This window comes from Ochotona princeps, chromosome 10, assembly GCF_030435755.1.
Source record: "Ochotona princeps isolate mOchPri1 chromosome 10, mOchPri1.hap1, whole genome shotgun sequence".
Lineage (NCBI taxonomy): Eukaryota > Metazoa > Chordata > Mammalia > Lagomorpha > Ochotonidae > Ochotona > Ochotona princeps.
Window position 1 is genome coordinate 21841712 of NC_080841.1, and position 69855 is coordinate 21911566.

Consider the following 69855-nt stretch of genomic DNA (forward strand, 5'->3'; position numbering starts at 1 on the left):
TGTACACCGTCACAGGGTCGGAAGTGGGCAGACAGGCACACACTTCCTTTAACCTTTACCCCCACCAGATTTCCTATCAGGAAAGGAAATGAAACAAGACACTCCGGTCAAAGTTTCCCTTCTTCTCTTTTTCCCAACCGCTCTCCTGACAGACAGGCTCAGCTGGAATGGCTGTTCCTTTGAAATGGCCTAAAAGGAACAAGGGAGATGTGACGTGGATAAATGCGCTCCAAGCAGCTGGTGCTCTGGGACTATCAGATTCAGGTGCTGCCCAGGGACTTGGCCGCGGTTCCCACTCCTGCAATCACACACCCACCCTGTGTACTCAAACCATGGTGAACATGAATGCCACAGGTTGTTAATGCCCGAGACTGTGGAAACTGCAACGTGGGGGTTCACACTGTGGCAGAGAGGGCTAAAACTCTACCTGTGGTGCTGGTACCTCATATAGGTGCTGAGTCCTGGCTACTCCACTTCCGGACCAGCTCTCTTCTAACGCACCTGGGAAAGCAGCAGAACCCCCTCGGGCCCCTGCATCCACATGGCAGACCTGGAAGAAGCTCCTGGCTCCTGGCTTCTGCCTGGCCCCACTCTGCTCTTGTGGCTATTTGGGGAGTGACCTAGGGGAGATGATCTCTGTCTCCGAAAGCAGGGAGGGCGGGGAGGCAAGAAGAGGAAAGAGGGCAAACAGATCTCCCACCATCTGGTTTACTTCCAAAATGCTGCAATGCGGGCTGGTCCAGTCTGAAGTCAGGAACCAGGAACTCCATCTGGGTCTCCCACGTGGGCAGCAGAACCCTAGTACTTGAGCCATCATGTACTGCATTTCAGGTGCATTAGTAGGGAGCTGGATTAGAAGTGGCACTACCAGTACTGGAACCCACATTCCAAACATGCTGTTGCAAGTAGTAAGGTAGCAGGCTGTGACACAACACTGCCATCCCCTGCCCCCACCCGGTATTTTTATTATTATATATTATCCAGTGTGGAACTAATCTGTAACTGATTCTATTTTTTTCTTTTTTTATTTTATTTTTGTCGCAAAGTCAGATAGAGAGGAGGAGAGACAGAGAGGAAGATCATCCGTCTGATGATTCACTCCCGAAGCGACTGTAACAGCTGGTGCTGCATCAATCCGAAGCCAGGAGCCAGGAACTTCCTCCAGGTCTCCCACGCAGGTGCAGGGTCCCAAGGCTTTGGGCTGTCCTCGACTGCTTTTCCAGGCTGGATAGGAAGTAGGGCTGCTGGAATTAGAACCAGTGCCCATATGGGAACCTGGTGCGTTCAAGGTGAGGACTTTAGGTGCTAGGCCATGCCGCCAGGCCCAATTCTATTTCTTACAAAAGTGTATTTTCATTTTACAGTGTTAGTTACTCGATTTTAAAAAATTGTTCCTTTAAGCATGTAAGTAGTGAACAAAATGTGTTCTTTGCCTGATTTTCCAGAGTTAACCACAGGGATTGTGGTGGCATTCTCCCCTCACAAAAATATCTTTGGGGCCAGCACTTTGGTGCAGCACAGTGAGTTAAGCAACTGCCTGCGATGCAGGTACCTGATACAAGCACCAATTGGAGTTCCAGCTGCACTGCTTCCAATCCAGCTCCCTGCTAACACAACTGGGAAAGCAGCAGAACATGGCCCATGTATCTGGGCAGCTGGCACCCACAGGGGAGACCCGGATGGAGTTTCTGGCTCCTGTCATTGGACTGCTCGGCCATAGCTGTTGTGGACATTTACGGAGTCAACCAATAAATGAAAGGTTACTGTCTTCTGTTATCCTTTCAAATACGTAAGTCTTTTAAAAGTTCCTTGGGACATCCCATGTGGTGTTAGTCTGACGGGGCCAGGGACTTCTTACGCAATCAGAAGAGCAGGTGTGTGCAGAGAGCATCTGGTGGCGGCAGGAGCTTCCCTGGACAGCAGCTCACGTGACTCCTCTCTAAGGACGGAGCCCTCACGACCTCACCCCTTAAGGGGCCCAGCGCCTCTCAATGCCATGCTAGTTTTAAGCGTCAGTGTGCTTTTTGGGGGGAATAGAACCTGTGTACACCACAGCCCTTGTATCTACAGTTCTGGGTAGGTTTAAATTGATCCATAATTCACAGACCATTCCATTCACCCTTTTAAAGTGACTGTTCAATAGTTGTTCAGTCTCCTCACCAAGAAGCCATTAACAAGCTCAACTTTAAGAATATTCTCATCAGCCCCTTTGACATACTTGTGATTATTTTATTTTTTACTGAAAGGAAATTTTAAGAACCCATCTGATCATGCCTTTTTACCATAGGACAACCAAAATTTAACTTTCAATTTTTTTCCTTCCACTTTTCTATCATTTCTTTTACTCCTCCTAACTTGCCAGTCCTTAGCCTATCCAGAAGTCAATTTCTTCCCTAACTGTATACTTATTCTGTATAATTACTTTTATCAATAATGTTTATCTTAGTTAATAATGTTAAAACATTATTTTTTCACTGACATTTTTATTTTAAACTGGTATTAACTGTGGAGTAAAACTTTGGGTTCTAAGTAGAATTCAAGGCCCAACTATCTGTCTAAAGGCTTTATAATAAAACAAGCTTTGGGCCTGGCGGCATGGCCTAGCGTCTAAAGTCCTCGCCTTGAAAGCCCCGGGATCCCATATGGGCGCCGGTTCTAATCCTGGCAGCTCCACTTCCCATCCAGCTCCCTGCTTGTGGCCTGGGAAAGCAGTTGAGGACGGCCCAAAGCTTTGGGACCCTGCACCTGCGTGGGAGACCCAGAAGAGGTTCCTGGTTCCCAGCATTGGATTGGCGCGCATCGGCCCGTTGCAGCTCACTTGGGGAGTGAATCATCAGACGGAAGATCTTCCTCTCTGTCTCTCCTCCTCTCTGTATATCCGGCTTTCCAATAATAATAAAATCTTTAAAAAAAAATTAAAAATAAAACAAGCTTTAAGAAAGTTACCAGTGGGCCCAGCACAGTAGCCTAGTGGCTAAAGTCCTTGCCTTGCATGGGTCAGGATCCCATACGGGCGATGGTTCATATCCCAGTGGCCTGTTTTCCATCCAGCTCCCTGCTGTGGTCTGGGAAAGCAGTCAAGGATGGCCAAATCCTTGGAACCCTGAACTCGTGTGGGAGACCCAGAAGAGGTTCCTGGCTTCGGATCGGCTCAGCTCCAGCCATTGTGGCCACTTGGGGAGTGAATCAATGGACAGATTTTCCTGTGTATCTTCTCTGTATGTATGACTTTCTGATAAAAAAAAAAAAATCTTAAAAAAAGTTACCAACGTTTTCAGGCCCCAAAGTAGGAATATACCCATCAGACAGATTCAATCTTGCCAAAATATTTGTCAATTTATATAATACATTTTAATATTTCTTAGATATTACATAGCAAATCCAAGCTATCATGTCATTTAATTCTATGTATTTTGAAATGCATCTTTTAAAGGGAGCCATTTTCCTACATAATCAAGATATAAATTCTTTTGCTTGAGACTTGTTTAAATTTTAATTCCCACATATAAAGAAGAGCACGCAGCATTTATTTTTGTTTATATTTAGTGGCTTTTGAAATGAAATCATGATAGAATGCTACTACTATAAAGAAATGCTTCTTTTACATTTGGCAAAGTGGCTTAAGTCACTGCATGGCTGCCTGCTCCACCTCTGATCTGGCTTCTGGCTAACACGTATCCTGCAGTGATTATCCCTCAAGTACTTGAGCCCTGACACCCACGCAGGAGACCCAGATGACGTTCCAGGCTCCTGGGGGTTCCTGGCCCAGCTCTGGCTGCTGCAGACATCTGAGGGGTGAACTAGCAGATGGGAACTCTCTCTGCCTTTCAAATACAAATAAAACTTTAAAAAATACATTTTTTTTTTTTTTGCTTATTTGAAAAGCAAAGTTACAAAGAGGGATAGAGAGATTTTTCTCCCCAGTGTTTCACTGCTCAAATGGCTGTGATGGCCAGGGTTCAGGCAGGCCAAAGGTCAGGAGTTTCATCAAGGTCTCCCACATGGGTGTCAGGGACCCAAACACTTGGGCCATCCTTTGCTGCTTTCCCAGGTGTATTAGCTGGTAGCTGGATCAGCAGTGGAACAGCTAGGACTAGTACCAGCACTCATATGGAATGCTAGTGTCACAAGTGATGTCTTAACCTACTGTGTGAAAATGCCACCCCAATAAATAATGCTTTAAAAAAAAGTATGAAGGCACTGTGGTTTAGTGGGTAAAGCCACCATCTGTGATGCTGGCACCTTATATATACTACTCATTGCTAATGTGCCTGGGAAGGCAGTGGAAGATGGCCCAGGAGCTTGGGCCCCTGCGCCCACATGGGAAACTGGAAAAAGTTCCTGCTTCCTGGCTTCAAAGTGGTCCAGCTCTTGCAGCTGTGGACATTTGGGGAGCAAACTCGTGGACTGAAAAGTCTGTCTCCCCTTCTCTGTAACTCTGCCTTTTGAATAAACAAATAAATCTTTGGGGAAAAAAGCTATCACACAGTACAACAGCAGCGGCATTTCGTAGCCTGAAAACAGTGCTAAAGTGAAGTTTAGCATGTTCTGAAATGCATACAAGACAACTCAACAATGCCCCAGAACATTTAAAAATACACAATATCAAGGTTTCAGTCTTTGTACATTTTTTAATTTAAAAACTGACATTGATGTGTACAAATATATACATGTCAAACTGTATCATTAAAACATAGAATGTAAAGAATATAAAAATGGCTTTGTCTTCTTCACTGAGACATGTTCTGACAAACCTGAACATTTATGACTATTAAGACGTAATGAACAAGAGTGGCTACAGATTTCTCAAGCTCATGATTGGTAAATTCCTCTGAAAGTTACAGAAGTCATCCAAAGTGAAAACTTGTAAATTAGATGGCCTTGCCTACGGGGATGAGTAAAAGACCCAATCTGAGCTACCAGAAACTAGAGGCAACTGTTATGAGTATGGCAAAAATAGCTTTCTCAGCTTTCTACCAATGACTGATATGTATGTATACATGCACAAACATCAACAGATCTAACACACTGCAACTATAATTGCATTTGTTCTACAATGATAACGTGTCACTGCATCAATGTAATATAGTTTGAACTGGAATGATTTATAAAATAACAAATGAGAAACCCTGAAACTATTAGTTTCAACTCAAATTATTCTAAAGATCTATAGAAAACTAAAGTGTGGCAGAAAACATACAAATTTTTATTTCTAAGAGTAATTCTTGCACAAATAATAGTCATCCTTGTCTTATAAAAGCTAAACTCCTAAAATTAATCCCACGGGTCAAAGGCTAAACTTAATAGCCAAAGCCAGTCTTGTCATCTGCACATTACTATGACGAATCAAACTGCACGTTAAAAAAAAAAAGCTGCTGCTGCGCAGTAGAGAGGAAGCGAGGATCACTTCTCAGCACGTCAACGAAGAACATTACACCGCACCACCAGGGAACCCAACACGGCGTGCTGCTAGGAAATTCCACAGATGCAGCAAGGCAAGCCCACACACTTCTACCACACATGAATGAGCTTTGTGCCAAGATTCGAAGTACATGCTTCTCATCTACTACAGAGGAAATGGTGAGGAATGAAAACTGTGACATCATATTCCAGTGAATCACTAGTACAAGAGTTACTGGTTGTGTTAGGTAAAGTCCTGTCCAAACCCTGGGCTGTAATCTAAACGCTGCCAGTGCCTATGTCCAAATCCTAATGTAAACACGAGGAGCTTATGATGTGTCAAGATGAATCTTCTTGGGTCGCCGAGGGTACCGCTTGCTCTGGGCGCAGTCTGCAGGCCGCTTTCTCTTCAGCACCACGTCAGAGGGCTTCCTGGAAGCAGCCTCTGTCGGCGTGCTTTCTATTTTGGCTATGAAGCTCTCAGGCTGAGCGTCTGATCTCCCGTAACAATTGGAGGAGACTTCTTGGTGGACCCTCTGGAGCTGGATAACAGGCTGCATTTTTAAAACTTGGGAAAATCCATCTCCTTGTTCAATTAACACAGGCAAGGACTTTTAAAAAAAAGGAACACAGAAAGTTAATCTCAGTTGCAAATACAAACACAGAAAGAGAGGGACACAACACTCCAGGTCAGTGTTCTTTCTGAGACCTGCCAGGTGGGGTCATGGACATTCTAATTTATTTTCAAGATATCAGCTAAAGTTGAGGAATTTTAATTGAAAGCTAGGACTAGAAAGATATATTCTATACCTTCAATGCTCGATAGTAAAACTTGGACAAAACTGGAGATAACAGAATTTTGAATTGAGGATTTAATTTATTTTTGAATCATGACTATTCCAGAAGTCTTACACTTTGCTTATAAATGACCAAATAGTGAACATTTTAGACTGAGTACTCCCATCTGTTTCAAAAACCCCACTCTACTGTGAGAACCTGAAAGAAGTCACAGACAATGAAAGAACAAACACAGCTATGTTCCAACAAAGCTTTATTTACAAATACTAGCAGGCTGAATTTTAGCCTGGCCCACCCAGCCTGCCAACACCAGAGCAACGGCATGCCTGGAGAGACAGACGATCACCAGAAAACTAGTGAATCAGGCCAAACTACTTAAGGACTTTTAGAAACCAACACGGGGGGCCCAACACAGTAGCCTAGCCTTGAACGCGCCGGGATCCCATATGGGTGCTGATTCTAATCCTGGCAGCCCTGCTTCCCATCCAGCTCCCTGCTTGAGGCCTGGGAAAGCAGTTGAGGATGGCCCAAATCCTTGGTGCCCTGCATCTGCGTGGGAGACCCAGAAGAGGTTCCTGGCTCCTGGCTTCGGATTGGCTCCACTCCAGCCATTGCTGTCACTTGGGGAGAGAACCATCGTATGGAAGATCTTCCTCTCTGTCTCTCCTTCTCTGTGTATATCTGCCTTTCCAATAAAAATAAATAAATCTTAAAAAAAAAAAGAAACCACCACTGGAACGGGGTATTCTGAAGGAGTTTAAAAATCCAAATGTTTCCCTGTGTGGGCAAAACACATGTCACAATAGAAATCTTTATTATGACATACTGGAGAATCAGTGTTAACATGGTGGGTACAAGTACAGACTAATTGTACAGCCAGACACGCCAGGTGTAAATGCTGGCTCAGATACCTACTGGGGCTGTTTACCCAGGCTCTTGGTGCCTTATTTTCCTCATCTATAAAATGACAAAGTAATGACAACAATCTCAAAGGGTATATACGTAAAATAGCTAGATGGTGCCTTACTCATGCCAAACGCTCAATACATGTGAGCTAATATTATAACCCAAAATTGTTTAATGAACTGTTAACATTCAACAGCCAAAAATATAACTGACCTCTAAATAACCCAAGTATACCTGGTACACATACAGTAACCATGATTGATAAATGAGATTTTAAACATTACGTAGCTTAACAAATTTATTAGAGACTTATTTAAAAAACTATTATGAATTCCTGTTACAGTAAACTTAAACATATATATGGAGATTGGATGCAAATACCTATTTTATAAAATTTTGGTAAATTTTGAGCACACTGTTTTTACCTTCATTGCCTCGCTGATCTCCTTAGCAATGGCTTCTCCTCTATGTTTCAGATGCCCCATACGAGAAGCTGCAAAGAAACAACCAAGCAGTGTTGTAAGTTGCTTATCTAACAACCAGTCATAAAAGGCATGTTGATGCTATCTGGACAAAAGCATTAGGATCATTCACTTTGGCTTCACCTTTCTTAGGTTATTTTGTAATCCTAAAGCAAGTGTTTTATTAAACAAGTGTCTTATTAAATTCACCTAAATGAAAACACTGTAGAGATAAAGCAGTAGGGTACAAGTTCTAAGTGTTTAGAACTAAGATAGCTAAGATTCTGACTATTAACAACATGTGTGTTCCTAAAGCAGAGCCCGATTTTCCTTCTATTATTATCTACCACTATGTTTAACATCTTTGAACACTATCACATTTATAACAAAAATAAGCTAATACTATATATACAAAATATACTTGACCTTAGAATAGTATTGATGTCACAGTTACAAGAAAAGATTCTCAGCAGCACAAATTTCTTTTTTCTCACTTTCTTAATGCTCTTTTGATTTTCAGAAACATTTGGTTTATTTAAAAGGCAGAAAACCAGACGGCAACGGAGATCACACTTCCCACCGGTTTGTTTCCTCCCTAAATGATGGCAACCACCATGGCTAGGGGATGGCACCTGGGCACTCGGCCTCTCAGCCGCCGGTTGGTCAGCAATGCAGTAACTTGAGTCCTTTCAACCCCTCCAAGAGTTAGTAGGAAGCTGGGGTTCAAAGCTGCAGGAGATATCAAACTCAGGCATTTCCTAATTGGCTTTTTTTCCCCTTTAAGATTTGTTTACTTAAAAAGCAGGATTAGAGAGGGAGGGAGGAAGAGAAGCAAAGAGATCTTCCATTAACTGGTTAATTCCCAAATGGCTGCAACTGCCAGAGCTGGACCAGTCTGCACCGAGCAGCTTATTCGGGGTCTCCCAAAGGGATGCAGGGGCCAAAGTAATCGCACCACCGTGCACTGCCTTCCTAGGCACATCAGCAGGCAGCTGGATTGGGAGCTGAGCCGCTGGAACATGAATGGGCACCCACACGAGATGCCAGCACCACAGTCAGCATCTTTACTCACTGTGCCACAGCACAGGCTGCTTAAATGACTTCTTAACCACTGGGCTAAACATCTGTTTCTCTTTGAGTCTTCATCAGTTTTTTCTCTCTCGACACCTTCGTTGTACATGTTCATGGCTATTCCATAACAACAATGTTTATATTCACTGATGTAGAAGGAGAAACATCTTATTAAGTCAAAAAACCCCAAAACTGGAGATAAGAAAACTCATTCCATCATGAAGTCATTTTCAAATTAGTTTAAAAACTAGTTTGAGTAATTGTTCTTAAAGAGATTCACAGCCAAATAAGTACACCATTTTTGTGTGCAGGGCCACAACTTTAACGGCGTCAACAGATTGGTAAATGAGCCAGGCACATAATTTCCTTCATAGTTGCTAATTTTCTTTTCTTAGGTTCATTTAGAAAATAATACTTGGAAGGGGGTTGGGAGGGGGGAGAATAGCAAAAGTAACTAGGAAAAGAGGATACTGAGAACAGCAACAGGAACATCACAGTCCTGGAAAAAGAGTTCCAACATTAGGGTGCAGTAGCCTAGTGGCTAAAGCCCTTGCCTCACACACGCCAGGATCCCTTATGGGCACCGGTTCGTATCCCAGCAGCCCTGCTTTCCATCCAGCTCCCTGCTTGAGGCCTGGGAAAGCAGTTGAGGATGGCCCAAAGCCTTGGAACCCTGCATCCACCTGGGAGACCCAGAAGAGGCTCTGGGTTCCTGGCTTCGGATCAGTGCAGCTCCAGGTTTGTGGCTACTTGGGGAGTGAATCAACAGATGGAAGATCTTCCTTCCTCTCTGTCTCTCCTCTTCTCTGTATAACAAACTTTCCAATAAAGATAAATAAATCTTAAAAAAAAAAAAGAATTTCAACATTAGTTTTGGGTTCTGGGCTCCTGCTATATCATGCCATCTTGACACTATTCAACTGAGGTCCTGGAAGCAGCCAGGAAGCTACCGATAGCCCTCAACACCAGCCACACAGTCTCCTCCATTTTCCTCTGACTGGGAAAGCTGCTGGACAGGCCACCTGGACAGCTCTGTCCACCAAGGTCACTGGCAACAGAGATAGCCTAACCACCCACTGCCCCAAGCAGTACTTAGGTAGCTCTGCCCACATTCTCATTGCCCCAGAAGCAGCACAGCTGTCCTGCCCACCTATTCTGCCCTGGGAAGTGGCTGAGTAGCTCATCTTGAATGACTTGGCCCACAGAGGTGCCAGCCTCCAGTCACTACGCATGACCCCAAGAAGCAACAAGCCTATCATGAGCTAATGGGCCCAGAGAGGCCCCTGAAAAACAGTGGCAGCTCTTTCCACCATCCACACTCCCAAGAAGCAGCCAGGCATCCTACTCTGAGATGAGGCAACAGAGGTCCCTCAGGGACCTACACAGTTCGGGGACACTGACAGGCACTCTTCTTTGGAGCGGCCCCAGGCACTGACAGGTGCCTTGGTAATGGGCATATTGCATGATCTCCACTTGTGACTGTGGAGTGGCCCCATCCTCACAGAACTCTCAGTATAGGGTGTCAGGCCTCTACTGTTCTTCCACCCACACCTTGCCTGCATAGGCAAACAAGAATTGTCTCAGTAAGCTAGCAATCCCATCGCACCTCAGAGAGCTGTACCACACTGAGAAAGCGGGCTTTGTCGACACTGGTGAAAGCTGAGGTAGCCATACAAATGCAACACAAAGCACTCACCCTGGAATCAAAGCCAATGTAGCCTACACAACTAATGCTTACTGGGAAATTACCCCGAAAACTAGTACAGGCAACTGATCTACCATATATACCAATATCAACATAAGGACACAAGAAAATGAACAATCAGGGTGCATGAGGACTCCAAAGAAAACAATAACTCTAGCAAAGAGAAGGATATCAAAATAACTGCATGGAAAATGAGTTTTAAGTAATGATTTTTACAAAATTTCAGTGACAAATGCAAGCAGCCACTTTAACGAAATTGAAGATAACTCATGGTATGAGTGATAAATTCAACAAAAAAAGACCACAAAAAGGAGCCAAACGAATCTTGGAGGTAAATAACTCAATGAAAAAGTAAAAACAAAACAAAACAAACACAATTGGAGAACCTCAGCCGCAGATCAGATTAGAAAGAAACAATTTCGGAGACTGAAGACAGGTGTTTTTAAACGACCCCATCAGATCAAAAAGATAAAACAAAAAATAAAAAGAACCTAGACTACAAGATTTATTGGACACCATTAGCTAAACAAGCTTTCCCATTATGGGTACTGCAGGAGAAAAGCAAAGGCCTTAGGAAGACTATGCACTACAGACTTCTAGGACAGAAACTTCAAAGGACCCAAAGCATTACAGTCAAATCATTAAAAGTACAAGTGAAAAGGAAAGTCCTAAAAGTGTCAAGTCACATATAAGAAATCTTGATTACACTAACAGTTTTCTCAGCTGAAACCCTCAAGGCCAAAGAAAATAGGATGATATATTCAAGGGCTTGAGAGAAAGGAAGAAAAAAAAACTTGCTAGCAAGGTAGCATATCTATGCTTTCCCAAGGCAAACCAAAGTGGGGAGTTCATCCTCAAAAATACAAGGAGAAAAAAAGACAAACATCCCCAATGAACACAGGTGCAAAACAAAGCTAGTGAATTGAGTCCAACAGCCTAGCAAAAAAAGTATACATTTTTATCTCAGGGATGCAATGATGGCCCAAACAAAATAGATGCAACATATATGATGTGTGCAAATAATATAACATATGCAAACTAATACATCATGCTAGCAGATGAAAGGATAAACACTATAGATTTCCCACACAGATGCAGAAAAAACACTTCATAAAATGCAGAATCCCTTTATGAGGAAAATCTCTCAAAAGCCTAAAAATAGAAGAAATGTCCTTCAACACAGTAAAGGCATTTATGACAATCCCACCACCAACTCTACACCGAACAAGGTGAAGCTGCAACGGTGTCCTCGATGATCAGGAACAAGACAGAGGGATCCACTTTCACTGTGGACGTGTTAGCCAGAGCAAGAAGGCAAGGGAAGGAAACAGAGGGTGTCCAAATTGGAAGGGAGTAGGTCAGCTATTGTAGACTGCAAATAACATGATTCTTCCACATAGAAAAAGCTAAAATCCCTTTAAAAAAACTGTTAGGACTGATCAATACATTCAATAAGGTTGCAAGATACAAAATCAACATACAAAAATTAATATATTTTATCTTCTTTTAAGATTCATTTTATTTTCCTGGAAAGGTAGATTTCCAGCAAGAAGAAGAGACAGAAAGATCTTTCATCCACTGGTTCATTCCCCAGTGGCTACCACAGCCAGAGCTGAGCCGATCTGAAGCCAGGAGCTAGCACCTTCTTCCGGGGGTCGGGTCCCAAGGCCTTAGGCCATCCTCCACTGATCCCCAGGCCACAGTGGGGGTTGGGGAAAGGCTAGATGGAAAGTGGAGCACACACTGGTGCACATGCGGGATCCTGGTGCTTGAAGGAGAACTGGCCATTCCAGCCATTGCGTGAGGCCCAAGGCTTTCTAGGCTTCTTACTACAACTTTTTTTTTTTTTTTTTAATTTGAGAGAAAGAGACAGAGGCAACTCCTCTTTGGTAGAGAAGAGAGTTCCCAGCTGTTGGCTCACTCTCCAAATGCCTGCAACAGCTGAGGCCGGTCAGCCAAAGCTGGGAGTGAGGAATTGAGTCCTGGGATCAAGACACTGAAGCGGTCACTGCTAACTCCCTAGGTGCCGACCTGGGACCTGCACCCAGGCATCCCAAACAGAATCCAAGCATGTTAAACAGCACATTAAGCTCTAAGGGGGGGTGGGGCTGCTGTGGAGGCTTATCCAGCTAATCCTCTACCTGCAGCATCACGTGCCGACTTGAGTCCTAGCTATTTCGTTTTTGATCCAGAACCCTGCCTGTGGCCAGGGAAAGCAGCAGACAATGGCTCAAGTCCTTATTCAACATAGCAGCCAGAAACAACAACAACAACAACAAAAACCTCTAAACAAGATGCCTACTCATCATGGATTCTTAAAGACTAACTGCTATCAAGAACTCCAGGGCCCAGCGTGGTGGCCTAGCGGCTAGGTCCTTGCCTTGAACACACCGGGATCCCATATGGGCGCAGGTTCTGGCCCCGGCAACTCCATTTCCCATCCAGCTCCCTACTTGTGGCCCGGGAAAGCAGTTGGGAATGGCCTGGAGCCTTGGGACCCTGCACCCGTGTGGGAGACCTGGAGGAAGTTCCTGGCTCCTGGCTTCAGATCAGTGCAGTGCCAGCCAGTGTGGTAACTTGGGGAGTGGATCTTCAGACGGGGGATCTTCCTCTCTGTCTCTCCTCCTCTTTGTATATCTGGCTTTGCAATAAAAAAAAAAAAAATCTTTTTTTTTTTTAAAAAGAATTCCAAAAATGCCTCATGCTACTCAAAATTTTTTTCCTAAAAACACACACAGCTGAACATTAGATATTTTCTACCTGTTTGTAAGTCATGACAAGTATAAGAAGTGCCAAGTAGTAGTTTGGGTTTGTGTGTAAAATGGAGTTGTGGTCTAGGCTTGAATAATTATAAGCAGATTTTCATATAAGGGAATACATTTTTAGTATAATATTGGACATACAAGACATTTGGTAACCCAGGCAGGCAATCAAAACATTCCTCACTGTTTTTCACACAAACCACTAGGGGGCAATACAGACTCCAGAGGGAGCCTGGTGTTATTTATTTACCTATCAGGACTTATTTGGGAACAGAATTAAATTCTCTAATTTTGGGTTCTCTAGCGTTGAACACTGTGCTGGACACACAGAGAGGTGTTCAGTGGTGACGATGAGCCAAGGCTATGATAGTGCCATGGAGGCACAGAGGAGGGTGAGGACAATCCAACAGAGGACTCAGGGAAGTGGATTTAGTGCTACATGAGCTGGAGGTGAACAGGAATAGAATAGAATAGAATAGAACAGAACAGAACAGAATGGGGTGGGGTGGGGTGGAATAGAAGGAGCGAAAAGAGAGGAGGGGAGAACAGGGGAGGGGAGGGGAAGGGAAGGAAGTGGAAGATGGAAGAGAATAAAACAATAGTGAAGCTGTCTTCTGAGAAACACGGCCTTGAGAGGGAAAGGTCCAGGGAGGAGAACCACAACCTCAGCTCTTTCCCCGTTATACACTAGCAGCCTGCTCCTGTAGTTGTGTAAGCTGACACACATTCCCAATCCTACACAATTTAAGGAACTCTCTGAAGGAAGCAGGTTAATGAAACAGAAGCTGAGAAATCTGACATTAAATTAGAACTCACATCTCCTAGAATCCAAACCATGTAACCTACCTGTAATCTACATGCAATATGTTAAGGTGCTATCTATAAAAATAACCTTGCCAGTAACACAATATCCTCATATAAGTCATCAAATGTTCAAAAACTAGATCCAACATGATGAAACTACTTGAAATAAAAATTATACCTGATAAAGCATTAAAAAACAGAACAATTCTAAGCTACATGTGTTAATATGAATTTTACAATCATTTTCTCTCATTACCTGGATTAAATCTTTCATTTAAAACTAGCATCCATATTTTTATGAGTAAAATATTTTTTAAAATAAAGACTGAGGGCCCGGCTGATAGCCTAGCAGCTAAAGTCCTTGCCTCGCATGTGCCGGGATCCCATATGGACACCAGTTTATATCCCAGCAGCCCCACTTCCATCCAGCTCCCTGCTTGTGGCCTGGGAAAGCAGTCAAGAATGGCCCAAAGCCTTGGGATCCTGCACCCGTGCAGGAGACCCAGAAGAAACTCCTGGTTCCTGGCTTCAGACTGGCTCAGCTCCAGCTGTTGCAGCCACTTGGGAAGTGAATCAACAGATGGAAGATCTTCCTCTCTGTCTCTTCTCCTCTCTGTATATCTGACTGTCCAATAAAAATAAATCTTTAAAAAAAATTACAAAGACTAAAAGGGGAAAAACACAATAAAAATGAACACTAAATATGCAAACATATTGTTTATTAATGTACTAAAAGCCACTTTCCAACATTAATACCTGCTTAGGAAATTTAAACACATACAGACTTTTCACTCTCTCAGCTAGATTATTTTAGATGTAGGACTAGTAAGAGTACTGAAGCAATCATAACATACAAGCATATGTTGTAAGAATGTGCCCAAGGCAGAGAGGGCTGGCAAACGAAATACAGAAGGGACGGACTTCTTCCACAGTGTTCTCAATGCCTTTTCTAGAACTGAGATAGGAAGACCTCCAGGGGCAGCACTACTTATCATTTTCATAACAAACAATGGTTCTGGGCATTCAGAATATCCCCCATAAAATCCTACTTAAACACCATACAGAGGAGTAAACACGCACCTGACATATTTATTTTCCATTATTTTTTTTTTACAATAACATGTAGCATTTTAGCTGCATGGTAGATTAAATACATCTTTAAAGGGTAGTCTAGAAACTCACCAATCTGTCCTTTTTTTTTTTTTTTCAAGCGAAATCCATTTCCAATTCTACAGTTCAGATTTAAATATGAATTTTTGAAACACTTCTCAGCGGGAGGCTACCTGTACACACTGTGGCAGTGGCTGAAGCGAGACAAGACTGGCAAGAAAGAAGAGGAACTGTCTCTGGGTCCTCTGCGGGGTGAGCACAGAACTGGAAATATCATTGAATCTATGGTGGGGAAACTTCAAATAGCTGCTTGCCATCTTGCCGTGAAGGATAAGAGAAAAAGGGAGACTATTCGATTCATTTCAGAGAACTTCTCTGAAGCAATATGGAAGTAAAGACTAGTTTTATTGATAGGATTATAAGTTGGAGCTGACGAGAATCACATCTTGTGCGCAGACAGCAAATCGGCAGACTGCTGCAAGGATATTTTTGAAAAATCTTGCTCTTCAGAAAGTGGAAGTAGCTACCCTTGAGAACACAGCCTTCCCTGGTCACTTGCTTTCTAAAACACAAGGAAATGAAAAAGTGGAAATGAAAGATTGAGTAATCAACCTAATTTTGCTTTCAGGTCACTGTACTGGCTAAAACTAGGAAACATGAACTTCGGAAATTCTACACAATTCAGAATTCAGCAAAAAGGCACTAATACCTTTTTATTCCCCTGTGTATTTTACTAGTGAGCACACGAAACATACAATGTCTGGGTGGAAGATCTTCCTCTCTGTCTCTCCTCCTCTCTGTATATCTGACTTTGCAATAAAAAATAAATAAATCTTTAAACAAACAAAAATTACAATGAGATGCTTTCTACCCGCTGAGATGCTAATAATCAGAAAAAACAGTAAGAACAGTTGCAAGAATGTAGAGAAATGGAACCCTTACTAATTACTAGCGGGAAGCTGCTTTGGAAAAGTTCAGTAATTCCTTAAAAAATTAAACACAGAATTACTATAAGATGTCGCAATTCCATTTGTGGGTATCTATACTCAAGAGAATTGAAAGCGAATGTCCATACAGTCATTTGCACATGAATGCTCAGTAGCATCATTCCTAACAGTCAAAGGTGAAGAAAATTAAAAATGTAGGATGAAGAGTAGATACATATAGTATACACTTACACAATGGACTTTACTTATCAATGAAAGGTAATGAAGTACGGATGCATGCTACAGGAATAAACTCTGAAACAGGCTGATTGCAATGAGTCAGTCACAATGGTCAAAAGAATGCAACAGGAACCTGAGCCGGGGAGGTCCAGTGGGGGTTCCTGGGGGTTGCTCTGCCTGGGCTGCAGCTCCTCCTGGTGTAAGTGCATGCCGAGTGGGCCGGGCCACAGCACCCAGTGGTTTGCAGAGGAAGCGGGGCAGAACAAATTAGTCAACTATCCCAGCGAAGTTTGACAGCAAATTTCTGGGGTAATGGAGACTTGGAGACCTTGGAAGGAGTCCCTCATCCTTGGAGCGGCGGTATTAACAGCAAGCTCAGAACTATCAAAACCACTTGACCAGAACCCTCAGAAATGATTTACCAAGGGGACCCCAGATGACATCGGGTGGGTGACTGCGCCCATCCCCACTGACTGAGGTGATTGGAAGCTGGGTGTGGTTTTCCCTTGTGTATCACCCTTCCCCCAGACACAGCAGAAGAAGAAAAATAAAACATGTAAACAATGGTCTTGTCCACTTTCCCCTGATCCTTGGCCCTTCCCACCAATCAACTATGTAAACATCATCAAAACTAAAATGTTAAAAAATATATTGCCTGACTCCATTTCCAAGAAATGTCTGCATCACTCAAATACACAGAAACACTACATAAAAATCAAATTTAAAAAATTTTTAAATATTAATTTTGAAGCCATCTGACATCATTTAATTTTCCAATAGAAAAAAAAAGGAAAATTTTCAAGGATTTCCCATAAGAAGTTTTCCCATATAGTTTATTCAGATCCTTTAGAAATTAGTGCTTCCCATTTATCTCCAAAGTCATTTTACTTAGGATTAGGGTTATTAAGATTTTACCAGTTAAATACATAGTAAGTAGGAATATAAAAAAACAATTTTAAGCAGGATGTGATAGGTATATCACATATAAAAATATTATAAGGTTATCAGTGTGTTATATCGTTAATAGGATTGCTTATTGCATCTGATTTATAGTACAACCTCAATAAATCGGCAGGACTCTGTAACATTTGGTGTCAGGGCTGGAAGTCACACCTTAAGCACAGGGCTCCAATCCTAGCATCTGCTACTTTACTAATAAACTAGGAAGAAATCAAAAGAAGTGACTTGGCCAAGGATAAAAAATTAATAACTGCAAATTACTTGCTGTTTTTAAGGAACTGAAACTATTCTGAACCTGTCAATATTATGAAAATGTGTAATGACAAAAATCTCCAAATGCATTCCAGATAGATTCTAATTATTCATTTACTTACTTTTTGAAGTCACAAGCATATGTTTCAGAAGATTTTCCCACTAATGTTATACCACAGAATGGTGGGCAGTGAAATCAATCCACCTTCAAATGATCTTAATTTAAAAAAATTCACTTTGCCTTCCAATAAAAATGTTACCATGTTTCTAGAAAAATTAGCTGTCTAAAAAGCAATATTTGAGTATATGATATTAAAGTTTCAATTATTCTTTATATGTTGTTCAAAACCAAAGTAAGTAGGTGTCAACCACTGATAAGCAACTACCTCTTTTTATAAACCATGATATCATGGTTTGTCATCATGGTCAGTCATAACCAAGCAGAGTGAGTGCTGCGGTGTTACACTCCACCACGGGCCTAGGAAATTTCAAGTGTGGCAATACACTAAAGAGAAATGCAAAATTCAACAAAGGCAAGGCACTCAAAGTCACAGGTGTAACTACGCCATACAAATCAAGGATTTCACCGAGCCTGGCGCCGTGGCCTAGTCCTAGTGGCTAAAGTCCTCACCTCGAATGCGCCGGGATCCCATATGGGTGCTGGTTCTAATCCCAGCAGCTCTACTTCCCATCCAGCTCCCTGCTTGTGCCTGGGAAAGCAGTTGAGGACGGCCCAAAGCCTTGAGACCCTGCACCCACGTGGGAGACCCGGAAGAGCTCCTGGCTCATGGCTTCAGATCGGTGCAGCTCCAGCCGTTGCGGTCACTTGGGGAGTAAATCATCAGACAGATGATCTTCCTCTCTGTCTTTCCTCCTCTCCTCTATATATCTGACTTTGTAATAAAAATAAATAAGGTAAAAAAATAAATAAATAAAATAAAGGATTTCAGTGATTTTCCTTAATTTGGAGTAGTATTTTTGAGTGACAAAGGCAAATTCTTAAAAGTTTCATAGAAAAATACCTATGTTTTAAAATGTGAAAATAGAGCTATCTAAAAATGTACATATAATGTACTCTTTAAAAAAAGGATTCAATTTTATTGGAAAGGCAAATCAGACTTATGCACAGGAGAGACAGAGAGAAAGGTTTTTCCGTCAGCTGGTTTATTCCCATGTGGCTGCAAAGGCCAGAATTCAGCCAATCTGAAGTCAGGAGCCAGGAGCTTCTTTCAGGTCTTCCACACGGGTTTAGGGTCCCAAGGCTTTGGGCCGTCTTCCACTACTTTCCCAGACCACAAGCAGGGAGCTGGATGGGAAGCGGAGCAGCTGGGACATAAGCCATGCCGATACAGGATCCCGGTGTGCGCATATATTTAGCCACTGAGCTATCGCACAGACCCATACGATGCGATTCCTTTTTTTTTTTTTTTAATTGCAAAGTCAGATATACAGAAAGGAGGAAAGACAGAGAGGAAGATCTTCCATCCGATGATTCATTCCCAAGTGGCCACAATGGCTGGAGCTGAACCAATCTGAAACCAGGAGCCAGGAACCGCTTCCAGGTCTCCCACACAGATACAGGGTCCCAAGGCTTTGGGTCTTCCTTGACTGCTTTCCCAGGCACAAGCAGGGAGCTGGATGGGAAGTGGGGCTGCCAGGATTAGAACTGGCACCCACATGGGTGTGCAAGTCACATGCAAGGTGAGGACTTTAGCCACTAGGCTACTGCACAGGGCCCTGATGTAATTCTTAGTAATGTCAATTATGTTGCTGAACTCTGTATCAACTTTAGTCTCTGTGCTTTAAAAATAGGTTAAAAGGCATAATGAGTGTGTTGACCTCTTAAGTTAAACATTGTATTCCACATTGGGTTTATTTTTCAAAACAATGAAAAATGTATGAAGCTGGTTACCCTGAGGAGTGACAGTATGAGATAGCCCTTTAGCAGTATAACTTCTGGGTGTAATTCAAAGAGCATTTAAAGATGGAAAACTGCTCTCGGATGAGCAGATAATTGTAACGGTGCAGGAGAAAGCTTTTTAAAAGTTCAGAGTCTTGATCTGTCTCTCTCCTTTCTGAATGAAGAAATGAATAAAATTTTCAGAGTGCCTGTGTTCAAGTCCTGTCACCACTTCAATTCCAGTTTCCTGCTCTCTTGCACCCTAGGGACAGCAAGAAATTCTGACAATCTTGGGTTCCCGCCATCCACACGGGAGACGGAGCGAAGGTTCTGGCTCCTGGCTTCAGCCTGTCCACCCCCAGCTGTTGCAGGCATTTGGAAAAGTGAAGTCAGTGGGCAGGAGATCTCTGAATTTCAAATAAATAAAAATTTAAAATGGATTCCCAATCCCACTCCTGGAGGTGCCAAGGCAGAAGGTTTAGAGTATGTTTCCCTAATTCTAAGTGAGGAGCTAAACATGGAGAATGGGCATCAAAGAGAAGATACCCTTCTGTAGAATGCCGAAAAGTCGTACAAATTATGAATTTCTTTATGCTGCTTCATTTTTACCACGACTGATCACTGACTCACCTGGATCAGGGTCATAGTTTAGGTCCAACGGATACACAACAGGGTGGTACTGCTTCTAAATGCAACATAAAAGAGATTCCATCACTTAACACCTCATGTCAACATTCCTTCAGCTAATGTAAACAAAGATACACTGTATAGTTGCTAGCACTATTCTTTTTGCAGGAGGGCTCGGGCTGAGACATGCCTCACATCATGAAACCTCCAAGGAAGGGAAGGAAAACTGTCAGTCAAAGCTGTCTCATTTCACCTTTTCTATTACTGCCACCTAGTGCATATACCAAGAAATGGCACCAATAAAAAGGTGGAACCAAGGGGCCCGGCCTGGTAGCCTAGCAGCTAAAGTCCTCACCTTGCTCATTTTGGGATCCCATATGGGTGCCTGTTCCAATCCGAGCGGCCCCACTTCCCGTCCAGCTCCCTGCTTGTGGCCTGGGAAAGCAGTCAAGGATAGCCCAAAGCCTTGGGACCTGGAGGAAGCTCCTGGCTCCTGGTTTCAGACCGGCTCAGCTCTGGCCGTTGTGGCCACTTGGGGAGTGAATCATCAGACAGAAGATCTTCCTCTCCGTATATCTGACTTTCCAATAAAAATAAGCTAATCTTTAAAAAAAAAAAGCGTAACCAAAGTGGTCAAGCAAGTAAAAAATAAAATCATAGAGACTGAATTTTTCTTGTGAAAAGTACAGGGTAGTCTGTAAACTATGAGTAGATGGACAGTGCTTCCAGCTGTCATTTATGACAAGTGTTTGGAACTGAAAACTCATATTTTCACAGAAATTTTGTCCTAAAAAGTAGCTCAATTAGGCGAGTTCGGGTACCACTTAATGCTGGCATCCCTATAATCCTGCTTCCTACCACTGTGCTTGGGAAGGTGGCTGAGGTGAGCCAAGTGCCTGATGCTTGCCACCCACACGGGAGACCACACTGGAGCTGCTGGCTTCGGCCGGCACAACCCGGTGAGCTGCGGCCATTTGGAGAGAACCAGCAGATGGAAGATTTCCCACCCTGTCTCTGCTGCTCTGATTTTCAAACACATAAATAAATCTTTAAAAAAAAATGTCTAGGTAACTATGTCAGCACACTAAAGTCTATACTACCCTGTGATATACTCTGAAACTATAGAAGCAAAACTATTGGCACAAATTCTACCATTTAGAGAAAAGTAACAAGAAAATGTATCTTCTGCCTCTTGTACAAGTCAAACGATCTAAAAAAGGAGGAAAGATAATTTACAAAGCTCTTTGATATCTTTACCCATTCATTTTGCACTGCCAGCTCCCTGGTGCCTTACCTAGCTACCAGCTTGCGCTTTTTGTGCAATGCTGATTACTAGTTTTAGCTTTTTTAAATTTTTGTTTGTTTTACTAGAATAGATAGAGAACAACGAGGGAAGCTGGAAACAGACAGGAGACGGTCAGCGGGGATGCACTTACGGCTCACTGGGTGGGACACAAGGATTAGTTGCTCCTCACTGGGGTGTTGGGGATTTCTCTGCACACCCCTTCTAAAACTGTTCACCTAAACTGTTGACATATGTCTTGTTAGAGTTAGAGAGTTAGACTACCCGAAAAAAAGCCAGGTTCAGCAAAATCATGTTTCAACGCTATAAACTGCTAAATACTAAAGTTAGAATGGACATGAGACAGCTGAATCTGTGGCCATTTTAAGGTGTGTAGAACTCAATTGTGTATAGACTAATAATTGAAGTGTCAATGTAGAAGTCACAGGATGTGGTTCAAAACTTGCATTCTTTTTTTTTTTCCTCTTTTAACATGTTAGATACTCAATACCATGTCAACTAATTCCATAACGTTATAAATATTACTGATGTAATGTCGGAGCTTTTAATTGATCGGGATGATACTCTGCCGGCTCTACCATCAGACCAGAGATGGTCTCCCCAAGAAACCGTTGAACTTCACTGGACAATAAGATACTGGACTTTATGCTCGGTAGATGCTTGCAATGAAAGAATCTCAACTGAACTTCAACTGTGGTAATGCAACAAGGTGGAGGAATCCACCATGGGGGGAGGGTTTGGGGAGGGGTTGGGGGGAAATCCCAGTGCCTATAAAACTGTGTCACATAATGCAATGTAATCAATAAAAAAATAAACAAAAAAAATTTTGTTTGTTTTAGGAGGAAGACAAGGAAGGAAACACTGGAATGCAAATATGCATATTTATGCATGTATGTAAATACATTTCAAATATATTCAAATTACCTTTGAACTTTCAAAGCAGATTTGCGGTATTTCTTTGACTACTTTTATGGCAGAAAAAAATGAAACATGCTGTTTATGAATTTCCTCTTCATAAAATCATAAACAAAATGTTTTAAAGTATTCAGTCTGGCTTTTAATGTCCTAAAACAATTCCTGAAAAACCAATTAGAAGATTTGCATGTGAAAGTCTGTTAATTTCAGAATCCAAGGCAACCTGTGTTTCTCACTCAAGCAGCAAAACCAGCAAACCTCCACATCTATCAACAGCAAAAGACTTATTGGGTCTAACCTGCTCAGGGACTCACTCTGCATTCATCTCAAGTTATTCTGAAAAGAGGGTGAAGTGATTTGGTCGGTCACTGTTATTTGCAGGAATTGCAAGAATTAACTCTGATTTTATTTTGTGAACCAGACGATTAGGATTTTATACAGTTTAACTGGAAAGGCAGATTCAGAGAAAGAGAGACAGAGAGAAAGATCTTCCATCTGCCAGTTCACTCCCCAAGTGGCTGCAACGGCCAGAGCTGAGCTGATCCAAAGCCAGGAGCCAGGAACTTCCTCCAGGTCTCCCATGCAGGTGTAGGGTCCCAAGGCTTTGGGCCATCCTCTGCTACTTTCCCAGGCCACAAGCAGGGAGCTGGATGGGAAGTGGAGCAGTGGGACATGAACTGGCGTGCATATGGGATCCTGGCAGTTGCAAAATGAGGATTTAGCCATAGAGCCATTGTGAAAGTCCCAGGTTAGGATTTTTGAAGCAAAACAAATTACTTACAATTCACACAGTAAACTTCAGTATTTTAAAAAATGCATACATTCAAACTGTGTTCACCATATGCTTAACTAAAGAATCTTCTACATTAAATACGCAAACGTATACAAAAGAAAAATAGAAAGGGTTAAAATATAAATTTCCTTTCTCTTCCTACTATAAGATTGATCAGGTCACTGTCAGTCTTCCAGCTCCAATTTCAATTTCATCATCAGCAATGCTCAAAACCTAGTATGACAGAAACAAAAATATCTGTAACACTTAAAAGGTAAATCAACTTACCAGAATTTCATGCTGTGCTTTTATGGTTTTGATGACACATTCAAGGATCCTTCTGGGATACTGCTTACGCTTTGTTGTTAAATCAACTATGACTTCATCAAACTGATCTTCAAGCATTTTGATGTCAGAATCTATTTCAGGGAAAGAAAAACAACATCTAAAAACTGCTTGAAACTTATTTTCTGTATTTTATGTGGAAATATGACAATTCAGAAAACATAAGCAATTAAGAAAGCAAACATGGCAAGTTAATGGATGCCCCTTACTTCAGTGATAATCAGTTTACACACTAATCAATCAATTACTAGGCACCTATGGGAAGTTGGACCTAAATGAGGCAAACAGAAAGGTGAGTGTAAGAAATCCCTACTCTGAGTTCCCAGTTGGATAGAAGATTAATGGCAAAGCAATCTGATAATAAGATAGAGGAAGAAATAAAATGTTACTAGAATACAAACTCTACCTGGGGAATTTAAAACATTAAAAAAGAAATAATAATTGAGGTTCAAATATAAATGCAGGGTCTGGTGCGATGACTCAAAAGCTAATCTTTTTCCCTCAAGCACTGAGATCTCATATGGGCACCAGTTCCCTTCCCAGCTGCTACACTTCCAGTCCAGCTCCCTGTCTATAGCCTGGGGAAGCAGCAAAGCTAGCTCAAGCCATTGGGCCCTTTCACCCATGCAGGAGACCTGGAGGAGGCTCCAGGCGCCAGGCTCCTGGTTTTGTTATGAGCTCAGCTCCGGTCATTGTGGCCATCTGAGGAGTGAGCCAGTGGATGGAAAAATCTTGGTCTCTCTGTGTCTCTCTCTCTGTAGCTCTGCCTTTTCCTGCCACCTCTCTCCCATCATTTTGAGGGGCCACTGCCTACAATGTCAGTATCCTATATGGGTGCCGGTTCATATCCTGGCTGCTCCACTTCCGATCCAGTTCCCTGCTGGTGGCCTGGAGTAGTTGGGTCCCTGCCATCCAGTGGAAGCTACAGGAGAAGCTCCTGGATATTGGCTTTGGCCTAGCCCAGTCATTGCTATTGCGGTCACTTGCAAAGCAAGCCAGTGGATGGAACACCCGTGTTTAATTTCTCTAACTCTGAAAAAAAAAAAAAAATTTCTCTAACTCTGCCATTCCAAATTTTAAAAACTAAATTTTTAAATATTTATTTATTTTTATTGGAAAGGCAGATTTACAGAGAGAAGGAGAGACAGAGAAAAAGATCTCTGACCTGCTGGTTCACTCCCCAAGTGGCCACAAAGGCTAGAGCTGAACTGGAACTGAGGCAATCCAAAGCCAGGAGCCTGGAGCTTCTTTGAGTCTCCCACACAGGTGCAGGGTCTCAAAGCTTTGGGCCGTCCTCTGCTGCTTTCCCAGGCCACAAACAAGGAGCTGGATGGGAAGTGGAGCAGCCAGGTCATGAGCTAGTGCTCATATGGGATCCTGGTGGTTGCTGCAAGGTGAGGATTTAGCCATTGAGCCATTCCACCAAGCCCAATAAATAAAATTAAAAAAAAATTTTTTTAAACTGCAGATACATATCAGCATATTAGTTAGAGATTAATGAAGTACATCAGGCAGGTCTTTCATTTATTCAACAAACATTCCTTAAACACAACTAAATGATTTCTTTTGAGGGGTTCCCAGGAAAGTTATTTTTTAATTTTGAATATTCAATGGTTAAATTTTAATCAAGCCATCAAAAATGTGAAACAACTAGCCTAAAAAGAGTAAGGTTATTTTGGGTCCGGTGTGGTAGCCTGGTGGCTAAATGTTCTTGCCTTGCATGCTCTGGGATCCCCTATGGGAGCCAGTTTGTTTCCCGGCTGCTCCACTTCCCTTCCAGCTCCCTGGTTGTGGCCTGGGAAAGCAGCAGCACTGAGGAATTCTGCCTTTCCTCCCATACCAACTATTCCTGTTCCACTAAATCGTTCCCTTTCTACATGGACTGTTCTTTTCCCACCAAAACTCCAAATTCTTTATATATGTCAATACCATCTTATCTGGATAGAATCAAGTCTTCTTCGGACCAAGAAAGCATTCTTATTTAAAAGCTTTCTGAAAACACCAAACCTCATCCTTAACATGGACTCATATAAAAGGATCACTCTCAGAATCACTTGTAAAAATACAATTTGCTTCAAAAGGAATTATAGGAATTCTCTGGGTCTGTGTTTGTAACCTGGGGTACAGTTCTACAGTCTTTTCGGATAAACTACTGATAAAGGCACTTTTGAAGATTAATCAGATGAAGATCCCATTTTAAATGCCAAACAGCACGTAGGTGGATCTAGGTATCAACTTTGTTAGCCTCAAATCATGGCTTTGGTAGTCTTCTCCATCAGATACCTCCTTTTAGTTTCCTAATAAATTTTTCTTTTCTTTTTTTTTTTTTTTAAAGAAGTGACACTTAAGATAGATTTAAAACATCATTCAAAGTAACTCGGGAATTATCAGAGGGAAAAAATTGTCACATACCCATAACACAATTATCGGAAGCTTCCTGCCATGTTTGTCCATTAATGCTGACATTCTCCTGCACCGCTGATTCAAAAGTCTGCAACAAATTCACAGCTGTCAATCACTAAATACTAAATGCAAACATGTTAGCAAACCACCCATTTCCTATCTGTGACCGGATATACAAAGAAAAGCAGAAGTAACCTACTCATATTTATTGTTTGCAAGGAAGAGTCTATTTCCTTCACGAACTATGCCTACATTTTAGCTCTCTCCCCATATTATCCACGAAAAAATATGATGCAAAATATTTAGATTACTCTTAAACAAAGCCCAACAAGTACCTCTTAAATGAAAGAAAAAACAGAAGCTAAGAATCTGAGACTAATCTCAGGAGTAGATAAGATACATGCTGCTGAATATCAATGCCAACAACAGGGAAAACACATATACTTAAGGGAAAGTAAAGCTGGGACAGGCATTGCGTACAACACTAAGCCGCTGTATTCGACATCCGAACCCCTGTTGGAAGACGTGGGTTTGAATACCAGCTTCGTTTCCAACCCAGCTTCTTGCTAATACTATCCTAGAAGGCAGCAGGAGCTGACTCAAGCACCTGGATCCCTGTCATCTCACATGGGGGACCCTGATGCAGCTGCTAGCTCCTGGCTTCAGTCTGCTCCAGCCTCATTCACGAAATGACCCAGCAGATGGAAGATCCATGTGTGTAAGTATTGCTCTGCCTTTCGAATCAATAAAAATAATTCCTACATCATAAAAAACTATTCTTTTTCAGAGGTACATACAATCATGCCGGGATGCATGACATGAAATCTGAGATTTGCTTTGAAATCGCAATTGTACAAAAATTTTAGCAACTACTGCCTAGTAATGGATAATATAGGGCACTCCTATATTAATTTGTTTGTTAATTGTTGAGAATGTTCATAATACTTTTTTTTTACGAAAGACGACTAAAGGAACGTGGCAGCACTATTAAACTTCTAAGTGTACATTCCCTGTTGCACACTGTAATAACGTATTTTAAAGGACCCTCTTACGGAAGCACAAAGAGGACTGAGGGGAAGATTCACCTCACAATGTTTGAAATAATGAAGCTTTGAGAAGACAAAGACTCAAATTCAAGGTAGGAGACCAGTTAAATAAATAATATGTTTAAGCATCTAGGACTGAAAAAGAATGAGGAATATGTAATAGTCAAAGACACATTTGGCTAAAACTAACCAACCCCTCCCCCCGAAAAAAAGGGTGTGGGAAGGGACCAGCATTGTGACACAGCAGATAAAGTTGGTCCTGCGATGGGTGTCAGTTCACACACCAGCTGTTCTACTTCCAATCCAGCTCCCTGCTAATGGATTGGGATAAGCACAGGAAGCTGGCCCAAGCGACGGGCCTGGCCATGCTTGCAGCAGACCTGGAAGAAGCTCACGGCTCTTAGCTGTTGAGGCCATGTGGGGAGTGAACCAGCAGCTGGAAAAGCTCTCTCTGTATGTCTCTCCCTCTCACTCTATTTGTAACTCCAACTTTCAAAATACATTAATTTTAAAATATGAAAAAAAAAGTAAGGCAACTGGATGACAGTTCATCAGCATGACACCTTTAATGTAAGCAAACAAGAAAACAAAAACAGAAACCGGGGTGTAGGAGGTTTAATGCCTCAGTTGCTCTCCAAAGTCCTAAGAGGAAAGGACTTTTGTTCTACATTACTGTCCTTTACAATGAGCACGCACTCTGCTCCATCCATCTAATTAAAAATAAACATAAGAGACTGATGACAAAGACTTAAGATACGTGATAATTTATAAAACAAAATTCCTACTTCATGGATTTTCCAGGAGTGTCTGAAAATACAAAACTGCAATATTACATAATCCCATCAATACGGCTTAAGAAATACATGCTGCTATACTCATATTGCAGTTTTAGGTAAAAAGATTCATTGATATAATTAAAGCATCTACCTTTTTATTTAATAAATCAACTAATGATAGTTTATGTCTTCCAACCGTTATTTCCTGGTTGACTCTAAGATCACATTAAATAGGATGTTAGGTTAAGCATATTTTTCCTGTGACTGTTTTAAACGCTCCAGCACTTCTAACAAAGAGGACAAACTATAGTACTACACAACAAAAAGGTCCTCTTCCCGCTACCCCCAAACCACCGAGCAATCCAGAGATGCGGCTCTGTTCTCCTTGCTGGCAAGGAGGGAATGAGTTAAGAGTCACTGCTCCACAAACTTGCACAGAGAACCACACCCCAGGGCGTCTGGTTAATCTGTCTCACGCTCAGCCACCATCCCTACAGTTTGCAGAGATCCTCTGCATTCACAAATGTGCTACGTTGTAACTGCAAACCTTAAACTACCCCCCTACGTGTAAATAGTGCGCTTCCTTACCACCAAACCCTGCGTTGCTTTGCAGAAATCTCTGAGAAAGGAAGAACTATGAGGACCAGTGTGTGTTTAGAACCAAGATAGCTTCTTTATCTAGATTAGACGGATAAGGAAAATGTCTTTGCTCTGTTTACAACCCAGAAGCTGGCTGGGTGACTGACCGCCAGGATTCCACTTTCTTGAAGTCTGCACTGTGCAAAAACAACGGAGGGGCCATCCGCTACTTTGTAGTTACTTAAAACGTGCACAGGCTAGACTCCAGGTGTGAAAAAAGCTTAGTACACACCACACAAGGTCAAACACCTCCACTTGCACCTTCGCTCTATTTGGGTTAAATTATCTTGTCTCAATTAACTTCACTCCCCTCCCACCCCCTTCTTTGACTGAACACCCCCGCGGAGCTCGCCCCGCTGAAGGAATTCACAACACCCAGCTGACAGGAGCGTCTCCGCCGCCCGCCCCTTCCGCAGCAGCCTGAGGCGCCGTCAGTTCCGCCAGCCCCGGCCTGGGGTCTTCCCGAGCCCGGGGACCCCGGGGCGTGGGGGGAAGAAGGTGTGGATCGAGAGGCGGCGGCCGCGGCCCGTACCCACTGCAGGTCTCGCACCACAGGCTCCCGAACTTCCGCCGGCAGCGCGTCCCCGAGCTTCTGCACCAAGCTGCTGCAGAGTTCCAGCACCTCCATCACGGCCCGCTTGGACGTGCAGCGCACCCGGAGGTCCTCTCGGGAGGCGGCGGGGCCCGGACCCGGGCTGGTTGGGGCGGCCACCAGCGCTTCGTCCTGCCGAGGGCCGGCCACCACAGCTTCGGGAACCCCCGCCATTTTTCCAGTTTGAACTGTGGGCGGGGACCCTGAGAACGGAAGGGCGGGTTCCCAGGGCTGGAAGGAGCGCACGTCCGGGCGGAAACTCGCGCCGCGGCAGCCGCAGCGTTCCGCACCCCCCCCCCCCCCCGGCGTGTTTCGAGAGCTGGGCGGAGGCAGCAGCAGCAGCAACAGCGATGGGGGCGGCGGCCTTGGGGCTGGTGGACTGTCACTGCCACCTCTCTGACCCCGACTTTGACCGCGTACGTGAGAGCGAGTTGGGAATCGGGCGGAGCTGGGAGGCCTCCATCCTTTCCCCCAGAGTGGCTTCTCTCTCTTCTCTTAGACGGGAACCCAGAATCCTCAAGCCCTGGTCTGTGGCCTTTTGGGACCCAGTCGATTCCCGGTTTAACCTAATCAGACCAGCTTCTCTTTGGGATCCTGATTACCATTGACGCATCCCACCTCTGTAAGGCGTGTGTCTGCTGCTTCCAGGACCTGTAACCCCCAGCTATTGATCCCGCCTAGCTGAGACACCCTTTCCCACACACCATGCGCCCGCATACGCGAACACACACACACACACACACACACACACACACCTGCACAGTGTTGCACTCACTACTTTGAAAACTGAAGACTGAGGCTACAGAGGAAGATCGGCAGTCTCAGGCCCCCAGGCAGGATAGTTTGGCGCGTGCCTGGTAAGTTAGGAAGACAGCTGTGAACCAAGTGTGGAGAGCTTGGCGCAGGTCAGGAAGGTGTTTGCTTTCTAATCGCCGTGCATAGCCGTGAACGGGGTTTTTTTGAAAGGGGGAGTGACTATCTGATAGCCATTGTAAGACTGTCTTGTTGGGCTTGGCAACGTGGCCTAGTGGCTAAGGTCCTTGCCTTGATCCCATATGGCCGCTGGTTCTAATCCCGGCAGCTCCACTTCCTCTCTGTCTCTTCTCCTCTCAGTATATCTGACTTTGCAATAAAAATAAAATAAATCTTTAAAAAAAAAAAGAAAAAAAAGACTGTCTTGTTGCTGTGGGGCACAGAGATGGAAGAGAGAACTGCAAGCTCAAAATCCTGTCCAGAGGCTTTGGTGTTGGTCGGTGCCATAGGAGGGGAGTTTGAAATGAATTTAGGATATACTTAAGAGGTAGGATGGCTAATATGTGCTGGAAAAGAAATGTGACTCGCTAAGGTAAGGGAGGAGAAGCCGAGGGTGACTTGGAATGTTGGCTTGTGCTGTTAGAAGAAAGGTGGTAAAGTGAAAGAAGACCAAGGTTTGCGGAGGGGGTGGGGACGCAGAGGGACGGAATAGTTTGTGGGGAGAAAGTAAAGACTGTTACTTGGCGCCTGTTAGGGAGTCTGAACCCATCCAAGTGGAGGTGTCGCAGGTATAGTTATTTTTAAATGTGTATCGTGGGTTCAGGGGAGAGTTGCAAGCTGGTGGTAATAAGTGGAAACTCTGCAGAATGACATCTGAAACTGTGACAACAGGAAAGACCAGTGACAGCAGGAGTGGAGATAGGAGGTAGAGGGTCCTGCAGTGAGCCAGGAGGGACGGCCAGCTGAGGGTAGAAAGTAGCCACCAGTGAGAGGGGGTGTTGCAGAAGCTGGAAGTGGAGAACGTTTTTCCAGAAGGGAGGAAATAAGCTCTTGAAGGGTCTCAGACACTGGTGAGAGGTGGAGGAGGACAGACATTTATATCTGACAACAGAGGTGGCCAGTGCAGACCCTCCGCTTCTGGTCACCCTGTTTCCTGCCATCCTTGTCACCCGCTGTTCAACCTCATCATAGACATTGACAAAGCCAAGAACAGCTGCATAGTCATACAAAAATAACGGTGCTGATTTCTGCTTGTTTTAGGATCTGGATGATGTGTTAGAGGAAGCCAAGAAGGTAAGTCTGTAGAATTGCCCTTGTTTTCCCCTGTAATTTCAAGGTAAAAGAGTTGGAAATTTAGAAATAAGGTGTGGGTTTTGTTTTATGAATCGGTACTGAGCAGCATTCATGAAGCATTCACCGTGGGCGAGGCACTGAGTTAAGCCCTTTCTGAAATGTAATGTTGCACAACAACCTTCTGAGGAAGTTACTGTTTTGTAGCCCACCACTCCCCACAGATGAGGGAACTACGACCCAGAGATCAGTAAGACACATGCTATGAGGTGATAGGGACCAGTGAGTCTAAATCCAAAATACATTCTCACAGCCATCATACTTACAAAATTAGAGAACCCATTAGTCCATCTGTCACTTCTAAAATTCACACTGTTATGAAGATCATGAGTGTAGTATAAAAGCTTCCTGAAACATGTCAATCTGTCTGGAAAAATATGTTTAAGAAGCTTCTGTGGACTTCAGCCTGTCATTTTATGGTCTTCCCAGAAGGCAATAGAGCCAGAAATGGTTGCCATTACATTCTTACATACAGCTAGCTGTCACTGTGACAGCTTCGTTAGGAGGTGGACATTGGAGTTACACAGGCCTAATGACCTTGAGCAAGTTGTTTAACTCCATTGAAAACTTTATCTCCTGATGTGCATAGTGGATTATAACAATGGCCACCCCACAGATTTGTGTCGAATAAATGAGGTAGCCATTACTTAATACTGGGCCTGATACACAGTTAGTACACATTGGTAGCATTATTATCGTAATGGTGGAACATGCATGAGCAAAGATAACTAAAGATACACAGAAAGCTTTCAAGTTTTATTTAATTTGTGTTAAATATGCATATTATCTGGGATTCCATTCTTTTTCTTTCAGGTCAACGTTATGGCCCTTGTGGCAGTTGCTGAACATTCAGGAGAATTTGAAAAGATTATGCAACTTTCAGAAAGGTGTTACTGCTAATTAAGATTTTAAGGAATTGATAGGGTGGGTATTTGACTCAGTGGTTAAGATGCTGTTTGGGATTCCTGTATCCCATAATGGAGTATCTAGGATCAAGTCCCAACTGCACTTGGAATTCCAGCTTCCTATTAATGTATTTATTCCCTGGGAAGCAATGGCTGATGGTTCTTGTCACTGACATGGGAAACCCAAATTGAGTTCTGGGCTCCTGGCTTCAGTCTGGCCCAGGTGCAGTTGTTGCAGGCATTTGAGGAGTGAACCATCTCTCCCTCTTTGTCTCTCTCTACCTTTCATGTAAATGATAAATAAACCACATTTAAATTTGGCAGAGTTGCTGATTAGGAGATGGTTATATGTCAGATTTTTTATGTATTAAAAGAGGATAAAGTGTCAACAAAGCTCTAAGAAGAGATTCTTTTCTACTTGCTCTTTAGAGTAACATTGTAGTCTACTAATTTATTACTCCTGCTTTCTTAATTTTCCATGTTTTTAGGTATAATGGGTTTGTCCTGCCATGCTTGGGTGTTCACCCAGTTCAGGAACTATCATCGGGAGAACAAAGAAGTGTCACGTTGAAGGTAACAGTCAAATCAAACATGAACTACAAAAGATGATAATGCCTGTTGTGATTCAGTAAACCTGTTTCAGTTTACATTCTTTTTTTAAAGATTAATTAATTTTTTTTGAAAAGCAGATTTTACTGAGAGAGAAAGAGAGGTAGAGAGAAGGGCAGGAACCCAAGCCCTTGGACCATCATTCACTGCCCTCCCAAGCGCAGTTAGCAGGAAGCTGAGTGGAAAATGGAGCAACCTTGACTCAAAGTGGTATTCCAGTATGGGAAGCTGGTGTCACAAGTTGCTGAGCAAACTATGTGGTGGTGCCAGCCTCAGGAGCCAAAGGTTTATGTAGTACCAGGAAAATGTTTACAGTTTGATGTGGGGAAAAATCATCAAGATTTCAAAGGGTTTATTCGTTGTGTGTGAGAGCATGTAAAAATATATTCTATTAGGAAAAGATTAAAGAGAAAAATACAGAAATGAAAGTAATTCTCATTAGCTGGTAGTATTGTGTGTGACCTTTTTTCCCTACAATCTTGCCATATGGTCATATTGCTTTGGCATACCATATGATAAAATATCCAGAAAAAAAAAGATATAAATTCATACGTGCCTTGATATAAGGGAACAGATGAGTTCAGGTAAGTAGCGCATTCTTTGGAAAGTGCTCTCAAATCTGTTCTGTTCTATTGCTTGTATGTCTAATTACGAGGTGACCCACAGATGTCCTGTATTTTACACTTTGTCCCAAGGCAGCACCACAAGGCTATGGGTTCCTGAGTGCTGTGTTATATTTGGGGTTGATAACCCCATTTCATAAAAGCAGTGACTCTCTGTATCTACAAATAAATGAAGACAGAGGCCCAGTTCTTTCAATAAGAATGTAGCTCTATATTATAACTAGGACAGCTCTAATTATTTAAACAAAATTGTTTTTCTATATTCTCAGCAGTATACAAGTCAATGTTGATTATGCTTCATCAAGTCCACTAGGATGCTTTCTGAAAGCCCTCTCGTATCTCTGTCTCTTCAGGTATAATCACCAAAGCTCCTCCTGTTCCTGCATCATCTGCTCATACTCTCTTTTCTTAATCCCCTGTTATTCTGGTTGTCCTCAATTAGCAGGACTTTGCAATCCACATATCCTGAAACTGAAATCTGCAAAGTAGTTCACAAGTATATCAGAGCAATTTCTGTATGTTTATCTTTGCTCTGCTTTAGGAGAGAACCAAAACAGGGCAAATTCTTTGAAATATAAAAGATAATATCCTTAAAATGAACATTTCACAGCCACTCCAGAACCTAGCAAGCAAGTATGTCTGCGATATGTGTTGTTCATATTATTAAACCTTTGGGACAAACAAAATTAATAAAACGAGTGTAAAGGAAGTATATTATTATAAATTCATGTACCAATACTACCATACCTAACAGGAGAGCACAATTTCAAAAACTCACATACAAGTATGAGCACCAGGTGGCTCACTTCTCTCTTTCTCAGATATTCCAGGAAATTTTAAATTACTTGGTCTTTCTCAACTGTTTTCTGGAAATCCATGACAGACACTCTGACTGGAAATACCTCCTAAACAAGAGGCAGTGTTTAAGTGACAGTCTATTCAAAGTTACATTTTTGTAGCCTAAGTGGACTATGGGATATATTTCTGCTCAGATTTACAGATAGAAGTACTCACCTTTATAGAAGGATTATCATTTTTAGTTCTTTGACCAATTAAATGAAGTAAATGTATGTAAAGCAATAGCATAGCATAATCGCCTGCATGCAGTCTGTGCTCATGAAATGCCAGTTCCCTTCTCTTTCCATTTTAACAAATTTACTTTTCTTTCTCCCAGGATTTGGAGGTTGCTTTGCCTATTATTGAACATTATAAGGATCAGTTACTGGCAATCGGAGAGGTAAATACTTATTTCAAACAACCTCTAGTATAAATCCCCATGATCTATACTGGAACACATTTCCTAGCTTTGTACTGAGGATTATAACTGACTTGGATAATTATCTTCACCTTCAGCTGCATAATAATCTGTTGACCCTTTTGATAAACAGGAATGAAACCATGGGAAGAGACACTAATATTCCTAAATATGCTATGTTTTTTCTTTAGCTTAATATCGGGTCATTGCTCTGGTTAGTGAAAATAGTTTATATGGTTCGTCACAAGTAATTCAAAACATTTTTAAATGGACTAGAGTTTGTAATTAAAAACACTTTGTAAAGTGTTTTGATCACTTAGTAATAAATTCCATTTCTAATTAAAAAAAAAAAGGCAAGACAGCGCACAAATCCAATATGCAGACCATAGAATATGTGCCAATTGCTGTCAAGAAAAGCAGTCATCTGTGACTAAACAGCTGTTTGTAGCCATTGACGACTTGAAATGTGGCCGTTCCAAAGTGAGATATGCTAGAAATATACAGCACACAAAGTTTTAAAACATACATGTATGTATAGACCCATTGTATTCTTATATGAAAAACAACTCAATTTCTTATATCACATTTTGAAATAACATGTTGAGGTAAAAATATAGTAAAATGAATTCCCCATGTTGCTTGTTAAGATTTTTACTATGGGTCCTACAAAACAAAAAGTTGCAGATGTGGTTCACAATACTCATGTTATATTTCTACTGGACAGCATGATCCATAGTATGTCTTATGGGATTCATTAAATTGTAAATATGTAATTCTCTTTGATTTCTTGTTATAGGTTGGATTAGATTTCACCCCCAGATTTGCTGGCACTGATGAACAGAAGGAAGAGCAAAGACAAGTCCTCATCCAACAAGTCCAATTAGCCAAAAGACTAAATTTGCCTTTGTAGGTTAATTACCTTTCTATGGTAATAGTTGTGGAGCAATCAGATTCCTCCTAAAGTGGAGCTCTGCATTTATTTTTCTCTAAACTACCTTAGTAGAACAAAAATAGTACTGTTAGTTTGAAAGCATTAAAAGGAATTATGTTATTGTTCAACAGAAATGTTCACTCTCGCTCAGCTGGAAGACCTACCATCAACCTCTTACGTGAGCAAGGTACTTGGGTTCCTTGTAGTACTGTTCACCTTTGACAGTTAAGGTTCATATTTTCACAGAGCCAGCCATGTTTTAATTTGATTTCTGAGTGCGGAAAATGGGTTAAGAGTGGAAGGACAAGTCAACTGAGGAGATTTTGCAAGTCGGGCTGTTGTCAACAAGATTTTCAGTCTGATTGTGTCGTCCCAAGATAGAAGAGATGGAAACTTGAATTAAATAATTTATACTCCTTAACTTAAAAATTAGCAGCTCCAATTTCTTAAGTCACATCAATTAAAGAAGTGGGAAAAGCAAAGCAAAGAAGGGCAGTCATACAGCAATTGTATTGGGTCACTTTTGCACAGGTGCCCCGAGTGTCACTGTCGAACATTTAAAGCTTTGTCATCTTAACCACCTGTTCCTGAGTAAAAATGTGGCATTCTTGAGCTTTGCAAAGTACTATCAGCAGAATATACTCTGAGACCTGCTCACACAGAAGGAAAACTGACAAAAGTTTGACAAGTAGTACATATATGTTTATATGCCTATAGGTGTGTGTGCATCTACATACAATATACAGAAACATATGCTGGTTAGTTGGAACCTACTAGATTGATTTTATAACTCACATATGGTCATAACCTACTCACTAATGGTCACACCTACCATTTTAAAACGCATCGCCCCTCTCTCTGCCCTCCTCATCAGATTGTCTTAGAAGTTGTGTTTCGATTTTAATACTTTTATTTTGAAGATTAAGAATTTACAACACACATTTATCCATCCTTTAAAAATCATAGAACCTCATGTTTATATTGTGACCAACATTTACTTCACATTTTCAGGTCTTTGTTGTTCAACATGATTAATGAGATAACCTCTTGTTAAGGAAATAAAGTGGAATTCTAATTTATCTTTGATTTGGGGAAGGTGCTGAAAAGGTCCTACTGCATGCATTTGATGGTCGGCCGTCTGTAGCCATGGAAGGAGTGAGCGCTGGGTATTTCTTCTCCATACCCCCTTCCATCATAAGAAGTAGACAGGTAAATGATTTCATTAAAACTCGTCTAAAGCTTGGTGAAGCACTGTCTCGACTTTGAGCTTGTACTGCCGCCATATGTGCCTTTCTGGTGGGTCCTCTGTCTCCACCACTAGTCTGCAGCAACTACAAATATGATCTCTGTCTGTAAGTTTTGCCTTTTCCAGATGTCCAATAAGTGAAATCATGTATGTTTCTTGGGTGGCTGGTTTCCTTTACTGAATGCTTTTGCTTTATCTGTGTTGCTGCATACTTGAGTAGTCCTTTCCTGTGGGCTGCTGAGTGATACACATAGATGTGCTGGAATTTATCCGTTTACCAGGAGATGGAGAGGTGAGATGTACTGGTTCTGGGGCTATTATGGGTACAGCTGCTGCAGGCATTCACACACAGGTCTTTGTTAATTCATGTGGTAGTGCTGAGCTTCATGGGAAACCGTCAAACTGCCCTCTGGAGTGTCTAAACCAGTTCAAAGTTCTACCAGCAATGTGCCAAAGTGTTTGTTCTGCATCCTCATTGGAACTTAGGGGTTGTCTTTCTTTTTAAGCTATGCTAAAATCGTGTAATCATTCGTCATGGAGGGTTTCATTTGTACTTCCTCTTTGAGCAATGATGTTAATCATCTTAATCATTTTTTCACAGATTTGTTTACCATCCATGCATCCCATCTCTCCTCTTTTCTGCAATTCCTTCAAATATTTTGCCTGTTTTTAAATTTGATGTTCATGTTATTGAGTTAGCCGGGAGATAACACACACACATACGTGTGTGTGTGTGTATATATATATATATATATATATATGTTGGATATAGTCCTTTATCTGCTCTGTGCTTTCCAAAATCTTCTCCCAATTTTATTAGTATCTTTTTTTAAAAAGCAGCTTTTTAATTTTGATGGATTTTGGTTTATCAGTATTTTCCTTTTAGGGTTTGTGCTGTTAGTAACCTAAGAAATCTGTCTAACCTATGATCATAATTTTTCCCCTCTGTTTCCTTCTAGAACATTTTTGTTTATGAGGTAAGGGATCAGTTAAGACTTATTTTTATACCCTGTATCAATTATGATACAATTTTTTTTTGAAAAAGCCCATTGTATGTCATTGGAATTACTCTTGTACTTTTTTTTGAAAATAAATTGGCTATTTGTGTAGGTCTATTTCCAGGTTTTAGGTTTTTGTTTTTCTTTTATTTTGTTGGCTGTTCCATTGATCTGTATTCTGTCTTTATGCAACTATTACACTGGCATGGTTATAAGTTTTGAAACTGGGTAATAAAAGTGCTGCAATTAGTTCTTTGTTTCCAAATCATTTTATCTAAGTCCTTTGCTTTCCCTATAAATGCTAGAATGAGCTTCATAATTTCTACATAAAAGCCAGCTGTGATTTTCATTAGGACTGCATTGACTCTAGATAAATATGAAAATGGACATAAACACAGGGATGGGAAACATCATTTGGTCTGGCCTTGTGCATGGACGGGAATGAAAACCCAATACATCTTAAGCAGACTAATTTATAAGTTGAATATCTGCTATGGCCTGTGAATGACGTTAAGTATATACAAATGGTTTTGGCAGAGAAAGCGTCCCTCACCCATGGTTTAGATTGTTCATTTCTGTCATCAGTGTTTTCCAATTTTCAACTTAAATTATTTGTATTTAATTTTATCTCTCCCTAAGTATTTCATATTTTTCATGCTGTTATGAATGTAGTGTTTTTTGAATTTCAGTTATCCATTATTTATTGCTTTTATACAGAAATGAAATTGCTTTTATTTGTTAAACATATATAAAGTGATCTTGATAAAAACATTTATTAACCCTAATAATTTTATAGCTTAGTCAGGATTTTTTTAGATAGACAATTATACAGAAACAGGGTATTTTACTTTTCCATTCCTGTATACCCTTTATTTCTTTTTTCTTGCTTTATTGAGGAAAGTCACGAGTACAATGTTGAGTTGAAGTGGTTAAAGTAGACATTTTTGCCTTTTTTCCCCCCATTTTGGGTGGAAAGCAATCATTATCTTTCCATTATTCATAATTTTAGCTCTAGAAAACTCCCATTTCTAGTTTGCTAAAAGTTTGCACAAAATTGGTTGACAGATTTTGCCAAATATTCTTTTCCACATCTACTGAGATGATCCTATGTGTTTTCTTTCTTTTTATTGTGAATTGCATGGACTGATTTTCATTTGTAATTTATTTGAGAGGCAAAGAGAGAGGCTGAGAATTTCCATCTGGTGGTTCCTTCTCAAAACTTGCCTACAAAGCTGAGGCTGGGCTGGGGCTGCTGCTGGGGCTGCGGCTGGGGCTGGGGCTCCTGGGCTGAGGCTGGGGCTCCTGGGTTGAGCCAGGAGCCAGGATGGCATTCCAGGGCTCCCATAGAGTGGTAGGAACCTGTAAGTTGAGGCCTTACTGCCTCTGAAGGTCTGAAGTGGCAGGAACTTGGGTCAAAGGCTGACAGCAGGACTCAAACCCAGACACTCCGAGGAGGGACACCAGCATCTTAGCTTCCAGATTAAACACAAGCTCTGGTTGTTGAGGCCATTTGGGGAGTGAATCAGTGGATGGAAATTCTCTTTTTCTTTCTCTCCTTGTCTCTTTCTCTGAAAGTCCTTAAAATAAATAAATACTTTCAAAATATATTCATTCAGATAAAATAAGAAGACACATTGCTTTTTGAGTGAACCGCCATCCTCTGGTACACTCCCCAAGTGGCTGCAATAGCCGGAGCTGAGCAGATCCAAACCTAAGAGCCAGGAACTTCTTCCATGTCCCCCACATGAGTGCAGGGTCCCAAAGCATTAAGCCATCTTCTACTGCTTTCCCAGGCCACAGGCAGGGATCTGGATGGGGAGCGGAGCAGCCAGGACACCAACTGGTGTCCATATGGGATCCCGGCACTTGCAAGGCGAGGACGTTAGCCACTAGGCTACTGCACTGTGCCCATGAATGCAGAGTATTTCACAGTGAGAATGCAGCATGATTTACTTCAACACTGGCACATAGGTATACTTGTCAGTTATCTCCAATAAATGAACTTTTAATATGAATTATCTCATTTTCTTCAAGGACATTTTCATCAGTTTAACCTTCATCTGTCCGAACTAAAATATAGATGTGCATAAGAACTCTAGATTTGTAACCCTAAGCCATGAATGACTTAAACACTGGATTGAATAACTGAGTGTGGTAACAGTGGAGGAGATCCAGAAATCTCTGCCTTAGGTCTTCCATGCATGTGATTTCAAGGCTCTGAAAGTTCTTGCTTTGCACACTTAATTTTTATTATGGTTACTTCTTGGTCCTCTGAACATTTTGGGTGATTTTGACAATGTTTTAGATTTTAATGTAACTTTTACTAATGGTATAATGAAAACATGGTAGGCATCCAGGTAATATCTATAAATGTAAATATTAAGGCATAAATTTTAGAGTCTTACAGCATAAGACATTAACATATAGGCTTAATGCTCCTTATTCTTGTTTTAAACTTCCTTTCTCTTTTTTTTCTAAGAAGCAGAAACTTGTGAAACAGTTGCCTTTAACGTCCATATGCTTAGAAACAGATTCACCTGCACTAGGACCAGAAAAACAGGTAAATGATTTTCCTATTTCAACATTATTTACATTGTATCTTTCATGTGCGCTGCTGTCAGCTTAGCTTTGTTTCTCTTGCTTCTGTAAATAAAATTAAATCTTACTATAATATTAGGTTATGGTTTTACATTAATTTTATTTCAAGTCTTTTCTAAATATTCCTGTTGTGTATCACAGAATATTAGTGATATGAAACATGTCCTAACTTACGTAATAATGAGAGACTGGTATACAGGAAAAAGTACCGGGTCTGAAGTTAGGAAGATGTAGATTCAGACTTCTGACTCTGCTCCCCCTGGCTAAGAAAATATGGTTGGTTTATTTGGTTTTTTTTTTTGAAGAGTTAGAAAAGTCTTAAACTAGAACTATTTAATATCCAAAAGTTCCTTCTGTAGTAGCAGCCAAGAGCAGAAATCTGAAGTTAGATTGCTTAGGTTTAAGCTCAACCAAACTACACAGAAGCTGGGCAGTATGGCTTCTTTGTTACAAAAATGGGACGCTAATAATAGTACCTATCTCACCGGCTTGTTTTGAGGATTAAAGGAGAAATTCTGTAAAACACTTAAAGCCTCCATACAAAAGATTAGTAAATAAATGTAAATTTTTATTTCCTTCCAGGGTTTTTTATATTTATGTATGTACATAGATATTTCAAAAAATAAATTTAGCCTGAACACATTATTTTATAACTTGCTTTTTAAATGTCTATTTAATATTTGTAACTTGTTTTTGTGTGATGAGCCTCTGTAGATATTAATAAAAAAAACTTTTCTTTGTCGGGTTTAATAACACACAGTCCCAGTGTGTGAATATACCATAGATTTAACTTGATTGGTCATTTAGATTGTATTATAAGCAATAGGATAAACTTCCTTGAACATAAATCTTTGACATTTTGTTTCATTAGATTAGGTTACCTATCACTGATAGTTCTTAAAATTTACCTTAACAATAATCTTATATTTGTGAGCATTATCATCTTCAATAGATTGTTACCAAGAACAATAATTTCTTTCACCAAATCTTGGTGCTATTGGTGTCCACTTCCCTGTTTTGAAGCTTGAAACTGTTTTTTTTGGGGGGGCGGGTTGGTAAAAATGGGAGAAAATTCTAATGCCTCTAGCCATAAGGGATCACTTCCACTGAGAAGTGAGCAGTAAGAACTCAAAACTTTGAAAACATTTGGGGAAATTGGCTTTCTGTTAATTGGCAAAAGTTCCAGTCGGTCTCTGTTTTTGCTGGGATGTATTATGTTGTATGTACACATTCATGAACCAGAGTCTACTGAGATTATGGTTCAGAAAAACTGACTGGTAAAATCTTGATTTTGTTGTTCCTTTATCTCAATGAAAGCCCACTGGAACTCCAAAAAAAAAAAAAAAAAAAAAAGAAAAAAATATTGTCAACTACATGCCACTGATTGCAAGTAAATTTCAGATATTCTAGAAGGGGGGAGGGAGGTATGCACCTTAAAATCAATGAGTTAGGGACCAACATTTGTGGTTGCAGTGGCGTTAAGCCACCACTTGTGATGCCAGCATGCCATCATTGAGTGCCAGCTGTTCCCACCTTCTGAGTCAGCTCCTCAGTAATGTTCTAGGACGGCACCAGAGGCCGGCCCAAGGACCTGGACCACAGCCACCCGCGTGGGAAACCCACATGGAGCTTTGGGCTCCTGGCGTCAGCCCAGCCCAGCCATCTCTTTCTTTCTCTGCCTGTCACTCTTCCTTTCTAATAAATAAAATCTTTTTTTTTTTTAAATCAGTGAAATAACAGGACATAATCTGTCTAGTCTTTTGACACATTTGGAATCCAGCTGTCAGTTGGCTGGTGAAATAAAAGGTGACCTTAACAAGCACTCACTTATGCAACAAACTGAAGGACAGTTAATCCATCAATACATCATCTGATGTTCATTATTTGGACTATTTGCAGTATCCACTCTTAGCTTCCTATGGTAGGAGTCTGGGTCCTCAAGTGTTAATAGTCTGATGTTCTTTTTAAAAGTAATACATCCTTAAAACAGTCGATTTGCTCACCATAGCTTCCTCTTAGCTCTGATCATCCAGTTTAAAAAAAAAACAAAAACAAAAAACCTCATCAGCTATTTTCTGTCAACTCATTTTCTTCTGTTTTATCCAGTCTCTGATGATCTGCTTCCTGTGAGTATCAGGATTAATTAATACTGCTCCATTCTGTTTCAGGTGCGAAATGAGCCCCGCAACATTTCCATTTCTGCAGAATACATTGCCCAGGTGAAAGGGATCCCCATGGAGGAAGTTATACAAGTGACAACACAGAATGCATTGAAGCTGTTTCCCAAGCTTCAGCACTTGCTAAGGAAATAGTTGTGAAATCATTCATTGCAAAACCAAACCAACTGTGCAGCATCTGAGAAAAATGTTCTGATTAAGAATCTGGGTAGAAGAAGCTATTTCATAGGAATATTGAAGATTATAGGGAAATAAACTTGGCTTGAGTCAAACTTTGGGTTCTGATTCTGGTCCCATGTTGTTCTTCAACTAGCCAACTTCTGGCAGGTGACTGGGAAAACACTACGGCTTCTCTGAGCTGAAACCAGATGCTTATGGGAAAGGTGGCTCCCAAGGACAAGGCGTACTCATGGCTGTGACAGCATGGAGTAGGCTACAGTTTGATTCTTCACAGCCTGTTTTCTTCCCATGGGATCTAACTGGTGAGAGACATCTAATTCCTTATACTTTCAGAAATCTTTTGGGGATGGGCAATTAAATATAAAAAAGTTATCTGTAGCCATTTTATGTCACTCTCTTAGGTATGTTCTTATTCAAATCATCTAAATCAGCTCTCTCAGAGTAAGTTCACATAATGAAACAAGTGTAACTTTTGTAGCTTTCGTCTTCAGCCAGATGAATGCCACTGGTCAATAGATTCCACTTCTGGGACAGAGCGGAAGTGACTAGATTTGTTGTCACTTCAGGTAGGATCAGAGTCCAAAATACTCATTGTCTTGTGACGTCTGGGTTTAGCAACTGAGGCTGCTGTAGGGAGCACAGCAGAGGACAGAGTAGAAGTTAACAAATGAAGGGATGAGGAATATGAGGAGAGACTTCCAAAAGGCAGTGGATTTAAGTTCAATCTTGCCCTAACTGAAGTTAGGTGAAGGAGTGCTGGAGAAACACGCAAGCCCACAGAATCACAAGGAGTTCTACCAAGCGAGAAGCAAGTGGGGGAGCATGTGGACTAGGGCTGTAGAAAAATGAGGTTAAGCAGGTTGCTCACTGGGCTGTATAGGACCGGAGCTCACTTACTGTGTGATCGTCTCCTGTGACCCATGGTGGATGGAGCCTAAGAAATGACACTACAATTGATCATTTTTTGTTTGGGCTGTGAAGCCTATGGAGATAATCCCCCATAGGTGCCTGCACACTGGGAGGCCGAGGCACTGACAGCATTCATTCCAGGCTGCCTCCTTAGCAGACAGACGTGATCTCAGGCTGGACCGTCCCCTGAGCAGCTCAGCTTACTCTCCAGGGTAATAAAGATAATGCACCCCAGCCCCCAACCTCCAGCCAAGGTTGTTTTCTCAAGCTTAGGGCTCACTGGTGATGAGCAAACCTGACTGTGGACGTGATGTAGAGGAGCAATGGGGAGGGCAAGGGGAACTACCCTGCACCTTAGCCTGAGCGTGAGGCTAGTTCTGCTGCCTGTGCCCAGCCAAGAACCACGTGTCTTTTGTCTTCTGTAAGTGCCCATGAAACTATGGCAGGCTATCCCGTCACAGTTCTAAGCACCAGCTATTTATTTGCCCTTGGGAAGGGAACAACTTGTTTGAGTCTGCCTATTTTTCTTAACATACCTTCCTAGTTGGTGAGTCCTATCCACACTGCGACCTTGTGCAGCCCTAGCTGAGGGAGGGTTTTAAGCAGCTGACTTACCGCCTCCCTGCCAATACTGAAATCCATTGCTTGCTTGCTTGCTTTTCAGACAAAGGTCATCCATCCACTGGTTCATTTCCCAAATAGCCTCAGCGGCTGGAGTTGGTCCAGTCTGAAGCCAGGAGTCAGGAGCGTGTGGGTGGCAGGGGGCCAAAGACTTGAGCCATCTTATTGTGCTTTCCCAGGGAATAAGCAGAGGATTGGATTGAAAGTGGAGCAGTTGATACTAGAACCAGTGCCCATATGGATGCTGGCACTGCAAGGTAGAGGATTAGCCAGTTGAGCCACCACACAGCCCCCAATCCATTGATTTCCATGAATCTGAGCTTTCCATGGATGCAAACAGCAACCAAAGAAAAGGTGAATATTTTATTGATATAAACACAAATGCTAAGAAACATCTGCTTTTAAAAAAAGAAATAGGCTATGAACTACAGAAAAGAAATACAAGCTGAGTTAAAATGTAAGACAGTAATCCAGGAAGTAATGAAGAGAAAACAGCTATGGTTCTAGCAAAATTCACTTTGGGGATGGCAATTAAATATTAAAACAAAAGTCTATCTGTAGCCACCTTATGTCACTCTCTTAAGTATGTTCTTATTCAAATCATCTAAATCAGAGCTCAGAGTAAGTCCACATAATGAAACAAGTGTAACTTTTGTAGCTTTAGTCTTCAGTCAGATGAATGCAGCTGGTCAATAGATTCCACTGATTAATAGAAACTAACAGAACCCAGTACTTAAACATTTCAAATTAGGAAAGACGAGATCATTGGCAAGTGGAGTTTCATATCTTCAATAACTCAAATCATTTCCTTAAAACATCTAAGTCTAAATGATGGAATGGAATGAATGAAGATGTAGTATGAACTATGTGACCTCATAGGATGTTGATGAGCTAGTGAATTATTTTATTTAGCTTCTTTTCTAATTAACATTTTAAAATAATTTAGATAGACACTGGAGAAAAGCCAAAGAAATTGTAATTCTGTGTATCTCTGGAAATGCAGTTTATCCAAATATAGCATTATCTGAAAAACAAAAAGGAAAAAGCACTTGTTGTTATTCACAGTTTTCAGAATAACCTGGAAGGTGAACCCTCAGGTACAGAAACTAAAGTTCGGCAACACTAAATAACTCAAAGTGGTGAATGGTGGAAGCGGGACTTGAACCTGAGCTGCGGTTTGCAAGGCTGTCTACTGTCATTCTTTCAGTCCAAACATTGCCAAATGGAACACTGAAGAGAAGAGAGAGTTTGGAAATCTGGCTGAAAACTCCCATGATATTCAAATTACTCCCCCCACCGCCATATCACTATGGATAGAAACAACAAGGAACCTCCAGAACTCCTGGTGTTCTTAGCAGGATCCCCCTCCACTGGATCACCACCAGGTTAGACCATCGAGACAAATCTCATTCTGTCCCTTACTGATTTACACTGACTGCCTGCTGGGGTCCATGAGTCCCTCACACCCAGGGACTAATCCCCAGGCATCTATGCATCCTGTGCCCAGCACTTCCTACTCCCCACGCTACTGCTCTGGGCTTCTCCAAGCCACTTGTTCATTTAGCACTTTCTAATATATGTAACTGTTTTTAAACTGTCTGGATCTACCCAGAATATGCTTTTTGGTGAAGGGATTTTATTCATAACTATATTAATATGACTAAAGAATAGAGCCTGACATAGAGCAGGCACTAACAAATGTTTGTTGAATGAATAAAGAGTAAAAAACGATCTCACCCTCTCACACAGGAAAAGGGAGCTTTCTTATTTTTGTTAAATACTTCCAGCAAAATATACATTGACATTATCCTCTTCTAGTTATAAGGATTACAGCAACAAATTATGATTGCACTGGATACTTTAGGTTTCTGAGTCATCATCTAAGGGCCTGGTTATTGGTCTCAAAAGTAATGAGGTTAAGGGGTCCAGAGTGGAGCCTAGTGGCTAAAGTCCTCGCCTTGCATGCGGTGGGATCTCCTATGAGTGCTAGTTTGTATCCCTGATACTCCACTTCCCATCCAGCTCCCTGCTTGTGACCTGGGAAAGCAGTCAAGGACGGCCCAAAGCCTTGGGACCCTGCACCTGCGTAAGAGACCCAGAAGTTCCTAGCTCCTGGCTTCACATCAGCTCAACTCTGGCCATTGTGGCCACTTGGGGAGTGAACCGGAGTTGGAAGATCTTCTGTCTCTCTGTAGATATGACTTTCCAATAAAAATAAATAGATCTAAATAAACAAATAATGATAACATCTTCCACTACTTCCAAAGGAATAAATTCTGTGCTGTGATAGTTATTCAGTCAACAAACATTTCCTGAGTACCCAATCTGTGGCACACACTGTTCGAGAGACTAAGGGTAAAGCAGTTAGAAGCAGACATCCTATCTGTTTTTAAGAAGCTTAGCACTTGGTCTCAGCAGCGTGGCCTAGTGGCTAAGGTCCTCGCCTTGATCCCATATGGCCGCTGGTTCTAATCCCGGCAGCTCCACTTCCTCTCTGTCTCTCCTCCTCTCAGTATGTCTGACTTTGTAATGGAAGTAAAATAAGTCTTTAAAAAAAAAAAAGAAGAAGCTTAGCACTCATTATGGAGCATAACCATATGGAGAGAAAGCAAGCTGGGGAAAAGGTGAGAGTGCTAAAAGCACTGCTTCAGTAGGATGCTTTCCAATGTGCTGACTTTGAACAAACACCTCAAGGGTACTCTTAGATCGCTTACGTGCTCTCAGATGGGAAAGATGGGTAGGGGTAGTGTGCAGTTGAGGGAATTTTGTTTTCGCAAGAGCAAATTTAGGGTAACCTCCAGTAGAGGAGTGTGATACATGCACAAAACTGGAATTCAGAAGAGTTCCGAGATCAGAGCCGTGGCAGGTCAAGTCCCATCTGAGTACTGCCCAGGTTAGCGTCAGTCCAGACGGCACAAGACTAAGGGCCCGCCAGACTAATACATTCACTCAACTTTAGAGCCGGCATAATCTCCTCGTTTTACAAAGGAACTTCTTCTCCTGGTACCTGCAGCTGCTGGGAGTGGACTCATCTGTGCTCATTCTCACACAACAGGCCTCAAGTTCTGGTTTGAGATGAGGCTAATTCTCTTTACAGGCGAAATGGCCACTGGGCTAATTTTAAGTGAGTATCTCCAATATAGATTTGTTTTTCAATAATAAGATCAAAATGTTTACCTGCATCCATTTCTCAGATTAGGAACAGAAGCGTATTATTGTTAACCTTCTGAAATCTTAACAGAAAAAGGGAAGCACTTAAAAAAATACTGACTATCCTTCATGACCACATTCTTTCTGCCTATGGAAAGAATACATCCAAAATATGTCTTTTTATCCTTCATAAGAATTAAAGTTGAGCCCGAAATGAGAACATGGAAGTTGTAACAAGCCATAACACAGAGCGCTAGACCTACTTTTTCTTTACAACACATTTCTCAACCTTTTTGACTTAATGATCCATTACACTCTTAAAAATTATTTGAGGATTCCTACAAGCTTTTGTTCAGATGTATCAAATTTCTCAATACTTACTATATTAGAAAATAAATGGAAAAAATTGAAAATTCAAGTGTATGAGCCAGTAATGATCAGAATAATGTCAATTCACATATTATAGTTTCCGGAAAATTGCATCATAATCTCACATGGACTGCAAAGCAACTTGAATATTGAAGGATCTCTAGAACACCACATATTTATTTATTTTTAAAGATTTACTTATTTGAAAGGCGTAGTGACAGAGGGAAAGAGAGCAAGAACTCTGGTTTACTGATTCACTCCGCCAATGACTAACTGTCAGGTCTGGGTCAGGCCAAAGCCAGAAGCCTGCATCCCATATGGATTTCCCGTGTGGGGAGCAGGGACCTCATTACTTGGGCCATTCTCTGCTGCTTTCACAATGCTTTCACACACACACACACACACACACACACCTCTTTTTTTTAAGATTTATTTATTTTTATTGAAAAGGCAGATATACAGAGAGAAGGAGATATAGAAAGATCTTTATTCCGCTGGTTCACTCACCAAGTGGCCACGGCAGTTGGAGGTGAGCTGATCTGAAGCCAGGAACCAGGAGCCAGGAGCTTTTTCTAAGTCTGCCATGTGGGTGCAGGGTTCCAAAGCTTTGGGCCATCCTCTGCTACTGCTTTCCCAGGCCACAGGTAGGGAGTTGGAATGGAAGTGGCACATTTGGCACACCAGCCAGCACCCATATGGGATCTTGGTGTTTGCAAAGAGAGACTAGCCACAGAGCCATTGTGCAGGACCTTTACAATGGTGTTTGAAGCTCACTGCACCACAAACACCAGCTCCCTCCAGGCCACACCTTAAGAAGCCTTAGTTCACACCAAAAAAGATTGACCATGTATTTACACATTGATTATCAAGCCATGTGAATGGAGCCTATACTTACATGAAATTAATAAAATTGGGGTCATTTATATTAAAACTTGGTTTTAAGAGTTTTGGCTTATAGGGCCCGTCATGGTGGCCTAGTGGTCAAAGTCCTCGCCTTGAATGCACCAGGATCCCCTTATAGGCACCGGTTCTAATCCTGGCAGCTCCACTTCCCACCCAGCTCCCTGCCTGTGGGAAAGCAGTCGAGGATGACCCAAAGCCTTGGGACCCTGCACCCATGTGGGAGACCTGGAAGAAGCTCCTGGCTCCTGGCTTCGGATAGGCGCAGCACCAGCCATTGTGCTCACTTGGGGAGTGAATCATCAGACGGAACATCTTCCTCTTTATCTCTTCTCCTCTCTGTATATCTGACTTTGCAATAAAAAAAAAAAATCTTTAAAAAAAAGAGTTTTGGCTTATATTCCTGATACCATGAATGCTGGCTATGGAAATAACATTTATTATATTCTGTATTGTACAAAATCATGTATTTGCTTACAAAGTTTTAAACTATGTTTTCCCTAGAAGATGAATTTTACCCTTAACCATCCAACTCGTGAGAACAAGTTTACTAGCTGTGACTTCTCAACTGGCTCCAAAGAATTCATCCAGAGAGAAAGATTACAGTTTCTTTTAGATTAGGAACACTAACGGTATTTTTCTTGATAAAGGGTTATTTTTTGAGCGTCACAAGTAGGTGACCTGCAGATGAATAAACAGTGGAGGGAGTGGGAGTTGTGGCACAGGCAATGTTAGGACATCTGCTTCTTACATGGGAATATTGATTCAAGACCCAGGTCTACCGCTTTGATTTAGTTTCCTGGTAATGTATCTAAGAAGGCAGCAGATAAGGTACCTGGGTCTCTGCCACCCCGTGGGACTCCTAGATAGTCTTGTTGGCCCTGGCTTTAGACTGACCCAGCCCAGCTCATTCCTGGCTGTAGCAAGCATTTGGGAAATGAACCAGTGGGTAGAAGATTTCCACATCCCACCTTTGAAATAAAACTGAAAATATTAATAAATTCTTCTTTTGTAAAAGATTTATTTATTTTGTTGGAAAACAGATTTTCAGAGAGGAGAGACAAAGATCTTCCATCCACTGGTTCACTCCCCAAGTGGCTGCAATGGTTGGAGCTGAGACAATCCGAAGCCAGGATCTAGGAGTTTCTTCTGGGTTTTCCACATGGGTGCAGGGTCCCAAGGCTTTGGGCTATCCTCTGCTGCTTTTCCAGGCCACAAGCAAATGTGGAGTTGGATGGAAAGTGGAGAAGCCAGGACACGGCCCGGCACCCATATGAGATCCCAGTAGGTTCAAGGCGAAGATTAGCCACTAGGCCATAGTGCAGGGCCCTAATAAATTTTTTTAAAAAGATGGCAAAAACAGAAAGAAGACTTGCTTTCTTAAAATTTCTCTCTCTCTCTCTCTCTCTCTCTCTCACACACACACACACACACACACACACACACCAAAGAACCTCAGCTTTCTGCACTAAGGTATATTAACACCACCCTCAATACTACAAGCAAGCACTGGGCAAACGCAAAGTCACGACCGAATCAAAGAAGCGAAATCTCCAACTTAGCGATTCTTCTGTTCTTGACACATGTCAATCATTTGCTGGTTACAGTGAATTTAATGATATTGAATATAATTATGTTACCTAAAACTTGAGTTTCTACCCCCATGTTGACATAGTTTCTCCCTGAGAACAGGATGGCTTAAAGGAGAAGTTCCTCCTAGAATCAATCCGCTTTAAATCCGTGAAATCCAAAAAGGCTGCCAACATACCCTCAGACAGAGCGCACACCTGTGTACAATCTCAATTCATTGCTAAAAGTCACTCCCACAGGGTAATGCCAGCCAGCAAAAGAGGCCATAAAAGGACATAGACGAAGTGGCTCCCTGATTCTGAGAACAATGGAGGCCCTTTCCCAGAAAATCCACGGATACTCCTCCAACCTCCTCCTTTCCCCCCCATTCCTGTTGCCTCCTGTTGGCAGTACCTCAGCCCCAGCAGATTGAGAAGCTGATTTACAAGATAAATAAAGCTTGTGGTGTTGATGTTCTGCTTCAGCTTTAGTATTGGTGTTGCAACACTAAGCAAAGCAACTTATTTTAGGATCTCTTGCTCCTAAAATAGGGATAACAAATACACTACATCTCTTCCCAAATAAATGAAAAAAAAAAAAAGGCTAAAAGTTGCCCACCTTGATTAATCAATGAGTAATCATAGTCAAGATAATTACTCTTTCTTCTTGCTGCACATTGATTCCAACAATATGCTGCCCACCCAAGTCCCTCATTTATTAATGCTTCTTAGAGCTTTTTTGTGACCTTTGTCACCAAACTCCTTTTCACTGTCCTCAGATGTGCACATGGAATGTGCAACCGAAACTGGAGGACAGAAGGTCCCTGAAGGTTTGTGGTCAATTGTAATTATCTTAACAACATTGCACAAAATGTGGTTCTCGGGCCTTTAGCATCAGATTCACTTTAGTCTGCTGACAATACAGATTTCAGGTCCCAAACCCAGAACCTAGTGAACGAGTCAGCCTGAATGTTGGGCTTGGAATTCTGTACACGTAAGAAAATGAGGGGACAGCCTGGTAGCTTCACAGGCAAATCTCTGCCTGGTACACTGACATCCCATATGGGCACCAGTTCAAGTGCCGGCTACTCTACTTCCAATTCAGCTCCCTGTCTATGGCCTGGTAGAGCAGCAGAGAAGACCTCAAGTCTTTGGGCCCTCAAAACCCATATGGGAGACCTAGAAGAAGCTCCTAGCTCCTGCTTTCAGATGTACTTGGTTCTGGCCGTTTGAAGAATGAACCAGCAGATAAAAGATTCTCTCTCCTCTCTCTCTCTCTCTCTCTCAATCTGACTCTTAGATAAAAATAAATAAATCTAAAAATAAATAAATAAAATGAGTGTTCCTGGGTCAGTACTGTAGGGCACAAGATTAAGCTGCTACCTGTAACATAGATATCCCATAAGAGCTCTGGCTGAAGTCTCAGCTGCTCGGCTTCTGATTCAGCTCCCTGTTAATGCACCTAGGAAACCAACAGAAGAGGTTTCAAGTGTCTGGACCCTTGCTACCCATGTGGGAGACCTGGATGGAGTTCCTGGCTCCTGGCTTTGTGTCCTGGTCCAGATCTGGCCACTACAGTCATTTGGGAAGTGAGCCATCCGATGGAAGATCTCTCCCCACCACATCCCTCTTTCTATAATTCTGCCTTTCAAATAAATCAAATGAATCTTTAAGAAGAAAAAAAAAACAATCTGTTCTGTGGTTGATCTTATTCCAGCCTGCCTTGTTTGCTGACATTTTTACCTTAAGACAGATTACCTCTCAACTGCACAGGGAATATACTGAAGCAGCTCTTTCAACTGCAGCCAAGTCCCCCTAAATTGACTTATAACCCCCTCCTGTTAACCCAGCAACTTACGTTTGGGGGGGAAGTGTTTTTTCTGCTTGTGAACCAGCTGACTCGGGCTGGGGCTGATCCAGGAGTCCCTGCTACTGTCGGGAGCAGGGTCCTTAACCTTGGCATCTCGCAAGGACTGGTAGGCATGACTGAAGTGCCTCTTCTGAACTCTCAGTAAGCTGACCTGATTGCTTCTTTCCACCAGGCAGTTGGAATCACGCTTTTGGTTTATTTCCTCCAAACGAAGCTGTCTGTTTGCTCTAAGTTTTTCAATTATTTCACTGGCTCTGTTTATAGATGCCATTTTTCTAACATACCAATTTTTAAGTATTTCTTGTTTTCCTGCTCCCCAAAAAGTGAAAAAATATTATGAGCTGCCAGTGCACCTGCAAAGCCAAGGGATTCACATTAAAGTTTATTAAGTTCCACATTCTTAGACAACCCATGCTTCACCCCCAATTTTAATTTCTATTGCCTAAGTTCTTTTTCTTTGTTAGGTTTTCTTCAGGGAAAAGGGGATAATAACAAAGGATATCGAAAGAGAATATATTTTGGTTTTACAAATCAAGTCTTGCTTTTAGCGACACTCATTGTTTCTTCTGATTATAAAAACAGCATATATTCATTGAAGAAAATTAAGAAAGTACAGAAAAACAAAAGGTTGAAAAGTTAAAACCACTCTTGATCCAGAGATAACAATGTTAGCATTCTGGGTGTTATTTTCCAAAAAGTATCGAAAGGAGTTTCATTATGAAAGATACAAAAATGTCATTAAATTGGTTGTAATAGAACATAAGTTTTAAATAATTTAAAATGTTAAATTTTGGGGAACAATTTGCCTGTTACAGCTGTAAATTTCAATTTTCAGACATTGAAGAACTTAAAAAAAACTGTTAAATTTACAAGAGAAACTTAAAATATCGAAAGGACTAATATTAACTATGTAATGGACCAATTAAAAATATCTAGTCTTCAATTTGAGTTAACTTTAATTTCAGAAAAAACAAAAGTGATAATTCTTGCTTTAGAATAATGCAAATCATACATTGAAAGAAAATTCTTTAATTTTAGAAAATTGGAATTAATCTGATATCCAAACAATTATAAATGGTCCTTTCTACATAAAGACATAAAAGTCAGTCTCACATTAACATTTATCACTTGTGTAAATGATCAGAACTTTTACTTAATTTCCATTGGTAGACTAGATGAGTCAAACCTTGTAGAGGTGCTAAAAATGCTGTGGGGAAGGAGTTACAAGCTTGGCAGTAGTGAACCCAGCAAGAGAGTGGGGGAAAGGCCCCGAGGCTGTGCTTAGGGCCAAGATCCTACTCTCCTTGGCCGGTAGTTGGGTCGACTGGGGGGGCAGGATCAAAAGTGAGTTTATTTCTGTTCATTCTAGCCTTAAGAAGGTGACCATTTGAGTTCAACTGGTGATAGAAAAGTCTTCTTTAGACTTCTTACCACATAGACTTCATAACATAGCTATGGTTTTGATTTATAGTGTCCTTTGTCCGTATGACTAAACTGGCAAAACTGCTTCTCTAATTCTCTGGGATTAGGAAATGTCTTCAGGGTAGAGCAGGCTTTGTGGAATGGTCCCAGCCTTGCCACCCCAGCGTCCTGTCTTGGAGAGTCTAAAAGTCCCGAGTCCTCTCTGTTCCTGATCCAGCTTCTTTCTGCAACAGATTATGGCCTGGGTTCCTACCACCCAGATGGGAGACCGGGATGGAATTCTTTGGCTCCCGTCTTTGACCTGATTCATCCCTGGCTATTGAAGCAACCCAGCAAATGGAAGATCTCTGTTTGTCTCCCTCTGTGTCATTCTGCCTTTAGAATAAAAATATTAAGTAAATAAATAAATAAACAACCTTAAGGGAATAGAAGAAGGAAAGCATCCTCAAAGAAGCTCTAGCTTTACTTACCTCTTTGGTTCTTGCTTTTCGCTGTTTTGAGCCTGGGGGTGCTGAGGGAAATTCCTCTATGAAAAGGTACAGGTACACAGCCAGAATTATGGCATGCAGGTGAAGCTGCAGCCTGAAACACTGGCATCTCATATGGGTGTGAGTTTTAGTCCCGGACACTCCACTTCTGATCTGGCTTTCTGCTAATGTCACTAGGAAAGCAGTGGAAAATGACCCAAGTGCTTGAGGCCCTGCCATCTACATGGGAAAACTGGACAAAGTTTAACTGGCCCAGCCCTACCCACCATCGTGGCCACTGAGGGAATGAACCAGTGGATGGAAGATCTCTCTGTATCTCTCCCCACTCCACTTTCTCTGTAACTCTACCCTCCCAATAAACAAAAATAAAAATTCTTAAAACAATAATAATAATAAAAAGGTATAGATACTAGCTGAACCCAGTATGGGGTTCAGCCCACATTCACAAGCAGAATGCTAGGAGAAATCTCAAGCTGACAAACAGGGGTGCTACTAGGAAATTTCAAAGTCAGAATTGGGATGAAGAAATGCCACATCCATGTGCCTGACAGAGGCAACTCAGATCAAATAAGTTTAAAGTTAGTGTAAAGTTCAACAACAGAGACTTTCAGTAAATTGGCCAGAAGAAAGAAGGCTAGGCTGTAGCACCCACCAGTGAGAGCCAGAATGGCTTTGGGCCAATGGCATCAGGCTGCGGTACCCACTGGTGAGTGCCAGGACTGGGGGCCAGGGCAGCTATACTGTTAGGCTATACCACAACACCTGCCAGCACACACAAAATCTGGGGCTGGGAATGGGCCTGAGAAATTTGGGGAACTCCCCTGCTAAGTGCAGCTCCTGCTGGTAAGCACAAAAGCTGAGTCTAGGGGAAGATCAAGCCAGACTGGGCTGCAGCACCTATCAGCATATATGTGGGCTGGGTCTTGGGGCAGATCGGACTGGGCCAGTCTATAACACACAATGGCATGAGCGAGAGCCAGGATGGGGTGCAGGCCAGGAAAGGTTTTGGCTGAAACACTCACCAGTTAACATGAGGGCTGGGGGTGGGTCAGACTAGGTTAGGCTGCTGCACCTTCCAGCAAGAGCTGGGACGGGGGCATGTAGGAATGAGCAAGGCTGCAGCGCCTGTTGGCAAATGCCGAGATGGGGCAGACCATTTAAGGCTATTCACAGCACCTGCTGGCATGCACAAGAACCAGGGGTGAGAGCAGGCCTGGTGGGGAAACTTTGGGGACTCCCTTGCTGGGCTGCAGCTTTCACAGGTGAGTGTGAGAGCTTAGATTGGTGGTGGGCCAGGCTCAGTTAGACTGCTACATTTTCTGGTACACATGAGAGCCAAAATAGTCATGCACCAGCCAGGCTGGGCCACAGCACCCACTGGAAGTGGCAGCACTGGATAGAGTCTTGTCAGACTGAATTGCAGTACACTCCAGCAGGCACAAGATCTGGGACTGGCAGCAAGAGTGGTAGGGGAGGGCTCGGCAGCGTGTCCTAGTGGCTAAGATCCTCACCTTGATCCCATATAGCCGCTGGTTCTAATCCCTGCAGCTCCACTTCCTCTCTATCTCTCCTCCTCTCAGTACATATGACTTTGTAATAAAAATAAAATAAATCTTAAAAAAAAAAAGAGTGGTAGGGGAACTGTGGGCATTCTCCTGCTGGGCTGTATTACTCACTGGTGAGCATGAAAGCCAGGGCTGGGGTTGGGCCGGGCTGGTTAAGGTAACAGCACCCATTGGCATACATGTGGGTCAGGTCTTGGGGTGGGTGGGGCTAACTACACCCGCTATGGGCATGCATGAGAGCCAGATGGGATGCAGGATAGACCGCAGCACATGTCAGCACACACAAAAACCAGGGCTGGGGCATGCCTAGTGGAGGTTATTGGGGGGTTTCCCCAACTAGGCTACAGCACCCACTGGTGTGTGTGAAGACTTGGCCTGTGGCAGGCTGGGCTGGACTAGGCTACAGTACCAATCAATTTGCAAGAGCAATGGGTCTGGAGGCAGAACTGACCAGACAATTGCATATGCTGGTATATGCATTGGCTGGTGCAGGTGACAAACTGAACATGACCCTGCACTGGGGGTGTGCAGCATAAGTCAAGTGTGATGTTACCCCAGGTGAGGTTTCTTGGGGAACTCCCCAACGAGACTGGTGAACTCAAACTCCGGGCACAGGAGAAAACTACATGTGTGATCTGACCTTGGAGTGCATGTGTCAGGAGTGGGCCGCCTAAGTTGCTTTCTGTGCACTGGACAGCACACTCAGATGCACATGGGGAACATGACAACCAGTTCATTTAGGCCAGCAGAAAATGTGATCCTCGTCAGAGGATGGAAGGCAGATCAGGTGGACTTGGTCAGCCAATAAACCTTGGAAAGATTTTTTGAATCCTGGTACGATGACAACAATGATGTCTCAGAACTATCCAACCCACTCAAGTAACACCCTCAGAACACTCTTCCCCACACTGGGGTCTCTAAGGTGTCATCAAATGCCCGTCCTTCCATCCCCCGGTGCCGATATATTTTAGAGCAAGGAGTGTTTCCCTTCCCACTCCCCACCTGTGGACACAGGAGGGGAAAAAATTAAAACATCTGCCCCATTCACCTTCCTCCATGTCTTACTCTCCCCAACGTAATCAGAGACCCACATGAGTGTGCATCCCTCTCATCTACGTAAACCATATTAAAAACAAAATTAAAAAATAAATAAATGGAAGCACTGGACCCCTTGTCAAAAAAAAAGAGCAGAGCATTAAATCAAGTGTGAGCCCTTTCTGAGCAAGAGGCCTGATGAGATCCTACAAGTTGCACACCTATAACCAGTCCCTTGTATCACAGAGGAATAGGAGAACTTCCACTGCCAATCCACCCAAGTTCTGTTTTCTCTTCAATGGTGATAAACAATGTGCATAATCTATGACTTTGTAAAGGTCTGTGGAAATATGAACTATGTGGAGCATTATTTGAGATTCCATACCTGCAAATCTGCCTGTTTGCTAAGATGTTACCCCATAGTTTTCTCTGTGACTCTCTCCCTGTCGTTTGAGGATACACCCAGGCTGTGAGGCTGAAGTCTGCTGCTGGGCACTCTCCCAGCTGAGATCCAACAGCGCTACTCTTGTTTCAGCCCTCACTGCTGTCGGCAGTGGGCTTTCTGCAAACTCTTCTTTGTCACATTTCTTCATTTTGTGTTGCTGTGGTTAAGTTTCACTGCTTTATATGGCCACCAAGTATAGTGCTGAAGTGCTGTCACGGATTCCTGAGCATCAGAAGGCTGTGGTGTGCCTTGCAGAAAAATAGATGTGTTGGATAAGCTTTGAGTTACACTGTTGTTGGCCAAGGAGCCAACATTAGCGCAACATGAGTTTGTCTACTCAATTGTTGATGAATGGATCAATAATACATGTTAAGCTGTCTTAAAAATAAGAAACACAAGTAAAGTTGTACAGTGATGTGTTGTTCACTAAAATGTTGTGACCTGAAGCCTGTGGGAACCTCTTATTTTTCATTGGAGTGATAGTGTAGTATTTGATAAATCAGTGTGTTTGCAGCAGTTTTATAGAATGTATTTACCACAACACCAAGAATCAGCTGTATATGACATGACTATTTCTATAGGTATATTATAAATTACCTTAACACACAGTAACCCAAAGCCTCTCTGAAGTTCACTGGTGTGGATCAGTTTACTGGCATGTTACCCTGGTGATGGAATGTTCTGATCTCTGTTATTTCAACTTGGTTCTATCCTTAGAGTTCTATTAAGAGTCAGAGAGATGGGGCTGATGCAATGCTCAACTGGCTAATATTCTGCCTATAAGCACTGGCATCCCATGTGGGTGTCAGCTTGTGTCCTGGCTGCTCCACTTCCCATTCAGCTCCCCGTTTATGACCTAGGAAAGTGGAGGATGGCCAAAACTTTAGGAACTGTACAGAAGACCCAGAAGAAGCTCCTGATTCCTGGTTTCAGATCAGCTCAGCACTGGCCATTGTGGTCATTTGGGGAGTGAATCAGTGGATGGCAGTTTTTCTCTCTTTCTCCTTCTCTCTATAAAAAAAAATGCCTTTTCAATAAAAAATAACTAAGTCTTTTTAAAAACTGAAGTAAAAAGAGACACTTTACTTATTGGTCTTGGATACATTTCCCAACCCCACTAATAGCAGTTTCTTCATCTATAAAATGGGAATAAAGAAACTTATTTCAGTAAGTTAGAAATGCATATGTGTTGTAGACAATGAGGAGAGAGTGGGAATTAAGTAAGGGATGTGTATAAATAAAGCACCTTGTATCATGTCTGCCATCCCTTTAGTATATGGACTGTGATTTCTTGACGATATGCTGTGGTGATCTTGCGGCTTACTGGGGACAAATGGGTACTTTCCCCATGGAAAGGAGGAGTCCTAATCTAAGGGTTCAGAGTTTTATTCTATGAATAATAACTATTTTTTCTCATGATACAGTTCTACAGGTTCAGGGACTTCCCCCTCCACCCTCCTCATTTCTCCTTCCCACTGTATTTCCCTGTATTATTACAATAGTAATAATTCAGCAACAATCACATCCATCATTCTGCTATTGAGCTGTATCATGACATTGTAGATATAGACAACGATAGAGTCCAGCAGCCTATTGTCAAGATATATATAACAGTTCCGTTGAATAGTAGCGATTCTTATTGACTTCATTAAAACTCTACCTTTTACATGATGAATTATTCATTCATCTATTTTCTCAAAATAGGAGAGTGCCAGCTCTTATTAAAAAAAAAAACTTCAGAAAGAAACTTCAAATAAAAATTCATAGTTTATCTTTTACAATTATTTATAAGAAATTGGTATTGATGAAAGCTATCTACAATAATACAGAAATCCAGTTCCCAAAGAGTTACATAAAAGTTCCACAAAAACACACTGGACCACTCAATTCTGATGAGATTGAGGCACAGTAACCATGGGAACTAACACAGTATAGTTGGAATGGTAAAAGGGTATTGTTTTCTATTGCTTTTGTTTATTCATTTGTTTTTTTTTTTTTAAAAAAAAACTTTCTAATCATGCAGAACATTTCTCAAAATACCTTCAACAATCCTGGCATGAAAGACACTAATAATTGGGGTTTCATGTTGAGTCTCCCTTTTGGAATGCAACCTAAAAGGAGCTTTCTGTACCTGTTCACTTGGGCTTCCTTAGCTATCAAATGGGGCTAATCTCAGTAGAGAACTGTTGTGGGCATTTTAAGAAAGGTAACAGCTGGAAAGATGTTCAGAAATTTTAATGCCTTATTAATTTTATAGAATAGGCAGAGCTGGCGGGGGGATTAAAGGGCTGGTCCCCTCGCCGGACAGCTACTCCCACTGGAGAGCGTGGGCTGGGATAGAGACAGACCCGACTAAGCAAGGCTGCAACACCTGTGCGCTGCATGTGGACTAGATCAGGGCCGCAGCATCAGCAGGCAGAAGCTGGCACTGGGGACTAATTCTGTCAAGTCAAATCACAGGACCACCTAAAGAGTGCATAAACCGGGACAGAGAGACCTGGGAGGGAAAAAGTGGGTTCCCCCTTCTTGGGTCACTATTCCTGTGGGAGGGCATGAAAACTAGGACGGGGGCTGGGATGGCTAGATAGAGAGGCACTCAACAACATCTGTGAGGGCTGGATGGTTGAGTTGGTTAGATAGAACTAAGCTTTAATACCCATTGACAAGTACCAGAGCCAAATGGGATGGGGGACAGACTGGACTAGTCTGCTATACATACTGGCAAACCAGGGTAGGGGGCGGGCCTGGTGGGGGTTATTGTGGGTCGCCCTGACTAGGCTGCAGCTCCCACTGGTTGATGTAAGGGCCGAACCAGACTGGACTGCAACACCCATTGGTTCCAGTGCAACTCGGGACTGAAAACAGAATCAACACAGCAATTGCAACCACCAGCGGATTGGGGTGATGGACTGTGCCAGGCCCTGTGCTTGCTAGAGCATACAAGAAACTAATCTGGGAATACCTCAAAGTATCTTTGGAGATCTCCCCAATCGAACTGCTAGACTCAGAACTCTAACCAAGAAAAGACAGAAGACAGAACAGGACAATCATTCATCTCAGCTATATGTTGGCAGCGAAATATGGGGCAAACGGAGACTTTATGATGGACCATATCAATCAGTGGACGACCTCATTGAGCGAAACTGGCAGCGATTCATAACTGGAGAACTATTAACACCACTCGAGCACATATCTCAGAGCATGCCCCACATCCGGGACTTGGGGTGGGCGGGAAACCGGGTGGGGCTTCTCCCTCAATATCCCCCTTTACCTCAGATACATGATGGAAACAATATTGACATAATAGCATTACCCACTTCCCTATCCCCCTGAACCTTTTTTTTCTTTTTTTCTTCTTTTTCCTTTAACTGTAATTAACTATGTAAAGATTGTCAACAACAATACAATAAAATAGATTTTAAAAAAATTTTTTATAAAGATGAGGTTGCTTACTTGTAAATTAAGGCATCACAAAATCTGGCCCATATTAACTCTCTTTCATTGCAGTCATACCAGTTCCTCCCCAAATGAGATTCCTGTTATTACTCATGTGCCTTTTAGAACCCTGTTCAAATTTTTGTTTCATTTTAAAATGGGAGAGAGAGATTTTTCCATTTGCTGGTTCACTTCCCAAACGCCTGTTACACATGGGTGAGCCAGGTTCTTCACCCAAGTCATGGGTTGCAGGGGACCCAGGTACTCAAGCCAATATCTGCGGCATCCAAAGGTGTGCATCAGCAGGCAGATAGAAAGAAATGCCAGACTTGGGCTAGGCACTCACATATGGGTGCAGACACCCCAAGTGGTCTCTTAAACACCGTGCCAAATGCCTGTCTGCGATAGGACTTTTACTGACCAGTCTAGCTGAAAGTAAAATGAATAAAGTGAGTGATATCCATTACTAACTGCATTTTGCTACAACTAGGTCTCTAGCCCCACCACACTGGGGTCTCCTTCCAGGACCTTTCACCCTTGGTCCCTAACCTTCATCATGGGAAGTATGTGTACAAACGCATGTAGTGTGTGTGTGTGTGTGTGTGTGTGTGTGTGTGTGTGCATGCCTGCTCATGACTTGCTAATCAACTCAGAACTGCTCCATTCAACTGCACCTTCATTTCAGACCTGTGCTCTCGCTCAGCTGATTTCTGAGCTTCATCACTGCTCTCTCCTTGTTTGCTGAAAGTTCTTTGGAGAAGGAATTTGGTTTCTTCTTGTGGCTTGACCCCATCAGGCCCTTCCTCAGAACAGATTTCAGGAGCAAAGTTCTGTCTCAATTTGAAGCACATAGCCCTTAAGATTCTTCAGGAGTTGGCAGTTTAAGACTAGCAAGGGTGGCAGATGGAGATTTGAGGTTTATTTTTGTTATCCCAACCTCTTCTTCACAGTTGGCAGTTGATAAAGTCCAAAGAATGAATCAACAGAAAACACACAAGGAGGTTCCACAATCTTTTACAGTGCAAACTTGGCCCTCAAGATATTAGCTGCTTTATGTAGAAGGCTGAGTAGAAGCCAACTTATCATAAAGTTACTATAGCTTATGTTTTAGGTAGTTACATTTTGATGTTTAAGGTTACGGCTCTAAAAAGTCTGAACCAACCCTTGGGGGCGGAGGGGAGGGAACAAGAAGAGAGTGCAAATTTCAATTAATTCACACATACCAATTAAAAATTATGAAAGAACATGGTAAGAGAAGGATTGAGGTTTAAACTTACTAATACTGCAACAAAGGGATATATTTGTGTTAACTCGTGAAAAGAACAAACCAGAAAATATAAGATTGAGACTCTAGTTCCCTTCCTAAGGCCCTGGGTCATAAACTCAATGAAACCAAAGTAGTGGATGTCTTCTCCTGACTAGATAAATGAGCTTACAAGGAAAATGAGAAGATAATGTTCTCATATTCGGGCCCGGCGCAATAGCGTAGCGGTTAAGGTCCTTTCCTTGAACGCCCCGGGATCCCATATGGTTGCCAGTTCTAATCCTGGTGACCCCGCTTCCCATCCAGCTCTCTGCCTGTGGCCTGGGAATGCAGTCGAGGGCAGCCCAAAGCCTTGGGACCCTGCACCCCCATGGGAGATCCAGAGGCGGTTCCTGGCTTCAGATTGGCTCAGCTACAACCATTGCGGCCACTTGGGGAGTGAATCATCGGAGGGAAGATCTTCTCTGTCTCTCCTCTCTGTATATCTACCTTTCCAACAAAAATTTTCTAAAAAAAAATTGTTTTATAAAAAAAGTTCTCATACTTATAAAATTCAATATGTCTCTGTATTTAAGATGCATGAATATCTAAGAGACCCTGGTGTATTAGAGAATCTGATTTACTTGAATTTTTATCTTAATTTATATTGAATTCCACTCCTAGCACTTGTATTTGAAAGCCTTAAAAGTGTTTGCTTTTACGCCCTTGGAGCACGCTTCCTCAAATCAGGGTCTCTACGGCATCATCAAACGACCATCCCCCTTCCCTGGATGCTGATGTAGTTTGACAGCAAAGAGCAGTCCTCCCTCCTTCCCCTCATCCCCTGCACATACGGGAGAAAAAGAAAAAAAAATTAAAACATTTATCTCACCAGCCTTCCTTTGTACCTCCACTCTCCCCATTCTAATCCGAAGCTCACACAGGCATGCATCCCTCCCAACTAGCTAAACAACATTAAAAACTTCTATTAAAAAGGTTTACTTTTTGTTGGAAAGTTAAACAGAGAAGATCTTCCGTCCATGATTCACTCCCCAAGCAGCTGCAATGGCTGGAGCTGCACCTATCCGAAGCCAGGAGCCAGAAGCTTTTTTGGGGTCTTCTACAGGGGTGCAGGGTCTCAAGGTTTTGGGCCATCCTCAACTGCTCTCCCAGGCCACAAGCAGGGAGCTGGATGGGAAGTGGGGCCACTGAGATTAGAACTGGTGGCCATATGAGATCCCAGTGCATGCAAGGCAAGGATTTTAGCTGCTAGACCACCATGCCAGGCCCAACATGAAAAACTTTTAAAAAATGTTTGCTTTCAAGCAATATTTCAGTGCTTAAGGAAATCTGAGTATTGAGACTCTGCCTGTGGTGCCAGCAGCCCCTGTGGGATGATTTGAGTCCTGGCTGCTCCACTTCCAATCCAGCTCCCTGCTAATGACCTGGGAAAGCAGTGGAGGATAGCCCAAGGTTTTCAACTCCCTCAACTCCCTGGGAAACCGAGAAGAAGCTCCTGGCTCCTGGTTTTAGACTGGTCCAGCTCTGGCTGTTGTGCCCATTGAGGAATAAACCAGAGGATACAAGATTCTCTCTCTCTCTCTCTCTCTCCTTCTCACTATATAAATATGTCATTCAAGCAAAAATAAATAAATCTTTTCTAAGAAAAAAAAAAGAAAACTTATTTGGATCTAAACTTTTTGATTTTAGATTTTGATGATGGTTGTAGGTAATGTTTTCAGTGCTTTGCATGACTTGTTTTGCTGGATTTTTCTAAGTAAATTTTTATTCTATTTATTTGAAAAGCACAGTGATAGAGAGGGAGAGACAGAAAGAAAAAGATTTTTCATCTGCTGGTTCACTCCCCAAATGGCCACAATGTGAGGCTAAGTGTAGGCAAAAGCCAGAAACCCAGAAACTCATCAAGGTTTCCTTTATGGGTTACAGAGGCCAAAGTATGTAGAACATTTTCTGTTGCCTTTCCAGACTTAATAGTAGGGAGCTGGATGAGTAGCAGAGTGGTACTGATCAGTTTTCACTGTGCAAATACTCCTACAATGGCCATTTACTTGATGCCATCAAAGCTGAACTCTCTGAAGCCTACGCCAGATCGCCCCATAACACCTGCCTACAAATCCACCCTGTCATAAATTAGATGATGTCTTTTAGAATCACTGGGTAAATACAAACATTAAGAAGTATTCTGAGGGCCGGGCGCCGTGGCCTAGCGGCTAAAGTCCTCGCCTTGAATATGCCAGGATCCCATATGGGCACCAGTTCTAATCCCAGCAGCTCCACTTCCCATCCAGCTCTCTGTTTGTGGCCTGGAAAGCAGTTGAGGATGGCCCAAAGCCTTGGGACCCTGCCCCCGCATGGGAGACCCGGAAGAGGTTCCTGGCTCCTGGCTTCGGATAGGTGCAGCGCCAGTCGTTGTGGTCACTTGGGGAGTGAATCATCGGACGGAAGATTCCTCTCTGTTTCTCCTCCTCTCTGTATATCTGACTTTGCAATAAAAAATAAAAAATAAATCTTTTAAAAAATTTTAAAAAGTATTCTGAAATCACTGAGGATCCTAGAGCTGCCTGTGAGCCTCACAGGCATGTTAAACAAGCATGGATTAGCACCAGAATTGACACGCATTTCAAAAATCTAAAAACATGGCAGAATAATTGGCTCCCACTCCATCAGTTTGGTTTCATGGAATGAAGATCTCACCTGACATTGTGGACCAAAAGAAGCAAGATGAAAGCCTTAGAACTCTTTTTCCTACAAATAAAGCTACGTACAAATTAAACACATCTGAAGGGGGTACAAGTGGGAGGTTTCTGATTTCCCTCCTTCCTTTACACCCCCACATGACTCAACCTAACCACCCCGCCACCCCAGAGCTGACTATGCTGCTTAGATGTATTAAGCATCACCTGGAGGCTTGGCTGCCGAATCGACCCTCCTCCCTGAGCAACACCAGCCTGTATGCCTGATGGCACTGCTCTAAAGCATACGCTCTTCTCTTTGCAGGAAACCTTTGCACAGGGACAGCCACATCACTCATAACAGTGTCTTGAACTTCGGCTCCTGAGTGCTGCCTAATCAAATCGGACTCATTCTCCACACACAGACCATAGCTCAATCTCATCTTGACTCTGAACCAAGCGATGCCCTTCATTGCGGCCTTACTGACAGAGATTAAAATTCCTGTTTTCTGGGCCCCTCGCAGTGGTCTAGTGGCTAAATGCCGAGATCCCATATGGGCACCAGTTCTAATCCCAGCAACTCCACTTCCCATCCAGCTCTTTGCTTGTGGCCTGGGAAAGCAGTTGAGGATGGCCCAAAGCCTTGGGCCCTGCACCCACGTGGGAGACCCAGAAAGAAGTTTCTGGCTCCTCCGCTTCAGATAGGTGCAGCACCAGCCATTGCAGTCACTTGGGGAGTGAATCATCGGACGGAAGCTCTTCCTCACTCTCCCTCCTCCTCTCTATATATCTGACTTTGCAATAAAAATAAATAAATTTTAAAAAATGTTTTAAGATTCTTGTTTTCTGAATACATCCAAACACATAGTTTAGCAAATGACTCACACTCCAGTTAATGAGTACCCACCACAAAAGCCTCAAAAGAGAAAACAAAGGTAAGGAATTAGAGCAATACTTCAAAGAGACATTATTGAGTTCTTGCACGCCATTCTTTTCTTTATGGAACTGTTTCGAAAAAGATGTATGAATCTTGCCTAAGCCTTTCCTTCAAAACATGTTATTTGGCGTCTCAAAAGTCATAGCAACAAAGTCAGAAGAAATCTTAAAATCTCACATAGCTCAATTTTCTGTGGAATTTAGCAATTCTGCCCACATAATATACCTGCTTTGTCAAGTCTGTCCTGCTCACATCTGTGGGAGGCAACATAGATGATCATTTCTTTTGAGAAGTTGTATCTTTTAAGCACAACTTCTTGGTGAGGGGGCGAGTAGAACAGCAACTAAAAGTCAGCGGATGGACAGAGACCCCAAAGACCTAGAATTCTAATTCGATCTGCTTGAAACAAAAAGCCACCAGAAGGGTGTGATTGGTATCTTCTTTCTATTCTCATGAGAAGATAAAAACTCAGGGCGCTGCGCCATTGCTCAATAGCTAAATTCTTGCTTTGCACGTACCGGAATCCCAATATGTGTGTCACTTCATGTCCCAGCAGCTCCACTTCCCATCCAGCTCCCTGCTTGTAGCCTAGGAAAGCAGTGGAGGACAGCCCAAAGCCTTGGGACCCTACACTCCCTTGGGAGACCTGAAGGAAGCTCTGGACTCCTGGCTTCAGATCAGCTCGGCTCCAGCCATTATAGCCATTTGGGAAGTGAACCAGCAGATGAAAGGTCTTTCTGTCTCTCCTTTTTTCTGTAAATCTGGTCTGCTTATCCAATAAAAATAAATATTAAAAAAAATTAAAACTTAGAAGGGTAGGATCACTGCCTCCAGGATATTACCGGGATAAAACTAGAAACTCAAGAGTTGCATTGGTATGCTTTCTGGGTAGGAGCAAGCATTTTGTATACTTTTTCTTATTCCAACAGGGACCTGGTCCTAACAACCTATTAGCCCAACTAACTGTCACAATATAAAGTGTAATGTTAGACCATGGGTAGCTGGGACACAGTACTCTAGAAGTGCCAACAGTGTACCTTCAGCGATGGGTCCTACTGCCAACAATGCAGTCAGAAACAGCTTGGAGTAAATAACTCTCAGACAACGCAAGCAGGCTTAAATAGGCAAAATGTAAAACAGCACAAACAGATCAAGCTGTAGTTCTGAGAAATACAAATGTATGAGCTGATAATCATGGGGCTGGGTTAACATTTATCGGGTATTAGTACAGATCAGTTTAAGTGCTTTATGATCCACTAGTTAGTTATTTCACATAATAATCTCAGGAAGAACCGTGCCCTCATTTTGCAATCTCTTTGAGTTATCCTTCCCTCTCTTCCCACCTTTTTCGCACCCCAGTAACTAGTAAAAGTCAAGGGAGTCAGAACAGCAATGATGAGAAGGTATGGGGACAAACAATTCTGGCAATGTGGAAAATTTTCTTAATCCAGCTGGGAAACTAGCCCGAGCTAGGAAGGAGATTTGATAATGAAGGAGACATTAAAAAATCTTGTTGATTAGTTAAAAGAAAAACAGGTTCTGCAATCAAGGCCACGAAGAAGGCCAGCAGGCTACAGCTGTCTGTGGCCAGTCTCAGAAGTATAATGAAGATAAACAGCTTCCCTGACAGACCTCCCAAAAAGAACTTGATCTTTGTTCTGTGAGAACTGTTTGACGTTTTACAGACGTAAACAGGGCAACTCTCTCTCTTCCTGGCTATATTCATGTAACCTTCTTACTTCCTCTCTAACAAACTTCTGTTTTTCTAAAATTATTTTCCTGTGTGCTCGTCTGCCTCAGACTTCATACTTGCAGACAGAGCAAGTTTCTGAGGTCATCTCAGTTGTTACACTGTAAGTACATGAAAGAGCTAGAATTTGAACTCAGTCACCTGGCTCTGGGGCCCAGCCTGTTAACCACCTATCTAGATGGCCTGACTGCAACAAAGAATGCTTAGCATGCTCCAGGTGACCTATTGCTTAGCGGCTAGAGTCCTCACCTTGAATGTGCTGGGATCCCATATGGGCACCGGTTCTAACACGGTGACCCCGCTTCCCATCCAGCTCCCTGCTTGTGGCCTGGGGAAGCAGTTGAGGATGGCCCAAAGCCTAAAATCCTGCAAGGCATGATCCTATTATTTAATCACAGGACAGGGTAGCATCACTGCCTCCAGGATATTATCAGAATAATATCTTGCCCAAAGTCGCATAGCTAGTGAATACTGAATTTGAGATTCAAACCCATTAGCCTGTCTTTGGAGCCCCTTCCTTCCAAAGAGTCCCTTCCTTGGTGGCTGGCTCCGTGTGGACGGTGGCAACATCAGACACAAGCTTTGTGCTGTGAAAAGAAGGTGCATGTTGAGGTGGAGAGAGTGGGACAGGCAGCAGCTGGTAAAGATATGAAGGGAAAAGGGGGTTGAGTGGCTACACATGGTACTCAGGGGACTCCCAATCCAATCCTAACTGAGGACAGACAGAAAACAAAGACTGCTAAAGAGGCAGCTGCTGGAGCTCCCAAGAATTGGGCCTGGGGGCAGGCTGGGCTGGGCTGGGCTAGGCTGCAGCACCTGCCAGTTCCTATGAAAGCCAGGGTGGGGTGGGACTGATCAGGCAGCTGCCTCCAATGGTGCGTACATTGCCTGGTGCAGGGGACAAACTGACCCGACCTGCACCAGACAGCACACATGAGAGCAAGATCTTCTTTTTAAAAATACTCACTTATTGTAAAGGCAGATTTACAGACAGAAGACAGAGAGGAAGATATTCCATCTGTTCCATCTGTATGTTCACTACCCAAATGGCCACAAAAGCCAGAGTTAAGTTAATCTAAATCAAGGAGCCAAGAGCCTCCTCCAGGTCTCCCACTGGTATACTGGGTCCTGAGGTTTTGGGTCCAGGTGAAGTTTCTTTCCTTTCTTCTTTTTCTTTTTTAAAGATACATTAATTTTTTTTGAAAGGCAGGACAGATTTATGGAGAGAAGGAGAGACAGGGAGAAAGATCTTCCATCTGTTGTTTCACTGACCAAATGACAGAAACAGGTAGACCTGAGCCAATCGAAGTTAGGAGCATTCTCCAGGTTTCACACATGGGTACAGGGTCCCATGGCATCCATATGGGATCCCAGTGCATGCATGGTAAGGTTTCAGCTATTGAGCTTTCATGCCACCCTCCACAGGTGAGGTTACTTAGGGGCTCCTCAACTATGTTCAATTCCTAACCTCAGGAAAAATGCCATTGACATGTGGTCTGACCTTGGAGCACATGTTGCAGGACTGGGCACTTGAGTAGTTAACCCTCATGCAAGAATAGAGAGCATGGATCGGCATAATGGCTCAATTACTTAATCCTCTGCCTGCAAACGCCAGAATCCTATGAGTGCCAGTTTGTGTACCAGCTGTTCCACTTCTCATCCAACTCCCTGCTTGTGGCCTGGGAAAAGCAGTACAGGATGTTCCAAAGCCTTGGGACCCTGCACTCACGTGGGAGGTCTAGAGGGGGACTTGTTCAACACAGAACCAAACATAAATTATTTATATTTAGCCAGTTTCTGGTTTCAGGAAGGAGGTGGTACCTGTATATTTGCTGGCATAAAGGTATGACAAGGGCAAGTAAAGGGAAGTAGAATTGAAATTTCCTCCATTGGGGAGTGGTTAAGTGACTTATGATGGCACATCACACGCTGCTTGGTTTGAATTCCAGCTACTCTGCTTCTGATCCTGCTTCCTGCTGATGTTCCTGGGAAGGCAGTGGATGATGGCCTAAGTAGTTGGCTCCTTGCCACCCGTGGGAGACTAGCATGGAATTCCTGAATCTTAGATTCAGCCTGGTCCAGCCTTTGTTGTTGCCACTATCTAGGGAGTGATTCAGCAGATAGAAGTTCACTCTCTCTTTCCCCTCTTTCTCTCTCACTGTCTCCCTCACTCTCCATCCCTCTACCTTTCAAATAAATTAACCTTTTTTTAGAGATTTATTTATTTTTATTGCAAAGTCAGATATACAGAGAGGAGGAGAGACAGAGAGGAATATCTTCCATTCAATGATTCACTCCTCAAGTGAGTGCAACGGCTGGAGCTGACTGATCCGAAGCCAGGAACCATGAACTTCCTCCAGGTCTCCCACACGGGTGCAGGGTCCCAAGGCTTTGGGCTGTCCTCAACTGCTTTCCCAGGCCACAAGCAGGAAGCTAGATGGGAAGAGGGGTTGCCGGGATTAGAACTGGCGCCCATATGGGATCCCAGCGTGTTCAAGGCAAGGACTTTAGACGCTAGGCCACTGTGCCAGGCTCAAATTGATAAGCCTTTTAAAAACCAACCTATTGGATTTCTTTTCTAAACAGCTATTTTGGGGAGCTAGTAGATTTTGTGGCACCTGAAAATTACTCTTTTAATACTGAGTGATAAATAGTGCTGAATACTATACGATGTAACAACGATTTTTGAGAAAAGAAATTTTTTAACTAGAGCTGAAATTCTTTGGACTCCATATTTAAATTTTTTAAAAGATTTATTCATTTTTATTGACAATTTCATAGAGAGAAGAGACGGAAAGAAAGATCATTCATTCACTTCTTCACTCTCAAAGTAGCCACAATGGCCAGAGTGGAGCCAATTGGAAGCCAGGAGCTTCTTCCACATGGATGCAGTGTTCCAAGGCCTCGGGCCATCCTCTATTGCTTTTTCCAGGCCACAAGTCTCCCACCCACCCCAAGATTTATTTATTTTTATTGGAAACGTAGATTTTCAGGGAGGAGAGACAAAGATCTTCCGTCCACTGGTTTACTCCCAAAGTAGCCACAATGGTTAGAGCTAAGCCAATCCAAAGCAAGGAGCTAGGAGCCTGCTCCAGGTCTCCCACATGGTTGCAGCAT

General features: G+C 42.4%; 3 protein-coding genes across 5 annotated transcripts; 1 reads left to right on the top strand and 2 right to left on the bottom strand.

The window, feature by feature from the left end:
- Positions 1-5434: 5434 nt before the first annotated feature.
- NSL1 (NSL1 component of MIS12 kinetochore complex) lies at positions 5435-28902 on the bottom strand. Its single transcript, XM_004578917.2, has 6 exons — positions 28654-28902; positions 25670-25748; positions 23201-23331; positions 19926-19980; positions 7530-7597; positions 5435-6011 (listed from the first exon to the last, which is right to left on the bottom strand). The coding sequence occupies exons 1-6, from the start codon at positions 28885-28887 to the stop codon at positions 5730-5732; spliced, it is 849 nt and encodes a 282-aa protein (XP_004578974.2). The 5' UTR covers positions 28888-28902; the 3' UTR covers positions 5435-5729.
- Positions 28903-29017: 115 nt separating this feature from the next.
- TATDN3 (TatD DNase domain containing 3) lies at positions 29018-42676 on the top strand. Of its 3 annotated transcripts, none has more exons than XM_058669164.1 (10): positions 29018-29129; positions 30727-30759; positions 31630-31703; positions 32210-32294; positions 34128-34190; positions 35005-35114; positions 35271-35317; positions 36236-36348; positions 39863-39943; positions 42150-42676. In XM_058669164.1, exons 1-10 carry the CDS (start codon positions 29064-29066, stop codon positions 42291-42293), a joined length of 816 nt encoding a protein of 271 aa, XP_058525147.1. In that variant the 5' UTR covers positions 29018-29063; the 3' UTR covers positions 42294-42676. The 3 variants fall into 3 exon arrangements, with proteins under 3 accessions (XP_058525147.1, XP_004578714.2, XP_004578713.2); XM_004578657.4 differs by having other exon boundaries at positions 35271-35326; positions 39866-39943; positions 42150-42672; XM_004578656.4 differs by having other exon boundaries at positions 35271-35326; positions 42150-42671.
- A 2075-nt stretch (positions 42677-44751) lies between these two features.
- Positions 44752-57362, bottom strand: SPATA45 (spermatogenesis associated 45). Its single transcript, XM_004578654.3, has 3 exons — positions 57278-57362; positions 51714-52078; positions 44752-44892 (listed from the first exon to the last, which is right to left on the bottom strand). The coding sequence occupies exons 2-3, from the start codon at positions 51994-51996 to the stop codon at positions 44873-44875; spliced, it is 303 nt and encodes a 100-aa protein (XP_004578711.2). The 5' UTR covers positions 51997-52078; positions 57278-57362; the 3' UTR covers positions 44752-44872.
- Between the last annotated feature and the right edge of the window lie 12493 nt (positions 57363-69855).

What these genes read in the sequence shown, in the direction of transcription:
- TATDN3 (XM_004578656.4), top strand. Translation starts at nt 29,064, where the DNA reads ATGGGGGCGGCGGCCTTGGGGCTGGTGGACTGTCACTGCCACCTCTCT. An exon ending in TGTTAGAGGAAGCCAAGAAG is followed by an intron (nt 30,760 to 31,629) that starts GTAAGTCTGTAG and finishes TTTTTCTTTCAG; the next exon opens with GTCAACGTTATGGCCCTTGT. An exon ending in AAAAGACTAAATTTGCCTTT is followed by an intron (nt 35,115 to 35,270) that starts GTAGGTTAATTA and finishes ATTGTTCAACAG; the next exon opens with AAATGTTCACTCTCGCTCAG.
- NSL1 (XM_004578917.2), bottom strand. Translation starts at nt 28,887, where the DNA reads ATGGCGGGGGTTCCCGAAGCTGTGGTGGCCGGCCCTCGGCAGGACGAA. An exon ending in TTCCGATAATTGTGTTATGG is followed by an intron (nt 23,332 to 25,669) that starts GTATGTGACAAT and finishes TCCCTGAAATAG; the next exon opens with ATTCTGACATCAAAATGCTT. An exon ending in AGATCAGCGAGGCAATGAAG is followed by an intron (nt 6,012 to 7,529) that starts GTAAAAACAGTG and finishes TTTTTTTAAAAG; the next exon opens with TCCTTGCCTGTGTTAATTGA.
- SPATA45 (XM_004578654.3), bottom strand. Translation starts at nt 51,996, where the DNA reads ATGGCATCTATAAACAGAGCCAGTGAAATAATTGAAAAACTTAGAGCA. An exon ending in AAAACACTTCCCCCCCAAAC is followed by an intron (nt 44,893 to 51,713) that starts GTAAGTTGCTGG and finishes TTTGTTTTTCAG; the next exon opens with ATAATGCTATATTTGGATAA.